The 72,089-nt window shown below is 37.4% G+C and overlaps 1 protein-coding gene and 1 pseudogene across 1 annotated transcript; both read left to right on the top strand.

The window, feature by feature from the left end:
- Nucleotides 1-40,281: 40,281 nt before the first annotated feature.
- LOC100348232 (tRNA-dihydrouridine(47) synthase [NAD(P)(+)]-like) lies at nucleotides 40,282-41,385 on the top strand. Its single transcript, XM_008261938.4, is given in 4 exon segments — nucleotides 40,282-40,461; nucleotides 40,463-40,941; nucleotides 40,943-41,185; nucleotides 41,187-41,385. Coding segments are annotated over 4 exon segments (1,077 nt in total). The 5' UTR covers nucleotides 40,282-40,305.
- Nucleotides 41,386-41,425: 40 nt separating this feature from the next.
- LOC100347985 (eukaryotic peptide chain release factor subunit 1 pseudogene) lies at nucleotides 41,426-43,072 on the top strand (annotated as a pseudogene).
- Nucleotides 43,073-72,089: the final 29,017 nt, after the last annotated feature.

Here is a 72,089-nt window from a genome sequence, read left to right as displayed (position 1 = left end):
AGTTCTGCTTTGTTTCTGATCCAGCTTCTTCCGTACATGCCTGGGAGGTAAGGAGTGATGGCCTAAATATTTGGACCCTTGTAACTTACCCGGGAGACCCAAATGGGGTTCCTGGCTCCCGGCTTCTGCCTGGTCTAGACATGGCTATTGTGGACATTTGCCAAGTGAACTGTGGATGGTAGATCTGGCTCTTTATCTCTCCTCTTTCTGTCACTTTGCCTTAAAATTAGTAAATAAATATGTTGAAAGTTTGATCTTCAAGAATTCATAATATACCTTCTTTGTTGTTATATTGCTGAATAATTAAACTATTCAAAGTACAGAACTCTTGCAAAAAAGCTTCAATAAGTTCATAAGTTCATTATTTAAGGAACTAAATACTATGTAATTGGCATTTCAGTGTATAAATATCAGTTTCCTTAGTCATGCAAGGTAAGTTTTGTTTTGTAATCCTGCTTTCTATAATATCTGTAATTTTTCCTTGAACATTTTTGAACTAGGAATCTTTTTTTTTTTTAATTTATTTTTAGACAGGCAGAGTTAGACAGTGAGAGAGAGACAGAGAGAAAGGTCTTCCTTTTTCCATTGGTTCACCCCCGAGTGGCCTCTATGACCAGCGCGTTGCGGCCGGCAGCTGCACTGATCCCAAGCCAGGAGCCAGGTGCTTCCTCCTGGTCTCCCATGCGGGTCCAGGGCCTATGGACCTGGGCCATCCTCCGCTGCATTCCTGGGCCACAGCAGAGAGCTGGACTGGAAAAGGAGCAACTGGGACAGAATCCGGCGCCCCGACCAGGACTAGAATCCGGGGTGCTAGCACTGTAGGTGGAGGATTAGCCTAGTAAGCCACGGCGCCTGCCTAGGAATCTTTTAATACATTTCATACAACTTGTTTACTCCTATAAATGAAGAGATATGAATCCTAATCAATTATTAAGGAAACAAATAAAAGGAAAAGATAATGCAGCATATGAGCATACCCTCGGTAAAAGAATGGCAACAACACAAGCAGAAATTTGTGGTAAAACTGAAGTATAGCTCTTCTAACTACATCTAGGAGTATAAACAAAGAAGTTTTGTAACTGAAAAGCTAGCAAGAGAAATTGAACCAGGAAGAAAACTGAGTTGTTAAACTTTAGAAAGAATAGATGAGAAAGACAAAAGCATATTGTAAATGAAGATTAAACCATAAGATCCAATGTACTTATATGAAAGTATTGAAAAAGAGTAAGAAAATAATAAATGTAATGAACATGAGATATAAAATATTAGATAAAGTGACTGAAGTAGAAGGCAGCAAAAAATTTCTTAGATGTAGTTAGAATTTCTAAAGACATTAAATCAAATAATGGAAGACAACTAATATTTAAATTTTTAATTCAAGAATATTTCAGCAGGAAAGAAAGACTTTTCTCTACTAATGGAAATATTAACTACTGAGTAGTAGGCACAGGGGCACATACTTAACACATCTGTTAGATTATTATTTAATGATGTAATAATAAGTCTGTTATTTTTTTTCTTTATTTAATGACAAAGGGGAAAAATCTACTTGGCCTCCAGACTCCCCCCTCCCCAAAAATAAATTTGGTTGGGTTACAGAACTAGAATGACAGGAAACTCATTACACATTTCTAAAACCATATTCAAAGCAAAAAATCAGGGAGAAAAAGTGGCTAACAAAATCTTTCTATCCACTTATGGTGTCAATATCATAAACCAATTTAAACATGTGAGAGCTTAGTGAATTCTTCTTGAGGCATCTATAAAAATATGTGCTGCTTCAAACTAAGTGATGATCATCATCAAATCAAGAGATGGTGATCATTTAATATATTTATCTGTGGATCTAAAGTTAAATTAAAAGAGGGATGCTGCTTCAAGCTCCTTCAGAAGCAAATAATAGAGAAGACATGAAAGAGATTTGTTGGGAGCAACATCTCTAGATAAAACAGAAGGGCAGAGAGCAGAGCAGGATGGTCATCAGGCAATAACAGGTTGTACAACAAAGGGGTAAGGAACAAGCCTAAGGAAGTCTCAGATTTCTGAATCATCTAAGAAAGTTCTGAGTAAGCCAAAGTCTAACCAAAGTCATGCATTAAGAGATTCCCACTTCACACAGACATTCTGCACAAAGCCGTAAGACAAAGACATAATTTTGGGGGATTCAGGAAGGCAGCAGATGGAGTCAGCAGTTAACAATACTTCAGACTAATGCCCTCACATGGAAGTCCACATTCTGATCACCGGAATCAATGGATGTGTTGTATTACATGATAGTCAAATTTACCAATATGTCACCTTAAAATGAATTATCCTTATTTACCCTTGTTGTCCCAGGTCTTAATAGTGGAAAATTTTTCTTTGGGCAGAGGCAAAACAGATATAGCAAAAGATAAAGTTAGAGGGGAATCAAATAATTAAAGGTACATGACATATTTTTGTAGATTTGAGGATGCAAAGAGCAATATGATGAGTAATGTAGACAATCTTAAAGCTTACAGAGACTGTTGACCAACAAATAAAAAGTCAATAGTAAAATGACCAATTTTAATGCAAATATATCAGTGATTATGTTAACTGTAAGTGGACTAAAACCTCCAATTAAAAGACAAAGGTATCAAAGTTAATAGAAAAAAGAATAATAGATTATTTAAAATGTTCATAGAGGGAAAAAGTAAATGAGTAAAAAGAAGATACAATGCAAACACTAAGCCCCCCAAAAGCTTTATTACTCCACTACTATCAGTGTATGTAGATTGTAAGGACAGAATCATAAAATTACTTTAAAAAAGAAATAAAATATTTATAAAACATTATTGGATCAAGGATGTGTGGCAATTTGCAAGCATAAGATAATGAGAAAATATAATGAAAAAATTAGAACTGAAGAGGTAGACAAATCCATACTCTTAAGATAAAATATTAGCACATATTTCTGGGTACCTTATAAAATATGCAGATGAAACTTTTTTCAAGGTTTTTACTTATCTGTTTCACAGGCAGCATCATACACACACACACACACACACGGAGGGAGGGAGGGAGGGATGGAGGGAGGGAGGGGGAGAGAGAGAGAGAGAGAGAGAGAGAAAATCTTACATCTGCTGGTTTACTCACCAGATGGGACCGGGCTATACAAAATGCCCAAGCCCAGAACTCCATCAGTCTCCCAAGTGGGTGGCAGAGACTCATGTACATGGGACATTTTCCATTGTTTTTACAATTACATTATCAAAGAGATGGATTGGAAGTAGCACAGCACCCAGATGTGGGATGCTACCCTTTCAAACCGCACCACAATACCAGCCCCATACAAAAAGTTTTTAAACCTAGACACTACAAATGATACATTATTTATGGATACTCAGTATTAAAATTGAATATTTTAAGTCCAAAACTAACTTCAAAAATTTACATAAAAGAAGTCATTAGAGTATGTTCTCTGAATACAATGAAATTAACTTAAATCAATAGGAATAGTAAAATGATATAATTTCAAAATATTTGGAAGTCTAGTTGAAGTAAGATGAAGAAAAAATAAGAATACATAAATGTGGGGAGCAACTCGGACTAGACTAAGTTACTGGAATTAAGACTTATTCTATGCATCTGCTCTCCCACAATACGGCGCTGGGAGAGGAGTAAACAGCTTCTACACAACTGCCTCCAGTTTGACCAGTAACCTGCAGGAGCTGATCCTGCTCCTGATTGGAGGAGAGCAGCGTACTCGGAGTGTGGGTAGCAGAGTTGGGATTGGTGGAAGAGGACTATAAAGGAGGAGAGAGACAACATGCACCAGGAACATCTAAGGGGAACATCCGGATAACATCTGAGCAGCCCCCGAGAGAGCCGGCCGGTGGTGTGCCGCTCCCCCGTGGATGTGGGGAAAGTGGCAGGGGGAGCCGCCCTTCCATGGAGGTGGAAGGATCGGCAGCCAACTCGGGAAGGACCAGCAGCAAACCCGGGGAGGGCGGAGCAGACAAAAGAACAGCGCAGGGTCCTGTGTCGTTCCTCCATGAATGGGGGAGTGACACATAAATAGTAAAATAAATTCAGTCTAAGAGATTCTATTCATTTAATAGGGTTTGTGTAACAGAACTTAGTGGTTTAAACTACAGAAATGAGTGTGGTCATTGGTGACAGCAGTTAAGACACTGCTTGAGACACCCACATCCCAAATACAGTGCCCAGGTTCAGGGCACAGATTTACTTTCAGTTATAATTTCTGCTAATGCACACTGTGGGAGACTGCTCAAGAATGTGGGTCCTTACAACCCATGTGAGAGGCCTGCTGAGTTCTTGGCTCTTAGCTTCAGCACAGCCCAGCTTAGTTGTTGCAGGCATTTGTGTAGTGAACCAGTTAATGGAAGATGTCTCTGTCTCCCTCCCTGTCTCCTCGCCTTTCAAATAAATTTCTCCCACTCTCTCTCTTTCTCCCACTCTCTCTCTCTCTCTCTCTCTCTCTCCCTCTCTCTCTGTGTGCATGTATGTTTAAAATGCAATGCATTTAAAAATAAAATTATTACTATAGTTCATCACATCAATAAGATGAAAACTCATATGATTATGTCAGACTCAACTGAGAACATGATAAAGCTGCACAGCAAGCTAGGAACAGAGAGGGATTCCATAACTTGGATAAGGATCATCTACAAAATTCTGTAGCTAACATACTTACTGGTAAGGAACTCTGCTGATTGGGAAGAATCCACGTGTAGCCACTTTTAACGTTTTAGACAATAACAGACTGAATGTGCTTCCAAATGCAATAAGGAAAAAAGGATTTAAAAAGTACACAGATTCGAAAGACAAAACATTTTTTCTGTTCATGTGGTTCTATTTCAGAAATGCCAAAGATTGATAAAAGTTATACTTCTTGAGGTGATAAACAGATTACGGGAATTTTGAAGAATACAGAAGTCTTAGATAAATTTATTTACTATATAAGACATAAGCAGTTGTAATTTTAAATTTATATCGCAACAGGATTTATATTTGCACTATACACATGAACTATTTATCTAAAAATTTAGCAGAAATACGAAAAATATCTGTATATGGGAAGCTGTACAACTAACAAAATATATTGACTCTAATGTAAATAAAAAACATGTTATCGCAAAAGCTAGAAAAATAATGAAAGAAAAAAAGAAAGGAAGGGAGGAAAAAAGAAGGAAGGAAGACAGAGAGATGGAGGGAATGAAGGAGAAAGGGAGGGAGAGAGTGGGATGGAGGGGTGAGGAGAGAAGTAGGGAATATAGATAAATTACATTGTCACTTTCAAGATACCTAACGTAAGTAACTAATTTTACATCAGCAAAATTATACAAAACTGCAACATAAACTTTAAAAATGGTAATTTTGGATGATCCATTTTAATGTTTATAAAATAAAATATATTTACTTTTATTTTCTAAAGATTTATTTATTTGAAAGTCAGAGTTACAGAGAGAAATTTTCCATCCATTGGTTCACTCCCCAAATGGCCACAATGGTCAGGGCTGGGCCAGGTTGAAGTCAGGAGCCTGGAACTCCATCCAGGTCTCCCATGTGGGTGGCAGAAGCCCAAGGACTTAGACCATTATCCACTGTTTTCCCAGACGCATTAGTAAGGAGTTGGATCAGAAGTGGAGCAGCCAGAACTCAAACTGGCACTCATGGAATGCTACATCGCAGGTGCTGGCTTCACCCAGTGCACCACAACACCTCCCCCAGTGTACTAATTTTTAACATTTTATTCAATTGGATGAGTTTAAATATATGTACAATACTGGTGTGATAATTCTGGAACCTAATATATTATAAATTGAACTGCTTCCCCTCAAAATTTATAAGTTAACATTCTATCTCCCATTACCTTAGAGAGCAGCTGTATTTGGAGACAGTATGTTTAAAGGTTAATTAAACTAAAATGAGATGATTAATGTGGACCCTAATGTAATATGACTGGTGAAGTGGAGATTAGGGCACAGACAGGCCCAATGGGAAGATAAACAGAAAACACAGAGAGAGGTTGGACATCTGCAAGCAAGGAAGAAAGGCCTCTCAGAAGAAACCAACGTTTCGACAACAGCATCTCCAATGTCCGAGAATCATAAGAACATGAAACTCTGTTGTTTAAACTACGCAGTTTGTGGTATTTGGTCATGGCAGCTCTAGCAAACTAATGCACAACATTAGCTGTGCAAGTCCACATTTAGTTAACACTGCAAATGATTCTGTCAGGATGAAGTTTCAGGATCTGTTCTTTTTTCTATATCTCTGTTTTTCTGGATTTCTGAAACAACAATAGTGCTCAAACTTAGAGCACTGATCAAATTAAAGAAATTCATTGGCGTAGAACAGAGATTTGTTTTTTGGTATGTATGAAAGGTAATAGAAGGCACCTCTTAAACATTTTTATAACTGCCTATATTAGAATTCATTAACAATTTACTAATGCTCAAAAATGTAAACACATAGAAAAATACAAACCTGGCATTTCTTCTCAACAAACTCAAAAGTGAATTAAAAATTTATCTGTTTTACCTTTAAAATATCAAAACCATCTAGTAATTAAAAAAATTTATTCTGGAAGTTGTCACTTCTTTCTTTGTTTTATTTGCTGTAAAGGAGCTCATTAGTTTTATAAAAGTCCACTTATCTAATTTTTAAAATTTTATTTTCTGTTCTTTTAGGTTCTAATCCAAAAAAAAAAATCTTTGCCCATTCCCATGTAATGAAGTGTTTTCCCCATGCTTCTCGAAGATTCAGGTTTCCAGTTAAGCTCTTCAATCCATTTTGAGCTGGGTTTTTTAATTGGTGAGAAATAACAGTCCAGATTCATTCTTCTGCCAGTGAACATTTAATTTTCCCAGTGACACTGGTTAAAAAGACAATCAGCAATGCATACTCTTAGCACCATTGTCAAAGATTAGTTGACTGTAGACTTGTGGGATTACCTTCAGGGTTTCTATTCATTTTTGTTGGTTTATAAATCTGTTTTTATGATAATATTATGGTATTTTAATTACTGTGGCTTGACAAACATTTAAAAATCAGGTAGAATAATGCTTCTTACTTGGTTTTTCTTTGCTTAAGCTTGCTTTGGCTATTCAGGGTCTTTTGTGGTTTTTCAAAAATTTTAGTAGTTTTTTTTCTCTGCTTTTGTGCAAAATATCATTGGGAACTTTGTGGGTACTGCATTGAATCTGTAAATTACATTGGGTAGCATGCAGATTTTTACTGTATTGATTCTTCCAGTTCATGAACACAGGTTGTCCTTCCATTTCTTTGTGTGTTCTTCAACTTCTTTCATCAGTGATTTCTAGTTTTAATTGTAGATATCATTAATTTTTTGGTTAAATTTAATCCCAGGTATTTTATTTTTACAACTATTGGAAATGAGATTCTTGATTTCTTTTCCAGAGGATTCATTACAGGTGTATAACAATGATAAATACTTTTTAATATTGACATTGTATCATGAATCTTTAATGAATTTATTTACTAGTTCTAACAGGTTTTGGTAGAGTCATTGGGGTTTTCACTATATAAGATCACATCATCAGCAAACAGTGACAATTTGACTTCTTCCTTTCTGATCTGGATGATCTTTATTTCATTCTGTTGCTTAAATGGAGCTAACTGGAACCTTCACATAGTATGTTCAATAAAAGTAGTGAAAGTGGGCATCCTTGTCTTCAGCTTTTCCCTATTCATTAGGATGTTATCTGTGGACTTGTTATACATGACCTTTACCATGTTGACCTATGTTACTCCTAAATGGTCAGAGGGTTTTTTGTTTGTTTTTACTTATGAAGGGATATTAAACTCATCAAATACTTTTTTTGGCCACTACTGAGATGATCATATGATTTTGGTCTTTCATTTTATTAATATAGTTTATAACATTCTTTGATTTACATATATTGAGCCATCCTTGCGTCACTGGAATGATCTCCTTAATGCAGTGTTGTGTTAAATTTGTTAGTATTTTTCTGTGTGGGTTGCATCTATTGTAATCAAAGATATTGGCCTGGGGGCCAACACTATAGAGGGTAAAGCAGAGCATGCAGTGCTGGCTTCCCATATGAGCATGGTTCGAGTCCTGGCTGCTCCACTTCCCATGCAAATTACTGCGATGGCCTGGGAAAGCAGTAGAAGATGGCCCAACTCCTTGGGCCCTGGCACCTACGTGGGAGACCCAGAGGAAGCTCCTGGCTCCTGTCTTTGGATAGGCTCAGCTCCAAGGAATCCTACATCCATCAGCCACCTTCTCTCCAGTTGACTTCTGCTCCTTTATGTATCTATTGATTTACAGGAAAATGTCTTTATAAAAATCAATGTGTAAATAATTCATTTCTATTCTTTTGTGTCTTTATAAGGGTGTTTCCTCTTTTTTTGTGAATACTAGATGTTTTTAATTATCCAAATATAAAATATGTGATACCTTGATGTCACAAGGTGACATAAGCTGCTACTTCCATTTCCTTGTAAATACACCACGTGAAAAATTTTATTTACCTGTTTGAATGAATGATTTGCTTCTGACAAATTATACCTATCATTTTCCCTCAGTAGCTCTTAATTATTTAATTAATATGCATTAATAGTTTTTAAAATCCCCTTCTCCACAATGTATCCTATGCCATTCAATGAATAATTATTATTGAGATTTTTAATGGAATACAGGGTATCATATCTCTGGGAAAGTTTTGTTCAAATATAGGAGATCTGTTGGGGATTTCTCTTAAAAATAAAATTCCATAGGCAGATTTAGACAACGGGAAGTCCTCTAAATGTTAGAATACCTGTTCTCGGTGCCAATCCAAATGCATTGCCTTTGCTCCAACTCCGCTTACATGTATTCACTGGAATCACGTACTTTTCACTATTTCTGCAGGTAGCTGTTTGGTGTCAAATGTGTGTTCTGTAACTATTCACTCCTGTAGTTAATTTGCAATTCATATAATCTGCCCAAAATTGAATTTTTCAGATATGTAATAGAGGAATTGCAACTGAACCTACACTGAGAAAAGGTCATTTAGTCTTCAAAATAGTTAGCTATCTCCAGGAGACTTCAAGAGAGATGTATAGAGAGCCCTTCTGTTTAAGCCTTCATTAGCAGGCCTTCATTTCCCCTACTGCTCTTCTCCCACACTTTCTCTATTTTTCTTGCTCTTTGCTCCCTGTTCTTTAATTAAGAAGTGAAATTCAATATAAAATTGCTTAAAATTGTTGAATAAAAAAGACGACAAGTTGAAAGAATGTGACTACATTTCATTTGATGGCTCTAAATTTTAGAGAAAAAAAGTGTCAGATTGGTAAGTGCAGCTGATTTTTGACCAGTGATATTGTTGTCAGTGTAACGTAAGCCATGGAAATGCAGGGATTTCTCCAGGTCAAGTGTCACATAATAAAACAATCGACAAATGAAACCAATTTTTGCATTTTTGTTCTCATGTATATATTTTGTAAAATTAGGTCTTTATGATATGTAAGGAGTTGTATTTGATTAGTAAAATGATTCATGCATTAGCATTCTATTATATTAGCTTTGTTTTTTGAATTTCTTTTTCATTTGTTTTGTAAAGATGTTATCTAGCTTCTTTAAATTCTCTCATCTAGTCATTCAATATATATTTTATATCACATACAAAGAGCAAAGCACAATTCTGTGTCCTGGGAAAGTAAGAAGTGAACAAAATAGACAATGTTTCAGGAAGAAAAAAAGTCAAAAAAGAACAAAATATAGTACCGATTATTTTTTTCAATAAAATGCTCACATTGTTAAGTGATCTCTGGGGAGTAGCTGAGTCTACAGAGGTATATATTTTTAATTGTCTTTGACATGTGCAATAAAGATTAAATTGTAGAAAACTGATAATACAAATGATTTCTGTTCCTGACATTGAAAATGAACATTGTCCAATAGAGAACATAAATCACTCTAAGTCAAAGTATTATGCCAATGGATTGTAGATGTTACTGATGCCAACATTAATTAATGAATTAAATTAAACTGTCAACATGTGCATCTAATATTTGATTGCAGTCTTGATTTTATCATTTGAAAATTTTACTTTAACAAGGAACTTATCTTTTTGGAACCCATATTCTAGTGAAATTTATGAAAATGCATGCACAACTTAAAAAGAAAAGAATCTTACATTCTCATTCATTATGGTAAGATGGCTTCCTTGGAAAGACAGGAAGTGCTCACTTATATCCGCAGAAAATGTAAATGGAGAATATGTTTCAAGTGTTTGCACTTCCAGACAAGATCTATTCTTTTTGAAAGACTGAAAAGTAAGGGTACCCTGTGTCTTTAGTTTCCTGTGCCTCTTTTATCTTCAGATTGAAGCAATAAAAATTGCACAACATTTAGATAATGATTTTTTGCTAGTTAACCTGAAATGAAAGCATACACAACGTTTACAGAGTTGATGGTAAATATAGTTGAACACCCACCGTGCAGTTTACAGGATCCAGCTGGTTATTATTAGCTTTTATGAATAGTCAATAAAACTTAATAGATACCCATTTCTAGTACCTTACTCCCAGAGTCACAATCAGGTAGACAATCAGCCCACTTGGAAGGGATTTTGAGGAATCATTTACTCTTGAACCCTGACAATATAAGGATCTGGTATTCAGGAATGGTATATGTGAATGATAAAACAGCAACTACAAATATTTTAAGCTTGAATAATGTGATAATTGAACATATTAGTCTATTTTTTCTAAAGCACCTGATATTTTACCAAATCTTCTTGAATAATTTTTAACTTTAAATTCATTAGCTTATTTTTTATTATTTAACAATTTTTAGTGTTTGGGAATCCATATAAATCCATTTTTAAAATGGTTACATATGGTAGTTCTGTGGCTCATCAGGTTGAGCAACCATCTGCAGGCCAGCATGCCATATGGGCACTGGTTCGGGTCTCAGTTGTTCCACTTCCCATCCAGCTCCCTGCTAATGCACCTGAGAAAACAGCAGAGGATGTTCTAGGTTCTTGGACCCCTGAACCCACATGGGAGAGTCAGATGAAGCTCCTGGATCCTGGCTGTATTCTGGATCAGCCCTGGCTGTAGTAAACATTTGGGGAGTGAACCAGCAGATGGAAGACCTCTTACTCTATCTCTTGGTCTCTGTAATTCTGATTTTTTTTTTTTTTTTTGACAGGCAGAGTGGATAGTGAGAGATAGAGACAGAGAGAAAGGTCTTCCTTTGCCGTTAGTTCACCCTCCAATGGCCGCCGTGGCTGTGGCCAGCGCACTGCGGCTGGTGCACCGCGCTGATCCGAAGGCAGGAACCAGGTGCTTGCTGGTCTCCCATGGGGTACAGGGCCCAAGCACTTGGGCCATCCTCCATTGCACTCCCGGACCACAGCAGAGAGCTGGCCTGGAAGAGGGGCAACCGGACAGAATCCGGCACCCCGACCGGGACTAGAACCTGGTATGCCGGCGCCGCAGGTGGAGGATTAGCCTATTGAGCCGAGGCGCCGGCTGTAATTCTGATTTTCAAATAAATAAATAAATATTTTTGAACTAGTTTTCTTTACTAGTACCATTGAACTACACAAAATATTCCAGACTGCTTTGAAAAATTGTTCTTCATTTGTACCTTAGTTCTTATTGGAGAACACTTCGAGAGTTCCCAAAAATATTTGGTGCACAGACTTTTCATAAATAAGAACCATTGCTTTTTATTGAAGTGCATTTTCTTGCTGATTTTGACTCCCAATGCTGGAAACTAGTAGGAGTTCAATAAATAATTGTTGGATGCAGGAAGGGGAATTGATCATGAATTATGTTGCATTTGTTTCTGTAATGGGCTTCTTATATTCTGTCCATCCCATAAAAGTCAGAGTTTCCTTTAGTTTCCTTTAGTTAGCTGTCTGCTGAGCACTCATGGTTCAGTCACTGTCCTGATCTTCAGAATTACAAGATATGTGTCTCCTGCTGAGATTTTCTCTGCCACTTCCCAGCCTCGGAGTAGCAATTCTTGCGCATCTTTGTGGTGATCTCTCAGGAGTACTTTTTGATGCAAGCCCCTTTGGGAAAGTCTTGTCAGGTTACCTCTGTCATTTCTTTGCCTTTTCTCTTCCCAGCCTTTCTGGGCATGGCAATGGGCTTCAACATATCAGTCCTGTGGGATGATCCCATGCTGGCTGGAGTTGATCTCAAGTGGGGTCCACATCACGTTGGAGTTGCAATCCGAATTACAATACCAAAATGTTACGGGAAAACAGCAGTGGAAAAATTATTATTACCTCGGTTCCTTGTCTCACATAGAAGAGTAATTTCCAAGTGGACAAGCAGAGGGATTTACAAAGCAAGACTTGTTAGACTGGAAGACCTCCAGCCAGAGCGGCATGGGGGGGGTGGGGGGCTCATTTTCTGGGGGGCAGGCATTTGCCCTAGCAGTTAAGCCATCAGTTGCAATGTCCACATCCTTTATCAGAGTGTCTGAGTTAAATTTCCAGTTCCACTTCTGACTCTAGCTTCCTGCTAATGTACACGCTGGGAGGCGGCAACCATGCATCAAATAGTTGGGCACTTGCCCCCTGATGTGGGAGCTGTAGATATAATTTCATGCTCCCAACCATAGTCTCAGCTTCTGTTCTGGGCACTGCTTCTCAAATATTGTGTGTAGCACTTATCTGTATTCTTGCTGTATTGTCTCTTTACTTTTTATTAGTCCAGCTCTTCATTTAGTAGATTCATTGAGCCTTTCACAGTAATGCAAATTTAAAAACATGTTATCTCAAAAATTAAACTATGAAGTTTTTAAAGAAAATAAATTTTAAATAACATAAATAAAAAACATGTAAAGTTAAAAGAACTGCTACTTGAACATTCTAATTCACCAAACATTTCTAATCACTAGGTAAAATAATTTAACTCTCCTTTTTCCACACTGTTAGCATCTTATTCTAAAAACACATTAACATTGGCTGATAACATATTTCACTTAGGCTAAATGAAGCAATTATTTAGTGACTGACACCACAATATTTCATTTGGCAGGAAACCATGGAACAGAAATAGCAGACATACTGAATTTCAATTTGAAAAGGAAAAATGTTCTCAATCATATGGAGGTTTCCATACAGCATCTCCTATCCCTTTCAAGTTTAAGTTTATAAAAATGCATTTATATCTAATATAAAATGACAACAATAATCATAATTATACTATCAATAGTTAAGGTGATCAGTTTTTAGTCTGAGGGAAATGAAAATGAAGATAATTGTATCTTTATAATTTTTATTTGTCAAGCCACAGTGTTTATTTTGAAATGGAATATTTATGTAGTAATCAAAACACCATGGTATTGGCATTAAAACAGACTCAGATCAATGAGAGAGAATAAAGTACATGAAATAGATCCATGCCAACTAATTTCCCACAAAAGAACCACAGCAGAAAGGACAATCTCTTCAATAAATGATGCAGAATAATGAAACTAGACTCCTATCTCTCACCATATACAAAACTTAACTGAAAAACATTGGCATTGTGGTGCAGTGGGCTGATCTGCCACTTGGAATGTTTGCATTTCATGTGAGAGTTGTCTGTTTGAGTCTTGGCTACTCTGAACTTTCAATCCAGATTCCCTCTAGTGCACCTGGGATGATGTCCCAAGTGTACTGATTTCTTCCATCCACATGGGAGACATGGATGGTGTCTTGCCCCCAGGTTTTGACCTGGCCCACCCAGGCTTGGCTGTTGCTGTTGTGGGCATTTGGGAAATGAACCAGTGAGTAGAAGATTCTCTCTCTCTCTCTTGCTTTCAAATAAAAAAAAAATTCACAATGAATGTACAGCTTTTTGAAAGTACTAGAAGAAAACATAGTTGAAATAATTCAGGAAATTGGAAATTAGGCAAAGTGTGCTGGGTAAGGCTCCAAACGCATAGGCAACAAGAGCAAAAAAATGACAAATATAGTTATTTCAAACTAAAAAATGTCAGCACAACAAAATACAGTGAAGAGACAATTAAAGAAGTGGGGAAAATATTTGCGATGCATTTACCTGACAAGGGATTAATATCTGCAACATAAAATAAATTCAAACAACTAATTTGAAAAATGAAAAATAATATAATTAAAAATATGTAAGTGATCTCAATAGACATTTTTCAATAGAAGATATACCAATGACCAATAAACATATGGAAAAATGCTCAAAATCACTCTTTTATATTTCAGGGAAATATAAATCAAATCTATTTCTCTAGAACAGTTATTATCAAAAGGACAAAAATAGTAAACGCTGATGAGGATGTAGAGATAGGGGAAGTCTCATATACTGTTGGGGGGAGTGCAAATTAGTACAATCACTGTCACAAATTGTTTATGGTTTCTTTAAAAAGCTAAAATTCGATTACTGCTAATGCATCCAAAATCAAAGGAAACTAGTATGTCAAAAGATATCTTCAGTCTCAAGTTTATTGCTACACTATTCATAATATTCAAGATATGAAATCGGCTAAAGGGTGCATTCCATTGAAAAATGAATGGATTTTTGAAACTATACATACACAATGGGATATTGTTGAGCCATAATAAAGCATGAGATCCTGTCATTTTGAGCTACATGGATGGAATTGAAAGACATTCTGTTAAATAAAATAAGTCAGGCACAGAAAGACAAATACCACAAGCTTTCACTTAAATATGGAGGCTAAAATCTAGATCTGATAGACACAGGGTGTGGAATTTTTGTTATAAGAGCCTGAGAAGGTTGAGGAGAGAGGCGGTGAAGAGAGGATAATTAATAGACACAAAGGTGTAGCAGGATAGGAGTAATATTGTCTAATGTCTATAGAACAGTAGGGTAACAAAGATTATAACATTTAGTTGTGTATTTAAAACAGTACAGAGGATTTGAAAGATCCCAGCACAAACAAATTGTAAGTATTTCAAGTGACAGATACACCAATTACCTGATCTGATCATTGCACTTTGTATGCATGCATTATGTTTTTCACTGTTTACATCCTAAATGTATAGCATTATTATGTGTCAATTGAAAATTAAACTAATATTTAAAAATAAGACAAAAATAAATATTTATTATTTTAAAAGTATGTCTTTAAGAGGGGTTCATTGTATTCCCTTATGATCACTTTGATATCAATAGTGATGACCATTTCTTCTTTGTTCTGATTAATATACATGCACTGTATCTTTTTCCATTCAATCTACATGTACTTGTATCACTGTATTTAAAGTATGTTTCTTGCTTCAGTATGGATTCCACAAATACTGCAAATGTCTGTCTGCTATCTCCTTTTCTAGCTCTTAATTGGTGCATAGACCACATACATTTATTGTAGTCACTATGCTGTTCAGACTTAAGTGTGCCATTTCTTTATTTATTTACTTGTTCTATGTGCTTCTTTGTTTTCTTCTTTTTTGGATTATTAGAACATTTTGAGGAATTATTTCTGATTTCTATGTAGATTTTTTTTTTTTTAATTTGTGAGGCAGAGAGACACAGGGAGGGTGATACACACACACACACACACACACACACACACGGGTGGCGGGGGAGAGAGAGAGAGAGAGAGAGGAGAAAGAGAGAGAGAGGAAAGAGAGAGAAAAGCCCCAGATGCCTGCAAAGGTCAGGCAGGTCTGAGCTGGGGCCTTATATGGGGATCAGAACTCAATCCAGGTCTCCTATGAGGGAACAAGGAAGCCCACTTATTTGAGCCATCGCTTCTGCCTCCCAGAACTGCCTTGGTTTAAATCTGGAAATCAAGAGCCAGATCCAGAAATGCAGACTTCTTAACAACTAGGCTAAGTGTCTGCTCCTATAGTGTTTTTTTTTAAACATTTATTTATATTTTTTTGAAAGAGTTACACAGAGAGAGGAGAGGCAGAGAGAGAGGTCTTCCATCTGCTGGTTCATTCCCCAGATGGCTACAACAGCCAGAGCGGAACCGATCGGAAGCCAGGAGCCAGGAGCTTCTTCTGGGTCTCCCACATGGGTGCAGGGGCCCAAGCACTTGAGCCATCTTCTGCTTTCCCTGACCTTAGCAGAGAGCTGGATTGGAAGTGGAGCAGCTGGGTCTCAAACCGATGCCCCTATGGGATGCCAGTGCTTCAGGCATCCCATAACCCACTGAGCCATAGCATTGGCCCCTCCTATAATGTTTTTAACACATCTGTAAATATTACATGTTATCTTGTATATACAAAATTATCACAGTTCATGAGAATCAACATTTTACTAGTTTGACATATAAATCTTTTTTTTCCTTTTAGATCCCTTTGCCATTTCCTCTTATGTGTCTCATTTATTATATAGTTGTCTTTATTTTTTATGGTATTGATGATCATACTAGGTAGTGTAATATAATTTTCCCCACTATGCCACAGCACTGGCCCCTTTCCAAACACCAAACATACATTAAAAAACTCAATGAAACATCTTTTCTATGTTTTCATATTCCTTTCTTTACCATTTCTTTTCTGTATAGAGAATGTCCTTGAAGCTTATTTTTAGGGTAGGTTTAATGACAACAAAATATTTTGGTTTTCCCCAAATCTCAAATTATTTTGATTTCCTCTTTATTCCTGGATGATGATGCTGGATACAGAGTTTAAGGTGCCAGTTCTTTTTACCAGAATGATACAAAATGTTGAGTAATTTATTTATAGCCCCGTAGTTCTGAGGAGATACCTATCTTCAGTACTCCCTACAAGTAATTCATTATTTTTCTCTCACTTCTTTCAGTATTTTTGCCTTTGTCTTTAGTTTTAAAAAGCTAATTATAATATTTCATTTGTCACATTTATGCTACTTAAGGTTTGCTTGGCTTCTTGATTATGTGGAATAATTGTGTGGTGTTTGGTTACCAAAATTGGGAAAATTTTAGTCACTCTTTCTCTAAATGCTTTTTCAGCTCTTTTTTCTTTTTCTTTCTTCTTTTTTAAATTTATTTGACAGGTAGAGATATAGGCAGTGAGAGAGAGAGAAAGAGAAAGGTCTTCCTTCTGTTGGTTCACCCCCCAAAATGGCCACTACAGCCAGTTCTGCGCTGATCCGAAGCCAGGAGCCAGGCATTTCCTCCTGGTCTCCCATGCAGGTGCAGTGGCCCAAGCACCTGGGCCATCCTCCACTGCTTTCCAGGGCCACAACAGAGAGCTGGAATGGAAGAGTAGCAACCGGGACTAGAACCTGGTGCCCATATGGGATGCCGGTTCCGCAGGCCGAGGATTAACCAAGTGAGCCATAGCGCTGTCCCTCTCTATCTTTTCCCTCATCTAACTTTTTTTTTTTTTTTTTGGACAGGCAGAGTGGACAGTGAGAGAGAGACAAAGTGAAAGGTCTTCCTTTGCCGTTGGTTCACCCTCCAATGGCCACCGCGGCTGGCGCGCTATGGCCAGCACACGGCGCTGATCCGATCTCTCATCTAAATTTTGTATTCTGATAACAATAATGTTTAATCTTTTTTTATATAGATACTCCTGTACTTATGATGTGGTTACATCATAATAAACCTATCATAATTCAAAAACATCATAGGTCAAAATGCATTTAATACACCTACAGAACATCTTAATTTACCAACACCATAAATTATACTGTATCAATTGTTTACCTGCAGTCACATTGTTGATTGTGCTGTACAGCTCCCTGACACTACCCAGCACTGCAAGACAATATTGAATGCCAGTTCTCCAGCCCTGGAAACATCAAAATTCAAAACTCAAAATATGGTTTTACTTAATGTATATCATACTTGCAATACCACAAACTTGAAGCTGGAGCTGGGCCTATTTGAAACCAGGAGCCAGGAGCTTCCGGGTCTCCCACATGGGTACAGGGCCCAAGGACGTGGCCAGCTTCCACTGTGTTCCCAAGCCATGGCAGGGAGCTGGATCAGAAGTGGAGTAGCAGGGACTTGAAGTGGCTCCCATTTGGGATTCCAGCACTGAAAGCGGTGGCTTTACCTGCTACACCACAGGTAAAATTTCAAGTTAGCTTTTTTCTGTCCTCCCTCTCTATTCGTGGGTTGAGCCCATACAGTGAGTGTTTTATTTCAGTTGTTCTATTGTTTTAGTTCTAATTGTTTTCATTTGATTATCTTTTAAAAGTATAATTTTTAGTTAATTTTTTTTTGTTTTATTTGAAAGGCAGAACATAGAGACTGAGAGAGATTCAGAGAGAAAGAGAGAGGGAGTGACTGAGTGAGTGGGAGAAAGAGAGAGAGAGAAAGAGAGAGAGAGAGAGAGGACTTACACCCACTTGTTCACTGTCTCCAAATGCATATAACAGTCAGAGTTCAGCCAGGTTGAATCTAGGAATCCAGAATTTACTCTCATATGGTGGCAGGTATTCAAGTACTTGAGCCATTACCCGATACCTCCTAGTAGTGGCTCCTAGACTGAGCCAGTACTCTTATATGTGATGTCAGAATCTGAGTGGCAGCTTAATTTCTATGCCAAATGCATTATATCCTGAAATTCTTTATTGAGTTTCTTTCTTTGTGGAGCTAGTATATTCCTTAATTACTTTGAAACATATTTGTAATTTTTCATTAAAGCATTTTATATGACTGCTCAAGTCCATGTCAAATAATTCTAAAAATTGTGTTATCTCAGTGTTGTCATATGTAGATTATCTTTTCTACTTTGAGAATTTCCTAGTTTTTGATGTAAAATTGAAAAGAACATTTTCATATTATTTTGAGATTCCAGAATTGATTTAAAATGTAGGTTTTGCTAGGGCTCTTTGATACTGAATTTGAGGTCAGATTCTCTACTTAGTCTTCACTGACACCTAACTAAGAGAGGAATGCCTTGTTACTGCTGGTTGGGGTTATAAGATCTGAATCTATCTTGGTTCCTCACCAAGTCATTTTTCTTGGAAAGAGAAGTGTGTCATTATCACTGGACTGGGGATAAGTCCACATTCCTCCTCCCCATGTTGTCAAAAACTGGAAATCCAAAGCCAGAGGAGTTAGCCTCAATACTGCTGATAGAACAAGGCTTATTTTATTTTCTGATTTTAAGTCTAGATTTTCTATTTTGCCAGGGATGTTTTCCCTGTATCATTTAACAGGCTTAGAGAAGATATACCAAAGTTTTCTGACCTACTAGATTGATCCACTTCCAATCCAGTTCTCTGCTATGGCCTGGTAAGGCAGTAGAAGATGGCCCAACTCCTTGGGGCCCTGCACCCTCGTGGGAGACCCAAAAGAAGCTCCTGGCTCCTGGCTTCTGACTGGCGCAGCTCTAGCCATTGCAGCCATCTGGGGAGTGAACCATCGGATGGAAGCCCTCACTCTCTGTCTCGACTTCTCTCTTTAACTCTGTCTTTCAAATAAATAAAGTAAATCTTAAAAAAAAAAAAAAAAGAATTTCTCCAAGGTAAAGATAAATACCTGAAAGAAGAAGATGATAAACTTAAAATGACTTTCAACTGTGATCCATCCTAATCAAACTAGTTTCCATCAAGAAAAATGTGATTAAAATAGAATGTGCTCTAAGTTATTATAAATGTGAAAGTCGCAATAAACCTCCCATATTTTTGTAATCCAGGCATGGTATCAAAAAGAACACAGAGTAGGAACTCAGTGTATTATCTTTAACTAGAAGATTGACTAGGCAGTGCTTTGAATTTTCCAAATTCATTTTCTCCCTCTTTCTACTGCAGCTTGTTTGAAATTCTTAAGTTCTTATAGTTGATTACATATTAATTGGCTAAACTTTTGACTCTTTCTCATCCAGCCTAGAAAATGAATGCTAACTTTCCTTGTAGAAAACCTTTGTGCAGTAACAGCTGCTCAATTTAGGTCAACTTGGATGAGACCTATTTCAAAGACCCCCTGTCTATGTCCATGGTCTCTGAAATCGACTTTGCACTTTCAGCTGACTTTTAATAAAGGCCATTTTGCTCCTGCTGGTAGCTCATAGGCAATGAGAACTGCTGACTTGGGTCAGCATTCCTATGAGCTTGTTAATGGAGTAGCTGTCTGACAAAGGAAGCAGATTCAGAACAGTTTGGAACATACATGATGAGAAGTGGTTATATGTTGAAGTGCCGACATACCCAGTATCTACTACTGTGTCTTACTTCTAATTTCAGTGAAACACCTGCATGATAGGAAACTTATTGACAAGGAATAAGCAAGATAGGAAACATTCTCACATTGTGGAAAATTCTTATTTCTTTTATAATTTGGGATGCAGAGATTCAGAGAAAGAGAAAGAGAGAGAGCGATCTTATCTACTAGTTTGCACCCTCAAATTCCTGCAATAGCCAGTGCTGGTCTGGGGCCAGAGGCAGGAGCTGGAAACACAATCCTGGTCTCCCACAAGGGGGCAGAACCAAATTAGTTCAATTATCACGGTTGCCTCCTAGGGTTTGTATTGACAGGTAGCTTGAATCAGTAGCCATTGAGGAATCAAACCCAGGCACATTTATATGGGGGACAGATGTCTTTCTTTACTGATAGGCTAAACGCTTGCACTCTGTGTATACATTACTATATTAACACAATGGCCTGTTTTCAGGATTTCAATGAGTTTTCTTATCCATATGAGTTATCACATATTGAGAAATCATTTGAAACAAAGAAGTAGGCACACAAAATTGGCAATGCTTCTCTTATATGTACATATTAATTTAATTTCTGACATGCATTTTTCAATTGCCAAACACACTGGAACAAATTTTTTCTTTATCTTTTATTATTTAAAATAATTTAAATACTGAGGCCAGTGTTGTGCAGTGGATTAAACTGCCATCGGCAGCACAGTGCCAGCATTCATTATGGGTTCTTGCTTGAGTCCTGGCTGCTCCACTTCTGATTCAGGAGATGGCCCAGGTGCTTGGGTCCCTGCATTCCACTTGGAAATCCTGGATGGGGTTCTAGGCTCCTAGCTTCAGCTTGGCCCAGCCCCAACCATTGCAAACATTTGGGGAGTAAATCAGCAGATGGACAATTTCTCTCCTGTCTCACCTTCTCTCTCTGTAACTCTGCATTTCAAATAAATAAATACAATCTTTAAAAAATCACTTAAATGAACAATATCAAAATGCAAAATTTATCAATGAAATGCAAAATCATTTAGATTGTCATCCTTAATGTTGATTTTCTGTCTTTCTCCTGTTACTAGCTATGTTTATTAACTTGCTATGTAGACTTCCAGATATTTGTTAATCTATTAATTATTTAATTTATTTTCCCTGGTATGGACTGTGCCTGAAATGACTTCTTAATTCAGATTCTCTTACTCAGTTTTATAAACTTGATCATAAAAAAGTGGACTTTAAATAATTAGTGTTACTATACAAAGAGATTTGAAAGACTTTTGTGTTCCTATACTACAAAATAAAAGAAAAAGTAATAATTTGAAATAATATAAATTGGGGCCAGTGTTGTGGCACAATATGTTAAGCTGCTGCTTGCGACACCAGCATTCCACATCGTATCACCTGCCCTAGTCCCAGCTGCTCTGTTTCCAATCCAGCTCCTTGCTAATGCACCTGGGAAAGGCATCAGAAGATGACCCAAATAAGTAACCCCTGCCACCCATGTGGCATGTGGGAGACACAGATAGAGTACTGGGCTCCTGCTGCCTTTGGGGAGTCAGCAGTAGACAAAAGATCTCTTTGCCTTCTCTGTCTTTCTCTGTCACTCTGCCTTTCAAATGAATAAATATTTTTAAAAAATAAATAATATAATTAAAGCAAACCAACTTATGGAGTAAATTACCTTTAAATGAAAACATAACTAAAATAAAAATAATTCAAATATGACAGTCATACATTTGAAAGTGAGTTCCTACATATGTATCTGTTGAATAGAAGTTCCTTAGTTTCTTAATGTTTTCTTCATGAGTTATTAGAGTCACCTTTCAGGGTGCAAAAAATGGAAATGTAAAATATTTACATATCATAGTAAATTATTAAATCATTAACAACAATCATACAGAAAGACAAGTTTAAAAAAAGGACTGACATCATGGAAATGAGGAAAACTAGATTAAAGTTATCTATCAAAGGAGTCTGAAGGAACCAAAGTCATATAACATCCTTCATAACTAACCCCACTGTGCTGGTGTGTGTGAAACCTCACTGGAGTTTCTAAATTTCTTAGGCAAATAAATATTTAAGAATATTAATACGGTTCTAGTAACTTCTAAATATTCTCTGTAAAACAGGCACTACTCCCAGGATTAAAAGCTCAGCCCTCAGTTCCAGTTTCTGTGTTTTTTGCTCTGTTGGGTTTTTCCAATCTGCATGAATGCAATACTTCCCTCCACCATGGCTGTGGCACCCAGGGATTTGCTTTGCATACTAATTTTGAGAGAATGTATTATTTATTATTTTCTCAATAGATCTTAATGGCTATATTTTGTGTTTGACAGTTCAGTAAATAAATTTTTTAAAATTTCCCTTCTTTGCCCCCTCCCCTGCTGAGCTCCTGAGCCCTGTGTGCCAAGTTTCATCCCAGGCTGAGTCTTCATAGCTGAGTTTCCATCCAGGAAAAGCGTTAGTCAGTGCTGGGAATGCTGACAGGGCTTTAATTATAGTGGTGTTAACGGCGCCCTTATAATTAGAGATCCGCTGACCCTCTTAACTGGCTTTGCTTTCAGAACATCCAGGGACACCCTCCTTTCGCCTGAGTGCATCAACTTCCTGTGAAGCCAGTGACAACACAGTGACAACTGTGTCCCTTAATAGAGTTTCTGTGGCTATTAAGGAGGTGACTCTTCCTCTCAGACACAGAATTCTGTCTTCCCTTGGCGTAAAGGACATTGAGCTGATAACTGGAGGTACTTCGGTGTTCTGAAATCCCGACTTGGACTTCACTCACTTCTGCCAGGATCCTTCCTTGTACTGAAAGCTGTTTGGGGAAGTCTGTCCTCTCTCCCCTACTTACCTTATTCTCAACTTGTAACTTTTTTTCCAAGAATAGTCTATATACAAGAAGATACTTCAAACAGATCATGGGAAAATGAAATTAAAAGGTGAGTTCATTTTGGTACAAAAATGTTTGAATCCAATGCACAGTTCCTTCACAGGATGCATCTTCCATGGACTTTATGAACATCCCTTGTATTTTTCCTGACTAGGTTCATTGAAGATGGAAAACAGCTGGTCAGCTTCCTCTCTGCCACCCTTTCATTAAGACAATCGATTCCAGTAGTCCTTCATCTAATTCCTCAGTGTTTCTTAACCCTTAACTTGTTTACACTACTTTGCTTTAGGTACCTAAAATTATATTATTTTTTTTTCACCAATAATAGTCTATAAAGCAACTGGGCATTGAGTCACTACCAAATAGTACAATTTCTTGATTGGTTAAAAAAAAATGAGACCCTGGGGGCAAGCATTGTGACATAGCAGGTAAACCTGCCACCTAAAACACCGGCATACCATTTGGACACCGGTTTGAGTCCCAGCTGCTTCACTTCCCATCCTGCTCCCTGCCAGTGGCCTGGGGAAAAGCAGTAGAGGATGACTCAAGTGTTTGGGTCTCTCCCAACCACATGGGAGACCCAAATGAAGCTCCTGGTTCCTGGTTTTGGCCTGACTCAGCCCTAGCTATTGAGGCCATGTGGGGCAAACCAGCAGGAAGAGGACCTCTCTCTCTCTTTCTCTCTCTCTCTCTCTGTGTTTCCCTCTCTCTTGTTTACTCTGAATTTCAAGTAAATAAATAAATCTTTTTAAAAAAAAATAAGATCTATTCTCATCTGTATGCAAAACTCTGATAAAGTTATCAATGAAAAAATGAAACTCACTTTAAGGTCAAAATAGTACATCCACATATGTGCAGGAGATGAATCTCAGTAGTAGCATTAGGATCTCAACCTTTGTTATGAGCTTGAATACTTGTTAAAATTCTGATTCAGTCAACTTGTGGAACCCAGGAGCCAATCTTTTTAGTAAGTGCCCATCTCTTTCCCTACATGACTTCAACTCTAATGCAGATGGCACAGTCATAAATGTAGAAATATACTTAGCCCAGTTAAATGAAGTAACTAAAATAATAAGCTAAGAAAACATTTACAATTTGCTGTGGAGACCAATTTGAGAATTCACATGTCCAGTCAAAGAGAATATTTCTCAAAATTCATACACTCAGTGGTGTTAAAGTTGGTATAACTATGCACTCAGCAAACTTGGTTGCAAATGACAGAAATTGGCATTAGTTATCCTAAGCAGAAAAGGCATTTGTTGATAGGCTAGAGAGTAGCATGTTGAATCATGAGAAGGCTGCCAAATAAGGCTTAGAAAATAGAAATATAGGTGAGAAAGGGAAGTTCAAGAATCAGCATAGGATGGTGTTGTCAGAGCTGCCTCTACTCTTCTCTCCCCAGGACCACTCCCGAGATAACTCAAAATTATGAAAGAACCATCTAGTTGAGAGAGCTAGGCAATACGATACAGTCTCAGATAAAGCCAGAAAAATGGCAGCATTCAAATACCAAGTCTTACATAATCCAAATGTTGTAAACAAAACTCATGACTCACTAAAGCTACAAACTTTGAATATAAAGTATGTAGAACATAGTAGCTATTTATAGAGAGAGAGTCACCATAGTTTTCTGCCAAAAGGGATCTTCTTGTCAATAGGAATAAGAAAATTGAAGTCCTAGGGTTTAAGGGACTTCCCAGTCTCCCTTGATAAGGGTATCAATCCTCTTCTCACTAGATAACACTAAGCTAAATTTTTGTAATACAGATTGAGAAATAAAACTAAGTTACTTCTTATTCATCAAAAGATATTTATGATAATAAATGAAAATTATGATAATAAAAATCTTTTCATACAATAATTATCTTAAGTTGAATAGTATCTATAATTTTGATTAATAGTGCAAAATTAAAATTGTATTTGCTTTACATACATAATAAAACTCCATTATCAACAGTTTGATGTATAATTGTGCTTTTCAAAATCAAATATTTTCAATATCAACTACCCACATGTGGCTACTGAGCAGATAAAATGCAGCTTATCTAAACCAGGATGAGCTATCATGTGTCAAATATACACTCGAATGGGAACCTTAGTATGATAATGTTAAAATATAAATAAAATCGCATTATATTCAGTACATACTGCAATAGCAATGGTTTAGCTATTAATTTTATTAGGTTAATTCTTTAATTAAAATTAATTTCAGGAGAGCTTGTTTGATAGAGCAATAAAGACCCTGCTTGAGAAAAATCCTGGCTCTTAATCCTTCTTTCTGTTAATTATACTCTGGGCAGTAATGGGTGATGACTCCAGTAGTTGAATTCCTGTCATCTGCATGGGAGACCCACAGGCAGTTCTGAAATTCTGACGTTAGGCTGGCTCAATCCCAGCAATCATGGGTGTTTGCAAAGTGAACCAGCATATGTGAGATATCTGTCTGTCTGTGTGCCGCTCCCTCTCTGCATTCCAAATTAAATAAATAAATAAATACTCAAAGTCCATTTCAACTATGTCTTTTGACTATTTTTAGGGTGGAATATATTTTATTCTTTTTTATATGAAAACACATAAAAGTATATTTCTTTCTTTTTTTATAAAAGTGTATTTCTAACCACTATAAACATTACATACCCCACACATACACATGTTCAGATGTCAGGTTTATTAAATAGCATAGACAAGATTCCAGACTTATTGAGGGTTTTTGTCATGGAGAAGAGCTAGGGAACTCTCAGGAGACAACCCAACACTGGAGGTAATATCAGAATTGAGGATGAGTAGGTGAGCAATAGACTATTTTCTAAAAGAAGGGCCACAGACAGAGTTTCTTGTAGATAGGTTGCTGAGTATTTTCTCAAGTTGTGCTTTTTGTTATGTTTTGGTTTTTACCTAAGACCATTAAGAACATTGCCAAGTCCAAAGAAGGACAAAGGAGTACCCACATGGGAAATACTACGGTGAATGGCGTTGTGTGCCACCAACATTCCTGTACTGAAGTGCTAATCTCCAGTACCTCAGAATGTTTTCTGAATTTGGAGATTGTAACTTTACAAGGGAAACTAGTGTACACTGAGGTCATATGTGTTTTATTTTCAATCTGTCATGACTGAGGTCACTATAGGAAGAGGAGACTAGAATGCAGACACAGACGGAAGAACATACCAAGACAGTGGGGAAGTAGCCATCTGCAAGTCAAGCAGAAAAGTCTTACAAAACAGTGAGCTTGTGGATTCCTTGACTTTGGAATTACCGCCTCCAGAATTGGGAGAAAATGAATTTCTTTTGGTTAAGCAACCTGTCTATGGTGCTTTGTGTTACAGCCTTAGCAAACTACTACAGATATACATGTCCATTATTTTTTTGCTAATTGTATGGGGTTCAATGCACTCTCTTTTTTTTTAAACTGTTATTTAGTAAATATAAATTTCCAAAGTACAGTTTATGGATTACAATGGCTTTTCCCTCCCATAACTTGCCTCCCACCCGCACCCCCCCATCTCCCGCTCTCTCTCCCATTCCATTCACATCAAGATTCATTTTCAATTATCTTTATATACAGAAGATCAATTTAGTATATATTAAGTAAAGATTTCATCAGTTTGCATCCACACAGAACATACAGTGTAAAATACTGTTTCAGTACTAGTTATAGCATTAATTCACATTGGACAACACATTAAGGACAGAGATCCCACATGAGGTGTAAGTACACAGTGACTCCTGTTGTTGACTTAACAAATTGGCACTCTTGTTTATGGCGTCAGTAATCTCCCTAGGCTCTAGTCAGGAGTTGCCAAGGCTATGGAAGCCTTTTGAGTGAGCCAACTCCGATCTCATTTAGACAAGGTCATAGTCAAAGTGGAAGTTCTCTCCTCCCTTCAGACAAAGGTACCTCCTTCTTTGAAGGCCCCCTTTTTCTACTGGGATCTCACTCACAGAGATCTTTCATTTAGGTGGTTTTTTTTTTTTCCCCCCCAGAGTGTCTTGGCTTTCCTTGCCTAAAATACTCTCATGGGCTCTTCAGCCAGATCCAAATGCCTTAATGCTGATTCTGAGGCCAGAGCGCTGTTTAGGACATCTGCCATTCTATGAGTCTGCTGTGTATCCTGCTTCCCCTGTTGGATCATTCTGTCCCTTTTTTATTCTATCAGTTAGTATTAGCAGACACTGGTCTTGTTTATGTGATCCCTTTGACTCTTAGACCTATCAGTATAATCAATTGTGAACTGAAATTGATCACTTGGACTAGTGAGATGGCATTGATATATGCCACCTTGATGGGGTTGTATTGGAATCCCCTTACATTTCTAATTCCACCATTTGGGGCAACTCAGCTTGAGCATGTCCCGAATTGTACATCTCCTCTCTCTCTTATTCCCACTCTTATATTTAACAGAGCTAGAGAGGAAGAGGAGCGACCCGGACAGAATCCGCTGCTCCGACCGGGACTAGAACCCGATGTGCCAGCGCTGCAAGGCGGAGGATTAGCCACAATAGACTATTTTCTAAAAGAAGGGCCACAGACAGAGTTTAGTGTAGACAGTTTGTTGAGTATTTTCCCAAGTTGTGTTTTTTTTTAAATTTTTTTAAAATTTAAACACCTAAGAATAATTGTGTGTTAATTACAGAGTTCAACCAATAGTATTAAGTAGAACAAAAAAATACTAAAAGGGATAAAATATTAAATTATACATCAGCAGTCGGGACAAGGGCTGATCAAGTCACTGTTTCTCATAGTGTCCATTTCACTTCAACAGGTTTCCTTTTTGGTGCTCAGTTAGATGTCACCGATCAGGAAGAACATATGATATTTGTCCCTTTGGGACTGGCTTAATTCACTCAGCATGATTTCCAGATTCCTCCATTTTGTATCAATGCACTATCTTAACACACATATACAACATAAACCAATCAAATCAAGTGGCTTATCTTTCCATTTCCTTATCCATTCTTTGTGTTTGGAACATACCAACTCCGCTCTTCTAGATCATTACATAGGATGTAACACATTATTTTGATTTATGGTTGCCACACTGCACTGTGAATCACTACAAGTTGTTACTCCTACCTTACTGGGTTTTGGTTCCTATCTTCCAATCTTTTTTGATTCCTTTTCCAAACCTAGTAATCGACATTCGAAATTCACAACAGCTTTTTTTTTTTAACTTGTGCATATGAGAAAGAACATGTGTTTTATGGCTCTCTGTGACTGGCTTATTTTTACTTAAACCAATGACTTCTGTTTCCATCCATTTTATGCAAATGAGAGGATTTCACTCTTTCTGATGGATGGGTCGTATACTGTTGTGTATGTATACTTCATTTCCTATGTCCAGCAATCCACTGGGGGCAGATAAATTGATTTTATATCTTAACTCTTAGGAATAGTGTTATGATGAAGAGGGTCCTGTAGTTATGTCTGTCATATGCCACTTTCATCTCATTTGGATATATATGGAATATGATAGATCTTTTTTTAGTTCTTTGAGGAATCTCCATATTATTCTCCATAATTACTGTAGAATTTTCACTTCCATCAACAGTGTATAAGGATTCCATTTTCTCCACATCATTGCCATTTGTTATTTTTAATAAAGAGCCATTCTTTTTGATAATATTCATTCTAACTCAAGTGAAATGATGTAGTTTTGTAGTTTTAATTTGTATTTCCCTGGTGGCTACTTAAATATTTGTTGGCCATTTATGTTCTGCTGATAAATATCTGATTAGATCCTTTGCCAATTTCTTAACTGGATTATTTGTTTTGTGTTGCTGGGTTTTTAGCCTCATACATATTGCAAATATTAATCATTTCTTAAATGTATATTTATAAATGCTTCCTTCTATTATGTTTTTGTCTCCTTTACTTTGTTGGCTTTTTCTTTAGCTCTGTAGTAAGAAGCTGAAGTCTAGTGTCAAAAGCAGGTCTTAAACAAAGCCACTCTGATATGGCACTAAGTATCTTAATTGCTAGGTCAAATGCCTAATTGTTATATCTGATCAAAAGTATTTGCAAAGATGTGCCTAGGTTAGGCATTTTTTTTTACTAATCTATCAGAGATCTCTTTGTGAAAGATCATGTTGCCTAAAGTAACTTTTTTATTACTTGATTGCATACTTCTATCAATTTATTCTTTTTTACTTCAAGAATATAAACTATTCACATTAATTTCCATGGACTTACTCTTTAAGGCTCTTCTGATTCCCTAAAGTGGTCTTGTTCTAGGTATTTTCCTCTTTGGGAAGAAACATTTCTTCTGCATCCTGCAGCTCTCACATATGAGTCAGTAGTCATTCTTCTTACATCCACTCTTTTGGGTATATGTTTAATTTGAAAATTGTATGTTTGGTTTCAAGAAATATTTTTCTCCTGTTTTTTTTTTTTTTTTCTCATTATTAATATTGGTCTAAACATACTACCAAGTAATCCTTATGACACTGCTAACCCATTTTTTTCCTGGAGATGTTCTCATCTCCATATTTTGAAATTTTCAAACATCAATAACTTCATATATAAAATCTGCATATCAAATATATATATTAATAATCTAAATATTTTTCATTATGCATTAAGAAATGAGGAAAAGGCTGGGGCCGCAGCTCAATAGGATAATCCTCCACCTGCGGCGCTGGTACCCTGGGTTCTAGTCCCGGTTGGGGCGCTGGTTCTGTCCGGGTTGCTCCTCTTTCAGTCCAGCTTTCAGTTGTGGCCCAGGAAGGCAGTGGAGGATGGCCCAAGTGCTTGGGCCCTGCACCTGCATGGGAGACCAGGAGAAAGCACCTGGCTCCTGGCTTCGGATCGGCGCAGCGCACTGGCCATAGCAGCCATTTGGGGAGCGAACCAACGGAAGGAAGACCTTTCTCTGTCTCTCTCTCTCACTCTCTCTCTCTCTCTCTCACTGTCTAACTTTTCCTGTCCAAAAAAAAAAAAAAAAAAAAAAAGAAAAGAAAAAAAATGAAATGAGGATAAGAGACCAAAATGCAATTGAGATAAATTTATCTTATCTGTCTCAACATTCTTTAACTTATTATCTATTTCAGTTTAACACAGCCTATGTGGAAAATACTTATCAACTCAAATTTTTATTTTTTCTTATCATTACTCAGATTTGTTTTCCCCTTTCTGAAACAAAGTCCTTCTTCTCAGTGGGCAAGAAAACAACACTCCCAAGCATTAGGATTCAGTAGCCAAATGTTCCTATAGAAAAGCGATATCCAGATGCAACAGTGAAAATTCTAGATTTCCCTTCAGGACTCTTTTCTACTGATAGACTATCTGGTTAACTTAATCAATTACTCCTTTGCTTCCTGGAATCCCCCATCCTTTAAACATAATTCTAAAGAAGAATGTACAAACCTGCATCCTACACATGAATGGTGTCTTTCTTGTTTTCTTATTTACTATTTTTTTTTAATTTTTATTTAGTAAATATAAGTTTCCAAAGTACAGTTTATGGATTACAATGGCTTTTCCCTCCCATAACTTGCCTCCCACCCTCACCCCTCCCATCTCCCGCTCCCTCTCCCATTCCATTCACATCAAGATTCATTTTCAATTATCTTTATATACAGAAGATCAATTTAATATGTATTAAGTAAAGATTTCATCAGTTTGCACCCACACAGAACATAAAGTGTAAAATACTGTTTCAGTACTAGTTATAGCATTAATTCACATTGAACAACACGTTAAGGACAGAGATCCCACATGAGGTGTAAGTGCACAGTGACTCCTGTTGTTGACTTAACAAATTGGCACTCTTGTTTATGGCGTCAGTAATCTCCCTAGGCTCTAGTCAGGAGTTGCCAAGGCTATGGTAGCCTTTTGAGTGAGCCAACTCCGATCTCATTTAGACAAGGTCATAGTCAAAGTGGAAGTTCTCTCCTCCCTTCAGAGAAAGGTACCTCCCTCTTTGATGGCCCCCTTCTTTCTACTGGGATCTCACTCACAGAGATCTTTCATTTAGGTGTGTTTTGTTTTGTTTTGGTTTTTTTTTTTTTTTTTTTTTTTTTTTTTTTTGTCAGAGTGTCTTGGCTTTCCATGCCTAAAATACTCTCAGGGGCTCTTCAGCCAGATCCGAACGCCTTAAGGGCTGATTCTGAGGCCAGAGTGCTGTTTAGGAAATCTGCCATTCTATGAGTCTGCTGTGTATCCTGCTTCCCATGTTGGGAATTTTCATAAGATATTAGTCTTTTTTCATAAATGTAATGGATTTTTAAGTTTTTGTAACAATTAAAGCTGTGTTGGCTTTTTTTCTCAGTCTTTACATAACTGTTTCTTTTTGGACCATATTCCCAGTCTGTATCTTGGTCACAGGATATTGGTTTTCTCCACATCGGTGATTGGGCCTATTTGGTCATCATCCACTTGTTAAATACAAATACTTTCTTAATTAGAAGGGGATCTGTGTAGCTGATGATGATGTTATCTTTCAATTAGAAAGTGAGGCAGTTTCTCTCCCGCATCAGGTGAGTAGGAATTCTAAGAGATATTTACTGAACAAGATTAAGTTTACAAAATGTAGGCTTCGAGTAAGATGTGGGAACTGAGAACTATTGTGAATCTGTAGATATTCACATGAAGAATAATTTTCTATAGTTGCCAACATTCTCATTAAAATATAAGATTTATCCAGATAGCACACAATCTCTTTCAAACAGAAATTTGGTTAATCCCAGCTATTTGTATGCTATACACTGGTTGGTTGAGTTGCTCCAGAAACAGATTTTAAATTGATTTTCCTCTTTTGAAGCTGAGTTTTTATACTCCCCTGATGTTGTCCAGGTGAGTAATTCATATAGGATTTTAGAAATGGGATAGATTTCTATCTCTCTAGCCTCCTCTTGATATGGTATAGATTTAAGTCTCCATCTCATTCACCAACACAATCTCAGCCCCTTTGATCTTTCAAAATTTGTTAAAATCTTTGCTTCTGTGATGGATTTATTGTGCTCAGCACTAACAAAATGTGTTTTTTGTATGAGGATAGGGAGCCAACTATTTTTAATTCAATCAGAGATGTCGAATGTAAATGCTATTTATTCTCGTATTTTAAAATTATAATCTATTTTTATATTTCCTATAATTATATTTTTACACATGCACTATTTTTCTCAAATTCATTTGTTAATGTTTATTTGATGCTTTTTAATTTGTCTAGATTTGTTATACATTGCATCTTGCATTTTTGTGTTTTATAAATTTTCAAATAATTTCAAATTTAGGAAAACATTGTTCTAGGAACTCCGATAATCATTAAGATATTTGAATAAGCAATCCTATCAATATTCACTTTCTAGTACACACAGGTATTTTCACATGCACTTTCTCAATCAATCTTCTACCTTGACGTGAAAATTGTAACTTCATATATTAGCTAAAATTTTATGTTTTTTTTTTTGCTACATTATGTTGTTATTGCATGTGACAGGTCTCTTTCCTCTTATGTGCAATGCTTGTAGGTCCTATTTTTATGGTTAAGTAATATTCCATGTGAAAATAGCACTTTTTTGTATATAACTCTTCTGATAGCCATATTATACAGATTTGAAGGGTTTATCAATGAAGATTTGAATTTTGCCTTTTGTGCACGTTTCCTCCTGAGTGAAACCTAAAATCAAATTGCTGTGTCATAGCATAAGTGAATTTTAACTTTATAAGAAATGCTGAAACCTGTTAAAATGTGATTATAATTTTTTTCCCTTTTTTTAAAGAATTATTTTATTTGTTTGAAAGACAGAGTTACAGAGAGAGAGAGAGAGCCAGAGGGAGATCTCTTCCATTTCTCTGGTTCAGTCCCCAAATGACTTCTACAGACAGAGCTGAGCTGATTGGAAGTCAGGAGCTTCTTCCGGGTCTCCCATGCAGGTGCAGGGACCCAAGGAATTGGGCCATCTTCTACTGCTTTCCCAGGCCATAGAAGCAAGCTGGATTGGAAGAGGAGCAGCCAGGACTTGAACCGGTGCCCATATGAGATGCCAGCACTGCAGACTGGGGCTTTAACCTGCTGTGCCACAGCTCCGGCCCCATCATCTTTTTCAGTTACACTGAAGAATGAGGTTTCTGCTTGTTCAGTGTCTGCTGTAATATCTGCAATGGTTCATCATTTTAATTTCGACATTCTGGAGACTGTGTAGCGGTAACTGAATATGGTTTTAATTTGCATTTTGCTGCTTACTGCTGAGGTGGTTCATTTTTATGTGCTCATTAAGCATCATGTATCTTATGCGAAATATGATTTCCAATCATTTGTTCAGTTTTTATTGGATTGTTTATTTTTTATTGTTGAGTATATGAGTTTTGTATAAATTCTGAATAAGATTATTTTGTTCAATATACAGATGAACAATATTTTCCTGATTTGCTTTGACTTTTCAATTTGTTAATTGTGACTTTTGGTGAACAGAATATTTTAATTTTCAAAACGTCCAATTTTTCTTTAATGAATAGTGCTGCAGTGACCTATCTCAGAAATATTTATTTACTGATTTTTTCTTATGAAATCTTTACAGTATTAGTATTTAGATTTATGTCTATGATTCATTCCAGACTAATTATTTTGAAAACAGTAATAAGGCATCAAGGTTGGTGAAGACTTCTTTCCAAATGTATATCCACTTTATTAAAATATAGTTTTGTTTTGTCCATTGAATTACTTTGATATCATCATTGCAATGATGAAATCGTTCCTTTTTGGAAACTCTATTGCATTTCAATACCTCATTTTATAACCTTTAACCCATGTCACAAAATATTGCAAGATATTTATTTATTATCTCCTTAACTACTTTTTAAAAATTGCCCTATTATACAAACAAGAGAAAGCATAAATATATAAACAAGTAACTTGCTCAAATGCACCACTAGTGGATGTTTTAGAATTCTATCCCAGGGGCTGGTGCTGTGGCACAGCTGGTTAACACTCTGGCCTGAAGCGCCAGCATCCCATATGGGTGCTGGTTCGAGACCCGGCCCCTCCTCTTCCGATCCAGCTCTCTGGTATGGCCTGGGAAAGCAGTGGAGGATGGCCTGGGTCCTTGGGCCCCTGCACCCACATGGGAGACCTGGAGGAAGCTCCTGGCTCTTGGCTTCGGATTGGTGCAGTTCTGGCCATTGCAGCCAATTGTGGAGTGAACCATAGGATGGAAGACCTCTCTCTCTCTCGGCCTCTCCTCTTTCTGTGTAACTCTGACTTTCGAATAAATAAATAAATCTTTAAAAAAAAGAATTCTAGCCCAGATGTGACTCCATTACTCGTGGCAGTTCTCTAACTCACATTCTCTCAGCAAGCATTAAAGAATCCCCCAAATACACCAGTTGATAAATATGAGTATCTAACACTCTTCTAAGTAACAGGAGGGTGTATAATATGTTTCTTCCTTCAGAATGTCTACAATTAAATGGTGGCAATCTGGAGAGTAGAAAATTTTTCATGTATATAAGTATTAATATGCATGATGTGTCAAAATTAAGTATCCTGGAAGGTATGCTTTTCATGTGTGTCAGAATATCACATAAAAAAGAACCTTAATATAATTCCCTAAAATATTTTTACTTGTTGGCAGAAACAAACAAATTAAAATGTCTCCATGTCTTCTACCCACTGGCTTTTGTCCTATAATAAGCAGACAAAGCCACTCAGTACGTCTGACAGTCTGGATCTATGCACACTATGTCTGAATTATTACTCACCATTTGTTACCCTGCTAATAAAAACAGTATAATATGCTATCTTGTCACATTAAATCTGCAATGGAAATCTTATTATATTTCAAGAAACGGTTTATCATGTTATCTAAAATACTTGTGTAGAACAAGGTTTGCCACCATTCCTGTGGCTACTAACGAAATACAGATAGGGCTAAAAGTTGTAACATTAAGCTTTTCAACTTTTTATAACACACAAGAGTACTGAGCGGTTAGTGCCTTTCCACCAAATCGGCAGGACAGAGCTATGGCTCCGGATATCACAGTCGTGAGTCATATCGTGATGCTCCTAGGTATTCACAACACAATGCTGTTTTTTTCTTTAAGTAAACATAATGAAATATCTTATCAAGCAAAGAGAAAACAAAAGATGTTGAATGAAAGAAAATTAACCCATGATAATTTCCTTAAAGTAGTTACTTAGGAATGAGTGTTTGGTTCCTTGGTAAAGACACAAGCTTTGGACACTCTCATCTCATGTCAGAATGCCTGGGCTCCAGTCCTGGCTCCCTCCTAATTCCAGCTTCCTATGAATGCACATTCTGGAAGGTAGAAAATGATGGCTTAATTACCTGGGTCCCTGTAACCCAGGTAGGAAACACAGGTGTGTGCCTGGCTCCTAGCTTTAGCTTGGCCCAGCCCCAGCTATTGTGGGCATATTGGGAGTGGACCAGCAATTGAGAATTGTATTTCTGTCTTTTCTTTCTCTGGCTCTAAAATTAGCAAGTAAAATGAAATTAAAATTAAAAAGTGGTTACATAAAAATGATAATACTATAGTAAACTAGTTCAAAGATAAAAATTAGTTATTATATTTATTTTAAGCCATTAGATCATTGGGTTTTGTTGCCCAAAACTTCTCTGTTTTTTAAACAATTACTTATTTATTTGAAAGTCAGAGTTACAGAGAGAGAGAGAGAGAGAGAGAGACTTCCCATCTGCTGGTTCACTCCACAGATGGCTGCAATGCCCAGAGTCGGGCCAGGCTGAAGTTAGGAGCCAGGAGTTTCATCTAAGATTCCCATGTGGGTGGCAGGGACCCAAACATTTGGATCTTCTTCTACTGCTTTCCCCAAGGCATTAGCAGGGAGCTGGATCAGAAGTGGAACAGCCAGGATGAACTGGCACCCATATGGAAGGCTGGCACTGCAGGTGACAGCTTTACCCACTGTGCCTCAGTGCCAGCCTCTTCTCAGAATTTCTATAGTAGAGACTTAAAGCTGCAGGGCTTTATCTGTAATTAGCTTAGGGTAGGTAATACACTGAATAAAACCAAAACAGAGAACAAAACACTAAATAAGAATCACAATTATTACAGGAAACTTGATCCTCCTTCTACCATAGTACTATTATCAATATATCAAAAAACTTAAAACCACATACATGCCATATGAACATATTATCACCATAGTTGGTAATGCTATTGAAAATACTTGGAATCAAGATTTAAAATGAATAACGTTCACTACTTGTGTTTTTTTCTTAATTCATCTCTACTCTAGATCTTTATGATTTACGGAAAGGAAATTTTTTAGTATAATGTACATACACTTTGTGATTTGACACATGAGGAAAGTAAGCATTTGTTACCTATTCCAAATTAAGTTAAATATGTATTTATAATTTAAGGCATATTCATTAGCAAAACATAGGAAACAGTTCAGAAATAAAAAAATTTCATGAGTTCCAGAAAACATTTTTAAAATGTTAATTTTATCAAATAATGAAAGAAACACAATTCAAGGAAAGCTGTTCACTATTCAGTTCCATAAGAGTTCATTTAGTGATTCTGTCCATGTAATTATTTTCTCTAAATATTTATTTCACCTTTGTTTTACCAATTTCCTGCTCAACACCTTAATGTTCTCATGCTAGTGCTCGTTAAGGAATTAGGGACTTGCAAGGAGTGTAGAGTATCAAGCATCTCTACTCACACTTTTAGTCTTAGTGCAGAAACTTCCGTTTTTGTAATCTTATTAGGGAAAAATGCAAACGCAATGGGGAAAGCAATGGGGAGGGAGGAAGGGAGTGGGGGGGGGAAGGAAGGAAGGAAGGAAGGAAGGAAGGAAGGAAGGAAGGAGTAAAAGGAGGGAGGGAGGGATGATATCTAGAATTTCCTTTGGGAAGTGGAGAACATCACTGTTAAATAGTTGAATCTTGTTTTGGAGAATACCACATGATTATCTCCCTGCTAAAGAGAGAAAGAAAATTCTATCTACACTATTCCTCTCAAGACTTGGGTTACCTCATTTAAAAGCCTCTAGGACATTACTGTTAATACTGTGCTATTGGTGCAGAGGCAGCTGACATGAGTCCGTCAGTTATCAGTAGCACAAGGCAGAGTAGATTTCAGGTTTTCTGCAGTGCTATTAAAAGAGTTTGCTTTTCAAGTCTCTACATGTGTGTGCAGAGTGTGTGTGTATGTGTAATTTTTGTGCTTCTGTTTCAAATAACCTGTTCTATGTCTAGAAAGGTGGATGATAATAAAAACTGATAGATCTGAATCACCATAAAGTTAAAATGTGATATGCTCACAGGATACCTTAATACATGTACATTGTTAAAGCATACAGTTTTTTCAAAGATAAAAAAAAAAAAAAACATCAGTGTCACGAGTTAGAAGACTCCTGCATAGCTCAGTGAGCCCTTGAATTTGGCCTTAAACCTGGAGAAGGTGTCTTTGTTGTTGCCCCATCAGAGTCTGCACCTATATACTTTAAGAAAAATAGTCATCTTTTATTCAAGCCTTTCTTGATTTTTTCCTAACAAGACCAAAGCAAGTTTCCACAAGAGACATTTATGGTAAGAATGCAAATAAGGGTTAGGTTTAACCTACACAGGACCCTAATCAACCAGATCTTAATCAACCAGATCAGTCCCCAATCTCAGGCAAACTGCTTTATTCACTTTTCTTAGCATTTCAAGGGGCAGATTCACCTTTAACTCAAAGTAATCAGTCTTTCTCCCAGAGTACCGCTGATGTATCAATGAATCAACCAAGTTTGTCACTGACATCATTTATGCATACTGAGCTTTTCATTTTTGCATAATTATGGTACCCAAATGGAGCATAAAGTGAAATGCTGAACCTACAATCAGCCTTGTTTCTGATCCTGAAATCTTGAATACTTTACCCAGCCTTCCTTCTGAAGGTGTCGCTACTCTTCCTTCGGAAACTTCTATGATGGCTCTCACAAAGGGACTTGTATTTTAGGCACCAGAATTCACTAAGACCCAGCATTCCCCTCTCCCACCTCAGTAGAATCTTAAAAACTCAGAAATAATTTGCTCTAAAATATTTTTTTAAAAATTTTTCTGATTGTTACTTTTTAATTTATTAATACAGGGAGAGCAGATTTCATGAATTTCATAGATAGGATTCCAAGAACATGATACTTTTCTGTCTCCCTTCCTCCTCCTCCTCCTTTCTTTCCTTTTTTTGTCTTGATTTTTTGAAATAACACACTTTCAATTTACTTTATAGTAACAGGCTCAACACTCCTCTAAACAAAGAGCTGTACAAGTGAACAGTAGTAAGATTACTGTTCCACAGGGCATAAACAGGGGTTGTGGACAATAATCAAGTCACAAAAAGTCAGTTTAGTTAGATACACATTTTTTTGTTTTGTTTTTGTTTTGGTACTCTATATATTAGCTACAGCCAATCAGAGAAAACCTATGAAATTTCTCTTTTGGGGTCTAGCTTATTTCACCAAGCATAATGGTCTCCAGTTACATCCATTTTGATGCAAAAGACAGGATTTCATTCTGTTTTATGACTAAGAAGTATTCCATCATGTATATGTCCCACATTTTCTTTTTCCAGTCATCAGCTGAAGGACGTCTGGGTTGATTCCATATCCTAGCCATGGTGAATCGAGCGGCTGTAAACATGGGGGTACAGATAACTTTCATTGGCTGATGTAATTTCATTTTGGTATATTAACCTTGGAGAAAGCATTGGTTTTACAACCAAAACAATGTGCCAACAATTTCAAGTTTGGTCACTTACCAGATTTGACATTTCAAGGAAGACATTGACCTCTGAGGCTCTCAATTCTCTTAGTAAAATCATAAAATAGTGATAATAGCTCCTTTCCAGATTATTTGTGAGGATATGCTGTAGATGAACAGGTGAAATTCTGGACCACATCACCCTCTGACATTTACAATGTCCAAATCAAGCCTAACCAGGCCTCTTTTTACCAAAGAATTAGGTGTCTCCCACCTATTCCTTATACAAGCAATAGGCCAATCATTAATTTATACTGCATATCAAGGCCATTAAGACCCATCCCTCAGTGATAAGCAATAGTCCCTAAAGTAAAACACCTCCCTTAGCAAAGGGGATGATGGGATATCTCCATTCCCAATTCACTGGGGGCGGGGGGAGGGGGACAAACAAGAATTAAACCAGTGAAGAGTGATGCTTTGGTCCAAACTGAAGTATAGCAAACTTGGGACTTTTTATTTAGCAATGCCTCCTAGACTTTTCAAAAGATTTTCCTAAGAGTATGTATAGCTAACTAACCCCATGTCTGAGTTCACTAAGCTAGGTACAGCTCTTTTCCCACACTGAAAACTGTCTTTTTCCTTAGAATCAATGAGCTACTCCCTGAGAGTAACAAAAAGGTAAAGTTGCAGGGAAATTATTTCTATCAGTCAAATACCAAAGTCTTCATGCCTCTCCTTCTACCTAAAAATAGAAAGAGCAGTGTAACCACACCATCATTAAGCCTTTCCATTTTACTTTTTTTATGTCAGTAGTTCTTTAAGTGTGATGAGAGAACTCTGGAGGTTCCCATGAACTGTGGAGTTTGTGAAATCCTGCCTTTTCAAGGTGCATATCTGTGTTAGAGCAGATTTTCTTCAAATGCTTCTGCTGAAGCAAGATGTCAAGTGAGGTTGAATACAGAATCAGAAATGAGAATCCGGTTGACTTCTATGAAGCCCACCAATGAAACTGAAAAATTTTCAAACAATTCCACTCTTCTTTCTCATACTTAGCTTGAGTGCAGAACTACTTTTAATTTATTTATATTAACAAGTTGTTATCTGTTTCCATAATGAAATATCTAAGATGCAATAATAACCTTTTTTAATTTTTTTTTTGCCAGGCAGAGTTAGACAGTGAGAGAGAGAGAGAGAGAGAGAGAGAGAAAGATCTTTCTTTTTCCATTGGTTCACCCCCCAAGCGGCCGCTACAGCCAGCGCTGTACTGATCCGAAGCCAGGAGCCAGGTGCTTCTCCTGGTCTCCCATGTGGGTGCAGGGCCCAAGCACTTCGGCCATCCTCCACTGCACTCCCTGGCCACAGCAGAGAGCTGGCCTGGAAGAGGGGCAACCGGGACAGAATCCGACGCCCTAACCGGGACTACAACCTGGGGTGCCGGCACCACAGGAGGAGGATTAGCCTAGTAAGCCGGGGCGCTGGCCCACAATAATAACCTTTTAAAAAAGAGATTTGTTTATCTTCTGGTTTTGGTGGCTGAAAACACAGACAGCATGGCCACAGCTCTGGGGAGGCCCCTCTTTCTGTACCATTTTATCGTGGATGACCCAGGTGGGAAGCAGAGATCACAGGATGATGATCCGCCCCCGTGTCCCCCGCGCAGGACCCTGGTGGGCCTGGGCAGCCCGGTGAGGACCTGCGGGCCGCTGATGGATGAGGACGTGGTCAGGCTGCGGCCCTGTGAGAAGAAGCGGCTGGACATCCGCGGCAAGCTGTACCTGGCGCCCCTCACCACGTGCGAGAACCTACCCTTTCGGCGGATCTGCAAGCGCTTGGGGGCCGACGTGTCGTGCGGGGAGATGGCCGATGGCCATGTGCACCAACCTCCTGCAGGGCCAGACGGCCGAGTGGGCGCTGCTGAAACGCCACGAGTGCGAGGACGCCTTTGGGGTCTAGCTCGAGGGAGCGTTCCCAGACACCATGACCAAGTGCGCCGAGCTGCTGAACCGCACGCTCGACGTGGACTTCGTGGACTTCAACGTCGGCTGCCCCATCGACCTCGTGTACAAGAAGGGCGGCGGCTGCGCGCTCATGAGCCGCACGGCCAAGTTCCAGCAGATCCTGCGGGGCATGGACCAGGTGCTGGACGTGCCGGTGACCGCGAAGATCCGCACGGGCGTCCAGGAGCGCGTGAACCTGGTGCACCGCCCGCTGCCCGAGCTGCGGGCCTGGGGCGCGGCGCTCGTCACGCTCCACGGCCGCTCGCGGGAGCAGCGCTACAGCCGGCAGGCCGACTGGGACTACATCGCGTAGTGCGCCAGGGCCGCCAGTCCCATGCCGCTGTTCTTTCTGCAACGAGGACGCCAACCGCGCCGTGCAGACCGGGGTGGCCGGCGTCATGGTGGCCCTCGGCGCCCTGCTGAAGCCCTGGCTGTTCACGGAGATCAGGGAGCAGCGGCACTGGGACATCTCGGCCTCCGAGCGCCTGGACGTCCTGCGCGACTTCACCCGCTACGGCCTGGAGCACTGGGCCTCGGACACGCAGGGCGTGGAGAAGACGCGCCGCTTCCTGCTCGAGTGCTGTAGTTCCTGTGCCTGTGGGGCTGCTGGAGCGACTCCCACAGAGGATCAACGAGTGGCCGCCCTACTACCTGGGCCGGGACCACCTGGAGACGCTCATGGCCGGCCAGTGGGCGGCCAACTGGACCCGCATCACCGAGATGCTCTTGAGGCCGGTGCCGCCCAACTTCGTCTTCCTCCCGAAGCACAAGACCAACGCCTACAAGTAGCCCCGCACGAACAATAAAGTTTATTCTTCTAAAAAAAAAAATGATCATTCCTCCCAAAGACCAGATTTCCCAGTGGCAAAAATGTTAGCAGATGAATTTGGAACTGCATCCAACATTAAGTCACCAGTAAACCGCCTTTCAGTCCTGGGAGCCATTACATCTGTACAACAAAGACTCAAACTTTATAGCAAAGCACCTCCAAATGGTCTGGTTGTTTACTGTGGAACAATTGTAACAGAAGAAGGAAAGGAAAAGAAAGTCAACAATGACTTTGAACCTTTCAAACCAATTAATACGTCATTGTATTTGTGTGACAACAAATTCCATACGGAGGTTCTTACAGCACTACTTTCAGAGGACAGCAAGTTTGGCTTCATTGTCATAGATGGTAGTGGTGCACTTTTTGGCACACTGCAGGGAAATACAAGAGAAGTCCTGCACAAATTCACTGTGGATCTCCCAAAGAAACACGGTAGAGGAGGTGAGTCAGCCTTGCGTTTTGCCCGTTTAAGAATGGAAAAGCGACACAACTATGTTCGGAAAGTAGCAAAGACTGCTGTACAGCTGTTTATTTCTGGGGACAAAGTGAATGTAGCTGGTCTTGTTTTAGCTGGATCAGCTGACTTTAAAACTGAACTAAGTCAATCTGATATGTTTGATCGGAGGTTGCAATCAAAAGTTTTAAAATTAGTTGATATATCCCATGTTGGTGAAAATGGATTCAACCAAGCTATTGAGTTATCTACTGAGGTCCTCTCCAACGTGCAATTCATTCAAGAGAAGAAATTAATAGGACGATACTTTGATGAAATCAGTCAAGACTTGGCAAGTACTGTTTTGGAGTTGAAGATATGCTAAAAGCTTTGGAAATGGGAGCCGTAGAAATTCTAATAGTCTATGAAAATTTGGATATAATGAGATACATTCTTCATTGCCAAGGCACAGAAGAGGAGAAAATTCTTTACCTAACTCCAGAACAAGAGAAGGATAAACCTCATTTCACAAAGAGGACAGGAACATGAGCTGATCAAGAGCATGCCCCTGTTGGAATGGTTTGCTAACAACTATAAAAAATTTTGGAGCTACATTGGAAATTGTCACAGATAAGTCACAAGAAGGATCCCAGTTTGTGGAAGGATTTGGTGGAATTGGAGGTATCTTGCAGTACCAAGCAGATTTCCAGGGAATGGAATATCAAGGAAGAGATGATGAATTTTTTGACCCTGATGACTACTAGGTAGTCGACATGGGTCCGGCAAAACGTGCCTTGCCCTCCAGCATCCAACCCAAGGAGCATACCTGTGGTGGAATCCAAACAGATCCCTGCCTTACAATTGGAACATTTCCAGAACTCAATCCATGAGCATTGGATATCGAAAAGAAAACCGAAACAAAACCAGGCCCAACCCTACACTTTCGTTTGTCATGGTGTCAGCGCAGCAGCCTACAACTAAGTTCCTAAATGCCACTTTGGACTAATTTTAAAAAGAATCCCAATTTTTACTTTTACTCGATGGTGAAATTGGTTGCTCTTGTGTTTTATGAAAAAATTATTTTTTAACCTTCATACATAGAAGCAAAAATACTTTAACTGCTGTAAACCTTCAAAAGTTAATAGAAGTGAGATCATACTGGTTTGTTTCTTATTTTGATTGGAGAAAAATTAAATTGCTGCATTTCGCAGTGACCCATTTACATGGCATTCTCAGCTTAGACTGCATAAGAAGAAATATATGCGGTGAAATGTTGGAACCATTTCTCTCTTGGTCTCTGTTTAATGTTGAAAGGGTGAGCTAATAGGAGGCAATGTCATCTTCACTCCCTCACACTCTCCCTTCTCCTACAGACTGTCAATTTCAAGGATGCAAACTGCATTGCAAGGTCAAACTGACCCAAGAAGCATCTGGGCCAGTGCACTGTTTACTTCCATGTGTTTGGCAGCCACTTTTGGGCACAGCATTTGGGAGCCCTTTGTATCAGGGGACAGGGAAGGGCCTAGTACTTGTTCTTTATAACAATCTCTAGGAAAGCTAAGCAGGGTCCCTTTAACCTCTCCCATGGGCAGGAGTCTCGATAACCTTACCACCTACCATAAGATTCCACATCTCATGTCACCACACTTGGGACCAAGCTTGTGAAACGTGTGCTCACAGGGACAAAGTACTGGGGAAAGGCTTATCATTAATATATATAAAGACACATGTAAATATTTGTTAAAGTGTTTGCTTTAACTCCAATTTGCCAAATCACTTCAAAGATACTCGAAAAAATGAGTCCAAAAGATCTTCAGTCTAAGAAGTGACAGTGTCAGAATTCACACAATCTGAAACTGCATTCAATATTTTTCATATTTCTCCTATCAAAGGCTGATTCCTCTAATTACTTAGCCTGTTGTGATCATAAAATAGCTTCTGTACACAACTTCTGTACTCCACATAGGAGTACAGGTTGTAGTTCTAAAAGTCTTTTATTTGCCTTCTCTCATTAAAATCCACCAAAGTAGATTTTATCATTATTTTCAAGACAAATGGAATAAAATTCATACAAATATCTTGGTCACCAAGATTGCAGACTAGCAGGTAGTCAATGCCCATTGACCTTGAATCTATAAAACTTTTCAGGTACGCCTAAAATTCAATCAAAAGTCAAATCATGAAATTGTTCTTCACTCCACTGCCAAGGTCATAGTTAAATTGCCATCCACAAAAGCAAATCGCTGAATGGAAATATACTTTTATATTTGTGCTGTGTGTAGCACTTACCAAAAACAAAACAAAACAAATGAAAACCTTCTAGAAAAATTGAAGTGACTGAAAGTTTTAGTAACAACTCATAATGTGCTTTGTCATAAGTGTTATGGCCTGAAGTTTTCTTCCTCACCTTGATTTTTTCGCATCGTGTCTTAGATCTGGACCTAATAGTGATGACAGTCTCAGTTGTCTTTCAATCCTGATTTTCATAACTATTATTTGTTCAGCATCTGACAGAGGTCTAATATCTTCAGTAATGATTCACAGAGTGAACACTTTTCACTTTTGGTGGTTTAAATATCTGTCTATATAAGGTAACACCTAGAAAACAAACTTTCTATTTTTGAGAAAAGTGGAATTAGTTACCAGTAGCATGGTATCCCAGAGATCTATTATCCATGGAAGGTAAATGGATATTATAATTTACTACCCTAGAACATAATGATAAATTGTCTAATTTTGGGCATAATATCAGCTTTTCTGAGGAAATTCTACATTGTAAATGCAAATATAACATCTTAGATTACACACACACACACGCTCACCACACACACACAATATCCTCTCTATATAGATAATATTTATATACATATATTATGTATATTAAATCCAAAGAGAAGTAAATGTTTAAAAAGTTTTTGCTTTATCTTATAATTTGATACATATGAATGTGTATGTAGCACAAAGTTACTTTGGAGGTACTCAAAATCTATATATATACACGTATATGTATACTATACACACATACACACACACACACACACGGGGGTGCAGTGTGCCACACTAATATATTGATTATACCTCATGGGACTAGTGTGCTAAGGAATATACTTTGAGTAACTGTGGGTTACATATTGCTTTTGAATATTTATCTAAGTAAAGATAGATCCTAGAATAACTTGTGTGTGTGTGTACAAGTTGGCAACAGGTAATTTCCAGTGTTGATACATGGTAAGTACATGGGGACATTTTTAGTCCAGAGAATCATCCTACTGCCCTCCAAGACTTCCTTTGGGATGTATTGGCATCTCTGACTACCCAAAGCTGATCTGGATGTTTCTTTGAAATTGTTTATTTTCTTTTTTCTGACCTTCTTCAGTCATTAGAAAACCTGGATAGGAATTCTGGGCATGTTGCTTAATACATATCAATATATACCAAAATTAGCAGGGTTAAGACAACTTCAAGACACAATAGAATCAATCAGTGAATGATTGGACTGTGATATGGACTCAGTGTTATTATCCATTTTATATAATTTTATTTTCCCAAACAATATCCAACAACTGGACCCTAAGTATTTTACTTCAAAACGTATCCTGAACCAAGCCTCTTAGCTGAGTTCCGATGCCATCCTCATCAGCAATAGCTTTCTAATTTCGTAGTGACTTATAATAAACTACCTAAAATTACCTCAATCTTCACTTCACCTGCTTAGGACACTTCACTGGTTTACAAATTCCTAAATCTATTTAAAAATAATCTATCTTCTGCTTATTACTTTTTTTCTCAATTTCTTCTGCCCATTTTCTAAACATATTGTATTTCCATTCCTGTAAGCTGACTTTTGCCTTGGGATTTTTGTGCTAAGATTTCCATTTCTGTGTCATGTTCTTTTCACTTCTGCTTAACTGGTGCAAAGTACCATACAGATTTCAAACTAATATACCTTTCACATATCAGCCATTATACGGTGTCCACACAATCAATTTGCATAAAATTTGCTGCTAAATTGCTTGCTATTATTATCCATCTATTCTCAAAAATATAAGGCCAATTAATGTGATTTTGATTTTTTCCTACACAGATAAGCTTCTGATTACAGTAGACAATAAGTATTTGCAGAATCAATGTTGGATAAATAAGATTAAGAAAGGATTACTGAAAAGGGAAATTATGTCTGTATGTCATAGTAATATTCATTCATTATCTGTTGACAAATTTTGGTTTATATATGCAAGATGACGTACCTATATATGTACAAAATGGTATTTTACATATAATTTGGAATGATTAAATTAACTAACATATTCATCATCTCAAATATTTCATCTTTATATTTCATCTTTTTGTGTTATAGTTCTGGGAAATCTTATAGAGCCACATAGAACTGTAACGTGAAATGATTTGACTCACAATCTTGGAAAATGTTCCATGTGTCACCAATTCAGATTTGAGGGGAGATTGTTCTCTTGTTATAAACAAAACTATTGTTCAATGAGTTATGTCTAAATTGTACTATAATAAAGCATTATTTTAAGAATAGTTTTGTCAAAGTGAGCACAGCAGTGAACAATCTTCTATTTCACTACATCAAGGATGCTGGTAGATATGAATATATAATTATTAGAATCACACTTTTGAAACAAGCATCTTTTAGCAATTTTTCAATATTGCTATTTCATGTTGAGTACCAGATGTCAGAAGAGTTGAAAACATGTTTATTTTGGTCTCTTGGTCCTTCAAGATTTTTCTGACTCAATATCTTTCTCATCTTTCATGGATGTGTATTTAGCTGTATTGAGAGAACAAACTTGGAAGAGCAGCAATCTGCATACTTCTAAAAGAAATGATTGGGCCACCTGCACTTTTGGAAAATTGTAGAAAAGCCATAGAAAATTTTCTAGGCAGGAGATATCAATAAATAATATTTTAAAAATTTTGGATCTCAGAGGAATATGGAGCCTTATTGAGGTTCCAGCTTTTACATTTAAGAAAAAAAGTATATATATATATACACACACACACACATTTATATAAAGTGACCTTGGTGATTTATAAATCTCAAGGAAAAGAAGTTGATAAAGTTTAATTTCATTCTTAGCTCAAAAGAAATGGTGAAATACACATTTATAATTCTCAAACAACATGTTTAAATAAATGTGGGTTCTTAACATTTCTTTCTCTCTCTCTCTCTCCCTTCCTCCTTCCCTCCTCCCACCTCCCATACTGCCTCTCCTTACTCTAACCTGACCTCTCTTGGAGAGTTTCAACGCACAATAGCTATTAGAAGCTCTAGAATTCAATATAAAGAAGTTTAACCTTGTTCTTCACAGGCTTGCTTCTCTATGAGTCCTGTAATATATGCATAACACTCTCAGTGAAATAATGATTTATATGAGAATACTTGCTTAATCAAGATGCAATAGAATGTGCAGGAAAAAGAGAACTAAAGTAAAAGATTACTTCTTCAAGACCACCCCATGTAACTGAGCAAAACTCTCAGATTTTACAGAGTTAACTAGAAATAACTTTATCCTGAGTCACAGATTAAGTTATGAATTCATAGTCATCTCCCCAGAAATGCTAAATCATTTTAGTTGTTATTTCTTGCTGTAAACCTGGAAAAAGTGATATTGATCTCAGGCAGAAAAAAATTCTATACTTGGATTCAGTACAAGGTTATTCTACTGATAAAGAAACCCCTAAATACCTTCAAGTTTACATTTTTATTACTACTATTTTTTAAAAATATTTTTATTTGGGAGTCAGAGACAGGGACAAAGAAGGAGGGAGGGGGGGGGAGAGAGACAGAGAGACAGAGAAAGACAGAGAGAATACATTCCCATCTCCTGTTCACTCTCTAAATGCCCACAACTGCTGGTATCAGGTGGAGTTGAAGCCAAGAGCTGGGACCTCAATCCAGATTTCTCGTATGTGTGATAGTAACCCAGTTTCCGCCATCCTTGCTGCTTCCTAAGCTCTGCATTAACACGAACCTGGAATTGGCAGTGAAAGTTATATACGGAGCTCAGTTACTCTGAGGTAGGATGCTGGGATATTACCTGGTGTCTTAACGGAGGCCATATTGCTAAGTTAAATTTTCACCCTACTGTTCGCTTTAACAGGTGCTTTCCAATTGTTCTGACACTTTTCAGAACCATTTCAAATTACTGAATTAAATTAAAAATGTATAAAATGTAGGTTGCTGTGTGTCAAGAAAACACGACTATATTGATTGCCTATTAATATAATTATACATGCTTGTGTATATTTGAATCAATTAGCCTCATAATCTTATCAATTTTAATGGGATTTTTTTCTCCATAATTAACTGTGCCTTTATGACTTAACTATCATGGCCTAATGCAGGAATTCAAATTCTGAGTAGAAGACAATGAGAATGATTCTATGATATTACAATTTTGAAAATATTTTAACTTATATATGAATGGATTATGTAAGACATTTTCAAGTTTTTTTAAAGATTTTATTTATTTATTTGAGAGGTAGAGTTACAGAGAGTGAGAAAGAGAGAGAGAGAAAGAGAGGGAAAGAGAGAGAGAGAGGTATTCCTTCCGTTGGTTCACTCCCCAAATGGCCACTATGGTCGAAGCTGTGCCGATCCAAAGCCAGGAGCCAGGCACTTCCTCCTGGTCTTCCACGTGGGTGCAGGGGCCCTAACTCTTGGGCCATCTTCTACTTTCCCAGGCCATAGCAGAGAGCTGGATTGGAAAAGGAGCAGCCAGGACTAGAACTGGTGCTCACATGGGATGCCGCCACAGCAGGTGGAGGATTAATCTACTGCACCATGGTGCCGGCCCCTCAAAATTTTATAACTTGAATTAGGCAGGCAAAGAAATATCCCTTTGAAACAGAAATAATAAAAACTTCTTAGGAGATGAAGACACATGATTTGGAGAAGGGGATATTGCACAGAGACTGTTTTAGCAATAGTCTGATGATTCTCCTCTAAATTGCATGCATACCCTGTTCTTTATCACTATTTCTCAGATTGTTGTTCTTGGACTACAGAGGAACAAACTCTATCGTGAAAGACTGTGTTACATACAGGTTACAAATTAGGGGAAAGACATACTGAATGACCCCAATGTACAGAAAAGCATAGCTCCAGCAATGGAAACTTTGTAGAAGAAAATGACTAGATACTAGTGGCTCTCAAAGTGGGTACTCACTTGGGCCGGCGCCGCGGCTCACTAGGCTAATCCTCCGCCTAGCGGCGCCGGCACACCGGGTTCTAGTCCCGGTCGGGGCGCCGGATTCTGTCCCGGTTGCCCCTCTTCCAGGCCAGCCCTCTGCTGTGGCCAGGGAGTGCAGTGGAGGATGGCCCAGGTGCTTGGGCCCTGCACCCCATGGGAGACCAGGAAAAGCACCTGGCTCCTGGCTCCTGCCATCGGATCAGCGCGGTGCGCCGGCCGCAGCGCGCCGGCCGCGGCGGCCATTGGAGGGTGAACCAACGGCAAAAGAAGACCTTTCTCTCTGTCTCTCTCTCTCACTGTCCACTCTGCCTGTCAAAAAAAAAAAAAAAAAAAAAAGTGGGTACTCACTTGAAAAATCCAACAGACTGGGGCCAGCCTGGTGGCACAGTGAGTTAAGTCACTGCCTGAGACACCAGCATCCCATAGGTATGCTGGTTCAAGTCCTGGCTGCTCTTCTTCTGATCCAGTTCCCTGCTAATGTATTTGGGGAAGTAGCATAAGATGTCCCAAGTGCTTAGCTCCTGTTACTCACATGAACGTCTCATAGAAAATCTCTCTTTCTGTCTCTCTATCTCTCTGAGTAACTACTCTGCCTTTCAAATAAATAAATCTTTAAAAAGCATAAATAATATTCCAGAGAATTTGGATTTTTGAATGAATAGCAGTTGAAAAACACAATATACTAAAATAACGTAGTGACATGTTGATATAAAATGTTCTCCACAAAAGTTGTAAAAACTTCAATATCCAAAATATGCATGTGCAGCAGGCACTTTCCCTATGTTGTCATGCATTTTATGGTGGTGAGACTTTTTGTGCAATATGAAGTTAGAATTATGCAAATGTTTACTAGAATAGTAGTTTTGCTTAGCATCAGAAATACACAGTTATAACTCATTTGGTAGGTATTGGGAAGAAATCACTAACCATGTATGAAGTCTTCAAAAAGTTCGCAGAAATGCATATTATGAAACAAATCTATGCATGGATTTCAAAATTTTTTGCACCAAAATGAAGAGCTTCATTCATGTGTTTAATTCACATTCCATTGGATTGAATTACATTTTTTCACAAACATTTTGAAATACTGTGGTACAAACCTAACAGCCTAAGTAAGATATTATATAAATGTTCCATTAAAATCAATAAAAGGCCAGCGCCGTGGCTCAATAGGCTAATCCTCCACCTGTGGAGCCGGCACTCTGGGTTCTAGTCCTCTTTGGGGCGCCAGATTCTGTCCCGGCTGCTCCTCTTCCAGCCCAGCTCTCTGCTGTGGCCCGGGAAGGCAGTGGAGGATGGCCCAAGTGCTTGGGCCCTGCACCCGCATGGGAGAACAGGAGAAGCACCTGGCTCCTGGCTTCAGATCAGTGCAGTGCACCCGCCACAATGCACCGGCCTTAGCGGCCACTTTGGGGGTGAACAAACGGAAAAATGAAGACCTTTCTCTCTGTCTCTCTCTCTCTCACTGTCTAACTCTGCCTGTCAAAAAAATTTAAAAAAATAAAAAATAAATCAGTAAAAGGATGTTCACTTTGTATCGGTTCCATGGACGCTAATTAATGCAAATTCATCAGTTACTAATTTAATGATTTCTTGGAAAATCATCACAGTTCTTTTGCTTTCAATTTTCTTATCTGTCCAGTAATGATAATATTAGCAGCTAAAGCTGCCAAGAATTGTATACAACAAAATACTCAGTTAATATGACAATAAAAATTCATAGATAGTTATCACAGTGATAGACATAATCTGTTAATATACTTGCATCAACAAATTATTTTATTTTTACTGGAATCAAATTATCTTTATATTTATTTTACATTCATGCATCCATTCAACAAATATGTATTGAACACCTATTATAATGCAAATAATTTTGCTTGCTACAGGAAATAAAGCTGAAGTTCTAAGTCCTAAATCACTTGCAATTGTCGGTCTGCTGAGAGAGGATAATGAAATAAACACAAAAATATTCATAAAATTATAGTCCTGTCGAATAACGTAAGATAATGTCACATGGAGTGCTAAACACTTTTGCCATGGAGTCAAAGATAGTGAAACTTGAGCTGATACGTAAGGAGTGAATGGGAGATAACTCTGAACAGGGAGGCGGTGAGGTATTGGAGGAGATAGGACGTGCAAAGCAGAGGTCGGAGTTCTGTAAGTATTACTGAAATAACTAGACTGAGAAAACCACAATGTTTTCCTCAGATTTTCATCAAATGACAGAATTAATTATCTATGGGAATACTGGGTAGTTTTAGATAATAAAATATGCTTTGATTTGTTTCACACCTTTATTTATTTTATTAACTTTATATTTCACTGTCTACCCTGAAAAGATAATTATGTAATTGGTACACGAAGAGCCTCGGGTTGAATATTGTTCATTTGGAATGCACTATCTGCAAAAATGAAAGCAATTAGTTCATCACAGGCAATGCCAAAATTTTAGTACTATAGTATCACTTTAAATTAACTCAGGAATTGAAATACAGGGATTTTGTAGCTACAGAACAAAGAGTGATTATTAAAGAATATATATGGTCACTCAGATAGGTCCTGGTTTCTTATTCAAATGACATGGATTTATTTTAATGTAGCTATCTTCATTTGCTAAAATAGAAATGCCTTTAAAGCTGGCAAAACTTATATTTATCATGCTTTCTGTCCATGCGACATCTGGAACCTCTTTTCTTTGGGGAACTTCAGTCAATGAGGCAGATCCTGCCTCTCAACACAAAAGTTGATGATGCCAGGTGCTTATTTTTCTGGATTCCTTATCAGCCAAGATGGAGCATATGATACCAGTTACTCCAGGCAGGGGCTCAGCTCAGCCCTAGCATCAGGAGAATTGCTAGAAGGAGAGTCGTACATCCTGATGTCCCTGGCACAGCCTGAGTTCATGCTGTTGTCCCAGTATAGTTTATAATGTTACTAATCACTCCTTCACCACCCCCAGAATCCCAGCTCGGATGATGGATTGCACGATCCTCTTAATCATACTGAATCTTCTCTGGATGTGACAGGTGCAGCAGGACTAAATTCAAGGATCATAAGTCCCAAATGGTCTAGAGGTGACTCCTGGTGCCCTGTGTGAAAGGTATAGCCTGCAGCTTTGGACAGGAGACGGTGGAAGCAGGACTTCCCTTCATGGAACAATTTTTGGAATTATTCGTCTATTCATCTGCCTTTACCCACACAATTCTCTACTTCAGGCCTACCAGGGGTAAAGTAAATTGTTCAATACTATTTTCTTCCCTGTCTTCACTTAAGGTTTGCTTGGAACTCTTTAAGAATCAATTCTGTTACCCGTTCAAAGTTCTTGATATGTTGTTAAGGCATAAATTATTTTCTTCTTTCTTAAAATGTTGATTTCCCTTTGCTCTTAGTCATTAGTCTATATGCAGCCACATGAATAGCATTTCTCAATATTCTGTGACAAAGTAATGCATTTTATCATCTTTTAGAATGTTACACCTTCCACTTTTTAAAAAGAACTAATTCATTTACTTTTTCAGTTATGTTCAACTATAATTTGATTTTAAATTTGTACTTTTAAATATATGATTGACATACCTTTGAAATTTTTGTGATTTATGACAGTTCCAAGGAAAAATGTCAGATAACAGAAATGATGTTATGTGTTTATTGGTATCACCATATTACTAAGGAATAATCAATGTTACTAACCCAGCTCCATCGTCTGACTCCAGTTTCCTACTAATGCAAACCCTGGGAGGCAGCAATGATGACTCAGTTATCTTGGTTCCCATCACAGTGAAAGAGTCCTGGATTGAATTTCTGGCTCAGAGCTTCAGCACCAGCCCAGTTGTGAGCATTGTGGGCATCTGGGCAGTGAACCTGCGGAAGGGAGCTCGCTCTCTGTCCTTCCCGCTCTCATTCTCTTTCTCACCCCCAAAATAATAAATATGAAAAATAACTATTAAGATCATTATAATGGTGAGAATTAATACCTATTAAAGAGTGCATGGTATGATTAATAGAAACTATGCAATTGTTCAATATTTAAATTAATTCCTGTAATCCAAATCTTTCATTCATTTGAATAAAACATTTTACTTTTGAGAAAACAATATGGTTAAGCTCCAAATCATTTGAGGGTCAATTATCATTTCAACATATGGTTGTCACAGAAAATCATTGAATCAGACAATATCATGTGGATAGATGGAAACTGGCTGTGTTGGGAGGTCTTGCATTCAGTAAATGAGCAAAGCTAGAAATCAAGGTTTCCTGCGACTCCCTGCTTTGTAGTGGAGAGTTCATTTTTAGATGCTTCCCAGAATTCCCCTTAAAGTCTAACAATGTGCATCTTTTATCTGAGTGGGAGGATGATGCAATATTTATTTAGAGCCTATAAATAAAACCACTTTGATCTCTGTTCCTGGGTATGATATAGGAAGTGATTTCAGGACAATGGTTTCAATTAAAGCAAGATGAAATTGAATTGTAAAAATTATATTTTTTTTATTTTCAAATTAACTGAGAGGCAGGGAGAGAGAAATACACATATGGAAATAGAGATAGGAGAGAGAGAGAGAGAGGAAGGAAGGAAGCAAAGAAGGAAGGAAGGAAGGAAGGAAGGAGGAAGGAAGGAAAGGAGGAAGGAAGGAAGGAAGCAAAGAAGGAAGGAAAGGAGGGAGGAAGGAAAGGTGGGAAGGAAAGGAGGGAGGAAGGGAGGGTAGAAGAGAGGGAGGGTGGGAAGGAGGAAGGGAGGGAGAAAGAGCCAGCTTCCATCTGATGTTTGACTCCTCTAAAGCCAGTAACAGCCAAGACTTCTGGACTTCTGTCCAGGTCTCCCACGAGGATAGCAGGAACCGAGTAACTTGACCCACCAATGGTGCCTCCAAAGATCTGCATTAATAGGAAGCTGATTTTGTGAGCCAAGGCTGGGGCTTGAGCCCAGGTACTCCCACACAGGACATGGGCATCTTAACTAGCTCTTACCCACTAGGCCAAATACCTGCACCCCAAATAATGTTCTTAAACTATTAGAGAGATGTGACTGTAGAAGTACTAGTTGAACAGAATTCCAAGGTGGAAAGAGTCTTCTAAAGGAGGGTTTAGTCCCAAACAATTTTTTCCCTACAGGCATTCGTGGGCTTGAGTTGAAGATGGTGATGAGCACAAGGAGCAAGGCTGGCATTGATTCAAATAAAAATCAGCAAAGTCAAGGCTGCATGAAGCTGGAGGAGCAACCTGGGATTCTGGGGTCAACACAATAATCAGAATACCTGGACAAAGAAAAATCCTCTGAAATGAGTAATTTTTTCAAAGTTGGAACAAAAATCTTCTGGGTTAAAAGTAAATTTGCTTCAGACAAACAGAAAAGATGTACCTAGGCTTATAATAAAAACAAAAAAAAAATTCCATACTGTAATATTTTGAAAAGTAAATGAATTTGAAATACCCTTAGAAAACCTGTTAAAAAGAAATACAGAAAACACAAGTTATCCATAATATGGTTAAAAATATTACTTACATGATTAAAGTTACTCAAAGATATTATCCCTTATTTCAAGCAAATAAATCATACAATTTGTATGAAATAGAAATAAATCTTCCAATAACTGAAAGAGTAAAAGATAGTAAATATGAATAGTTATAGATCTGCTTATATAGGTAATATTTCATTAAAATCTTTTTTCCCTCTTTTTCACATTTGTTCACAGGACAGACACAAGCATGCATGTACAGGGTCCAGTGGCTTCATCAATGAATCTTTCTAGATATATGAAGTAGAAATAAGGCCAGATTTGCCTGATCTCTTTCAGAGAGTACAAAAGGAGAGGTTATTCTAATACTGATTCTGAAACTCTGTAAGGACATTATACTAAAGACAAAATACAAACTGTTTCTGATGTGAACAAAGATTGAATAAATCTGAGGAAAATATCATTAAATCAAATGATATTTGCTTGAGTGCACATTCCTCATACTTTGGAGAATTATCACTACTATACCATTGGAAACCAGTGAGTTTTCCCTATAATATAATATAAAAATACAGAAAAAATCACATAACTATCTTAGTGGATGAAGATTTAACACATACTCTGGATAAAAACACTTAGCAAAATAAGAATCTGTTCGAACTTCCTTAATTTTATAAACTATGAATTCTCATCACTGGTATATTCATCAAAAATATTGAAACTTTTTGCTGTGATTTCGTGGAAGCTCTGGTACAGTAGAACTTTTGATACAGAACTCAGCATTATATTAGCAAATATATTAAAGGCAAGATGTTAAAACTATAGAATGAAAGTACATAAAATATAGAAATGAATGAAATAATCTATTTTAAGAAACATGATAATGCACTAGAAAAACTAAAAAGAATTACAAACTATTAAAATTAATATTGCCTTTACTATGATATTTAATATATCTAGCATAAAAAGTTAATTGGATTCCTATGTATCAAAAGCTAAATACAAAGTAAAAATTTTTAGTCATATAATTATAATGTCATAAAAATATCACATTCTTGCAACTCATTTACAAGGTGTTCAAGAAGATTAAGTCTCATTTTTAACTAAGAAATTTTGAAAAACAATGTAAATAATTTAACATTCTCACACACGTATTCATGGTTTAGAACCAAATATAATGTTGCCATTTCTTTATACATCATTCTATAGATTCAACGTAGTTCCAACTAAAATTTTTTAAACTTTGCTATAAATACAATTGATATTTTTAAAATTTAGGATGAAATTTAGCAAGTAAAGAATAGTCAAGATAATATATGTTGAGTATCCCTTATGTGAAGTGCATGGGAAAACAAATGTTTCAGATTCTATATTTTTGGCAGTTTTAGAGTATTTGCTTATACATAGTGAGATAGCTTAAGGCTGGAATGCAAATCTAAGTATGAAATTAAATTATGCTTCAAATATGCCTTATACACATAGACTGAAGGCAATTTTACATGATATTTTTAGTGCACGCATGCTTTGATTGTAACCTGTCACATGAGTTCAGGGATGGAATTTTCTATGTGTAAAGCATAATGTCATCACTCAGAAAGCTTTGAATTTTGGAGCAATTCAGGTTCAGATTTCCAGATTCAGGATGCTCGTGCTGTAGAGGAGCAAATACTGGGGAATTCCAGCACCAGCAAGTCAAAATCTGAAGAATTAAAATTCTATTACTAGGGGTGAAACTATGCTAATTAGTATTAACTAGCTTACTATTAGTTTGTATTAATAATTCATTTAGTGTTTATAATTATGTATAGTGTATTAAATAAATGTGAAATAATAAATATGCATGATGTATTGAGTAAGAAAATAAAACCATATGAATTAAAAACACTACTTTATGAGAATAAGAGTAATGGACTGGCAAGTGGAAAGGAATCCTGTGCACAGAAATAGAATGAAACATAAACTCTCTTAATTTATGGTTAAATTTATAATGCAATGCAACTGGTAAAAGATGATCCTTTCAATAACTTTGTTGAGTCCAACATATGTACATATGCAAAATTATGTATTTTAAGACTTTAAAATAATTTTATTGTGGAAAATTTCAAGCAAACAAAAGCATAGATACATATAAAGATCTTACATGTATTCATCATTCAGCTTGAACAAACAACAAGTAAACACTAGCTTGCATTTCTTTATTATTATCCATTGCATCCTCTTCCTTGTACTTCAGTTATTTTGAAAAAAAAAAAACTCAGACATCATTTCATAATAAATATGAATGTGAGGTTTCTGAAATATTTATGACATGAGGTGAAAATTGTTGCTGACATATGAAGTGAAAAAAAAATGACCAAGCACTAGATGAAATATTATCCTAATAGCTTTTTTTATACTCTCTGTATACATTAATTTCCACAAATAAGAGAAAACATCTGATGTTTGTCTTTCTGGGTTTAGTTATTTAACTTAGCATAATGATCTCCAGTTCCAACCATTTTATTGCAAATATCAGAATTTCATTCTTTTTACATCTGAGTAATATTCCATCATGCTTATATATCACATTTTCTCTATCCAATCATTGGTTGATGGATGTCTATGTGATTCCATATTTTTGCTATTGTGAGTTGTGCTACTGAATGCTGATTTACGGGAAAATTATATTTTAATCCTTATGTCACATTTTACATAGAAATCTATTCTAGATGGTTACAAATATGAGCAGCAATAATTAAACATTCAAATTATAGAAAACATATGGCTTAACAATTGGACACTCTTGTGTATGGCGTCAGTAATCTGGTCTCCCATGCGGGTGCAGGGCCCAAATACCTGGGTCATCCTCCACTGCCTTCCCAGGCCACAGCAGAAAGCTGGATTAGAAGAGGAGCAACCAGGACAGAATCCAGCGCTCCAACGGGAACTAGAACCCGGGGTGCCAGCGCTGCAGGCGGAGGATTAGCCTATTGAGCTGCGGCTCCCGCCCATAGATTTTCTGAAGTACAGATAATTTTTCAGTTTCATCTTTATTCCATAAGTTTTCTAGATGTGACTATGACATGCCAACCTATGGGGTCCCTTGCATGTGTTTGAGCAAAATCCTTGTTTTGTTGTTGTTGTTGTTGTTGTTTTATTTAGAATAACATTCCCTATTAGTTCTTAAACTACTGTTTGTGATCTAATCTCCGCTTTCTCTCCTCTGAGACACCAATGACATGTGCGTTAGAGAAGATAATAATGTTCTCAAAGATCCTATGCTCTGTTGAAATGTTATTCTTCAGCATTTATTTATTCTTTAAGTAGTGTGATCCATTAATCTACTTCCAAGTTTTTTGACTCTTTCCTTTGATCTCTTCAATAACTTTAAAATCTAACACTTAAAAAAATTTAGGTACTTTAAGTTGTAGAATACACATTATACCCATTTATTCTTTTAAGATTTACTTTTTCATTTGTATTTATCTGAAAGGCATAGAGGGCGGGAGGGAGAAAGTGTCCTTACAACCACTGATTCACTCCTGAAAGGCCCACAACAGCTGGAGGCTGGAACTCCATCCACATCTCCCATGTGGATGGCTGGAACTCAAGCACTTACACCATCATCTTCACAGTAGCAGGAAGCTGAATTGGAAGGCAGAAGCGGGACCAAACTCGTGCATTCAAATATGGGATGCTGGCACCACAAGCGGCAGCTTAACCCGTTTTGCCACAAAGCTCACCCGCATTTGTTCTTTTTTAAAAATGTATTTCTTGGAATAGTGAGATGGCATTGGTACATGCCACCTTGATGGGATTGAATTGGAATCCCCTAGTATGTTTCCAACTCTACCAATTGGGGCAAGTCAGCCCGAGCATGCCCCAAATTATACATCTCTTCCCTCTCTTATTCCCACTTTTATGTTTAACAGGGATCACATTTCAGTTAATTTTCAACACTTAAGAATAACTGTGTGATAATTACAGAATTAAACCAGTCATATTAAGTAGAACAGACAAAAAAAAAATACTATGAGGGATAATGTATTAAGTTGTCCATTAGCAGTCAGGGCTATGCTGATCAAGTCACCATTTCTCATAGTGTCCATTTCACTTCAGGAGGTTTCCTTTTTGGTGTTCAGTCAGTTGTCACCGATCAGGGAGAACATATGGTATTTGTCCCTTTGGGACTGGCTTACTTCACTCAGCATGATGTGTTCCAGATTCCTCCATTTTGTTGCAAATGACTGGATTTCGTTGTTTCTTACTGCGGTATAGTATTCTAAAGAATACATATCCCATAATTTCTTTATCCAGTCTACCATTGATGGGCATTTAGGTTGGTTCCAGGTCTTGGCTATTGTGAATTGTGCTGCAATAAACATTAGGGTGCAGACCGCTTTTTTCTTTATCAATTTAAACTCCTTTGGGTAAATTCCAAGGAGTGGGATGGCTGGGTCGAACGGTAGGGTTATATTCAGGTTTCTGAGGAATCTCCAGACTGATTTCCATAGTGGCTTAACCAGTTTGCATTCCCACCAACAGTGGGTTAGTGTCCCTTTTTCCCCACATCCTCGCCAGCATCTGTTGTTGGTAGATTTCTGTATGTGAGCCATTCTATCTCACTATTCCAAGTGATCAATTTCAGTTCACAATTGATCATAATGAAAGGACTAAGAGTCAAAGGGAGCACATAAACAAGTCTAGTATCTGCTAACACTAACCGATAGAATAAATAAAGGGGAGAGTGATCCAACATGGGAAGTTAGATACTCAGCAGACTCATAGAATGGCAGATGTCCTAAATAGCACTCTGGCCTCAGAATCAGCCCTAAAGGCACTCGGATCTGGCTGAAAAGCCCATGAGAGTATTTCAGGCATGGAAAGCCAAGACACTCTGGCAAAAAGATCTCTGTGAGTGAGATCCCAGTGGAAAGAACAGGTCTTCAAAGAGGGAGGTGCCTTTCTCTGAAGGGAGGAGAGAACCTCCACTTTGACTATGACCTTGTCTAAACAAGATAAGAGTCGGAGAACTCAAGGGGCTTCCATAGCCTTGGAAACTCATGACTGGTGCATAGGGAGATTACTGATGCCATAAACAGGAGTGTCAATTTGTAAAGTCAACAACAGGAGTCACTGTGCACTTACTCCTCATGTAGGATCTCTGTCCTTAATGTGCTGTACACTGAGGCTTAATGCTATAACGAGTACTCAAACAGTATATTTCACTTTGTGTTTCTATGGGGGTGCAAACTGTTGAAATCTTTACTTAATGTACACTAAACTGATCTTCTGTTAAAAAAAAAAAAAAAAAGAAAAGAAACTATCAATTCCCAACTTGACTCTCACTGGGATTAAACATGACAATAGGTCTGATCTGATTTCATCATCATTTAAAAAAAAAAAAATCATCTATTATTTTTCACTTTATGTTTCTGTGTGGGAACAAACTGTTGAAATCCTTACTTAAGGTATACTAAGCTGATCTTCTGTATACTAAGATAATCGAAAATGAATCTTGATGTGAATGGAAGGGGAGAGGGAGTGGGAAAGGGGAGGGTGGTGAGTGGGAGGGACGGTATGGGGGGGAAAGCCATTGTAACCCATGAGACGTACTTTGGAAATTTATATTCATTAAATAAAAGATAAAAAAAAAATGTATTTCTTTTCCATGCTGAAGTTTTCCATATTTTCAATCAGTAAATACAAATTTTTTCTATTTTCTTGAATAGATTTACAATAATTGCTCTAAAATCTTGGTCTGTTTGAGCAGATATTTGTCACAGTGGTTAAGCGGCTGCTTGAGTTGCTAGCATCCCAGAGTGGAGTTTTTAGTTCAAGTGACAGCTCCTCTGTTTCTGAGCCAGACTCCTGAGAAAGTGCATCTAGGACATAACAGGTTGTATCTCAAGGACTTGCGTCCCTACCACGCATGTTCAAAACCTGGATGAAGCTCTGTGTTCCTGGCTTTGGCCTGGCCCAACCCTGGCTGTTGTGTGCATTTGGGGAATGACCAAACAGATTGAAGTTCTCTGTCTCTCTGTCTTCTACCTTTCCAATAAAGTGGAAATAAATGAATAAAAGTACAAGACAAAGTAAATAAATGAAATCCTTAGTCTGCTAGTTTTAACATCATCATTTTGGTTTTTATTTCTATTGATTTTTCCCCTTGATTATGTCTTATTTTTCTATATCCTGAATGTCTTATTTTTCCTGCTATTGGCCAGGTACTTCGTAGGAATTCTGAACTCTTCCTCTAAAGCGTTTTGACTGGATTAAAGCAATAATCTTTTGTCACCTTGATGGGTAGGAGGGAAAACCTTCTTCACTCATTCATCTCTTATCTGCTGCTCTCTGGAGGACCTCTTGGAGCTCTACTCTGTACACTGAGTCGAAAAATCTCACAAAAGCCAGAGTAGAATTACAAGGAGGTTTTGGGTTTTGCCTGTGTGTTTCCTCCCCCCACCCCTTTTTTTCCTGGTACATTCTCCTGATTTCCAAGTCCCTCAAGAGGCCATGAGTCCCATCAGCTGACTCTATCACTTGGAAGTTGTATCTATTTAGCCTTAGCTTCAACAGCTCCATGAACCTGAGCTTGTCACAGGTTAAAAATTCATAAATACATATCATTCAATCAAAGTCCACATTTTTATGGATTGACTCGCAACCAGATTTTATGCTCTGTGATCACTTTTTTATGATTTAGCTAGGTTTATGTGTTTTCAGAGTGTTATAATCAATCTGAATTAACAATTTGTTTATTTTAATATTACCAAAGCAGAATTGTAGCAATCATAAGAAAATAGTGATAAATGGATGATATCAAATTAACATCTTCTTTGAAAAAAAAAAGATATTAAGAATATGAAGGGGCTGGCGCTGTAACATAGTGGGTAAAGCTGCTGCCTGCAGTGCCAGCATCCCATATGGGCACCAGTTCGAGACCCAGCTGCGCCACTTCTGATCTAGTTCTCTGCTATGGCATGGGAAACCAGTGGAAGGTGGCCCAAGTCTTTGGACCCCTGCACCCACAGGGGAGACCCAGAAGAAGATCCTGGCTCCTGGCTTCTAATCAGAACAGCTCTGTCCACTGCGGTCAATTGGAGAGTGAACCAACGTATGAAAGACCTCTCTCTCTCTCTCTGCCTTTCCTTCTTTCTATGGTAACTCTGACTTTCAAATAAATACATAAATAAATCTTTAAAAAGAAGAGAATGCAAAGACTCAAGCCTCGGAATAGAAGATGGTCTCAATTTCTATACCCAGAAAAAATTATATTAGAATATATGAAAGTTTTTTTATCAATGAGAAAAATACAGAAGGAACTATAAAAATCTACAAAAATTTAAAAATACACTTTTTTGAAAAGAGAATATCCATTGCCCATAAAAAATAAAAGTATTCAATTTAATTCCTTATGTATGAAAAATAAAAATTGAAAACACAAAAGGTCATTATATACTCAACACAATTATTAAAATTAAAAAAGTAATAAATGTTGATGAGACTGTGGAATAACTATAACTCTTAGACACAGGTATAAAATTAAATTGTTTGGCAATATCTACTGAAGTTGAACATATGTGTACCCTAGATTCAGCAATTTTATTCCTAGGTTTATACAAAACAGAAATATCTACCTATTCTTACAAAAAATACATTTTGTACTCATACAAACACTAATTTTAATATCTTATATTTGGAATGTACACAATGGCCATCAATTTTACAATGTATCAATAAACTATGATACAGTCACCTAATTGCATACTATAAGAATAATAATGAGGAAACTATAACTTCATACAGCAATATCCATGAATCTCACAAACAAGTTAAGTAAATAAGCATGGCACTAAAATATATGATGTATTATTTCATCTATATCAAGTGCAAACATTAATCAATGCTGTTCACTTGAGGATGTCTTGAAGTACTTATTATATTGTTTCTGTTAGTTGCCTGGGCATATTCATTTTGTTATATATTAACGATATGTACATCTTTCTGTTAAACATCAGTAAGTACTTAAAATATTTAATACTGTATGCCTCAAATTTAAAACTCGAATATTATACAATTCCTCTGAGACAGAAAAAACAAACATAAAAAAATCTGAGATTCTTTATATTTTAATAATAATCATTCACAGACCATCAATATCATTAATTCTTTGTGGGTTTTATTTATAGACATATGTCTTCCTATGCTGAATCAAATATGGCATCTTTTGTAAGTGTTTTCACAATAACTTTCACCTTTTTCACCTATTGACCTCAAAATGCCTGTCCAACATAAGAATTAAACCTTATACTACTGTTTCTAGTGAATTATACCGGGTTCACAGTGAGTGTAAATGTTAGTAGACTTCCTCACTCCTTTCTTCGATGCCTGGCATATCTGCTTCAGAATTTTCGTTGTTCAAGTCTTCAAACAATGCATATATTTCCAGAATTAGCAGGGTCCTTTCAAAATAACATACCTTTCTATTATTTTCCATTTTGCAAGTCCACTTCCCCTCCTCTACCCTCAAAGGGCCCCAAACCCTTCAGGCCTTGAATCATGTCACTATCATTCCAGCTAAAGGGAACGGAGAGCACTCCCCTGGGTTCCTATTAACACCTGCTACTTAATCAGCCAGAGGGGCTGTTGGTGACTGATGGCACACAATCCCATCCATCCGTCCCTCCTCCCTCCCTAGAGGCTGTACCACCACTGCAGCCTTACCAGCTTAGGGAGTGAGAGCACAGAGACCGGGCAACACAGCAAGCTGGAGAAATACATCCCATTGTTCAAAGGCTGGAATTTGTTAGTAGTAAATTCCCAGTTATAAATTTGCAAACCAAGAACATGCAGCTGTGGAATGTATTAGCTGCAAATCTGCAATTTTTCAGCATTCAGCTTCATAAATATTTTAGGTATTGTACAAATACAGCAGCAACTAGTAATAGAGACCTCCCTGGATAGAAGGCAACTACAGATAAGATGTATGTAGCTAAGTGCAGGGGCTCCTTATATTGTGAACGAGGAATAAGTTTAGCAGTGCAGCCATCTCTAATTTAGACTGTTTTCTTAATCTGCTGCCAGGGGAGCATGCTGGGTGATTCACAGTAATGAACTCCACCTGGATGCTCTGTAAATCTGAACAGGAGAACTGCAGCCTCGTAGCTGTTGTTACCGCAGATCTGCTTGAGTGAACTCTAATTTAATCATTAAGTGACCATCCCGCCAAGGAACCATGGGAAACACCTAGAGACTGCTACTCCATGATGGTGCAAGAAACCCTGCTTATGTAAATAAGGTTATTATGAAAGAAAATGATCTATATGGAGAAAAAAAAAGAAACAGTTGTGGAATAAAAACAAACTAATACTAAATATTTAATCTTGAACTAGTGGATTATAGTGTTAGTTTAATGTGATCAGTAATTTTTTAAGAGGGAGAAAGAGTAATATAAATTTTTATAACAGACAAGAGCTGTTTACTAAAATTGTTTTAACATCATTATGCAATCAGTGGCAGTTAACTCGCCAACTATAACACTTGGAGCATCTGGCTTTACATACAAAATAAACCGAATTATATATTATAATGTATTGCATAATAAAATATATTGAGTAAATGGCATTTTTATAGATTCAGAATGTATATGTCATTGTTGCATAACGACAATTACGAAATGCTATCTTGTGCTGGAAAGCACAAGTTGAGCTGTATTGCTTGAGTTTATTCTTGGATTTCTGTGTAAGACTCGGGTCATCATCTGAATAATATGATTTAAGAACAAGGCCATGGCCATTGCTGCTGCTTTACTCAGTCCCTTGGGAACCAACTGGGAACAAGTGCTATCACAAAACAGGCCACTGGGTGACTTTCTGTTGCTTTTTATTGATATTAATTTTCTTTCCATTCCTTTTTACAGATTCTTATTCAGTCTGGTGGACATTTACTGTTTTTTTCTTATCTATTATTCCACTTATGACAGTAAAATAAATATAAAAACACACATTTCTATGGAAAAAATACCCTCCCTTATTTTGAAGCCCTTGTTATTTGAAAGATCAATATATTTGTCATGATTGCCAATGAACTTTTCAGTAAAACAAGACTAAATAAAATTTACTTGTTCATTCATGCATTGATTCATTTTGCTACAGCAACTTTTCCATTTGGATTTCATTTGGATTTTGATAATGCACTTGCACAAATCAGGTCCAATTGTATTGGAAATAGAAGTGAAATCCTAGACTTGTTTAGCATTTGCATATTTCTGTGCAAGTATACACACCTTCAAATATATATGATTGCATAAAAATTTGCTATCCTCATGGACATCCCTTTGGACACCTGCATGCTTATGGATGTGCAAACTTATTACAACACTGCTTCTGTTAATGTTGAGAATTTTTTAGTTGACCAAATAATAAATTGGCTGTCTCAAGGAAAAATACATCTTGTCACCAGAATTGTATTAGCCAAGACTGGACATTCTCTTTTAGAGACTTTGTAGTGGAAATTCTCACTGTTAAATGGCATTTCTACTTGAATATTCAAGTACTGAAGAGATTTTTCTATAAATAGTTAATAAATAATGATTTCTATTAGATCTGTTTCAGTTCCAACCATGATGGTGCAGCTATCTCTATAATTCTCTAAAACTTGGGACCTTCATACTTTTTGATTTTTTTTCCTTCTTGGTCACTTTGATATCAGAAGATATCATACAACATTTTTTCAGCTCAGTAAATGACAAATCCAAATCCTATGTATTCAAAATATGTCAATAATCTAACCTGTGTAATCTAATAGATATATGGGTAAGATTAGCAAAAATAATCATTATAATTGAAAAATATCGTTATAATTGAAGATTAATATTTCTTTTTATATAAATATGAAGGGAAATATTAGGATAAAAATGATCTGAACATGTTCAAAATGAAAATCGTAGGATCAAATGGCTTCATTGCTAAATTTTGTCAAATCTTTAAAAAATAAGTAATATGCATTCTTTTCAACTATTCCAAAACACTAAAAAGGAGTGAATACTTCCAAACTCTTTTCATGAGGTCAGGATTACCCTGATACTGAAAACAGACAACAGCACACCAAAAAGAAATTATAAACAAATGTCCCTGATGAATCTAGATATAAATTTCTCAACAAAATACTAGTGAGTGGAATCCAACATCACATCTGAAAGATTATGCACCACTGTCAAGCAGGATTTACCTGTGATATGCAAGGACAGTTAGTTTATGCAAATCAATATATATAATGTATTAAATTAACATAATGAAAGAAAAGGCTCAGAAAATGCATTCAAAAATTTTTGAAAAAGAATTAAGTTGGAGAATTTACACTACACGAATTTTCACACTACTAAGATGATGTGATTTTAACATAACGATATACAGAAAATCATAACATAATAGTCTAGATATAGATCCACATATACATGATAAGTTGATATTTGACAAAATTCTTAAGGGATTTCTGTGAAAAAAAAGATAATCCTTATAACAAATGTCACTGTAATCATCAGATATCCATGTTTAAAACAAATAAACAAATAGAAAATTTTACTTGGATGTTTAAGTAGGGTGAGAGTGAGGGAGGGAGGAAGAGAATATCATTATATTTTTAGACCTGTATGTATAAGTCATATTCAATCTATTAAAATTAAAGTTAAAAACATACTTACAGTGGATAATAGACCAGAGAGTATAAAACCTAAAACTTAAGAAGAAATAAGAATAGAATTCATTTTTAATCTTTGATTAAGGCAAAAATTTGCTTGAATGAAATAATTGTTTTAATTTACCATGCTCCATAAAATTCACATATGATATTCTGGATTTTATCAAAATTAGGATCCTTTGCTTTTCAAAAGATGTTCTTTGAAAAAAAATGCAAGACATACTATGGGGAAAATATTAAATATTTTATAATATTATTTATGATGAATAAATTGTGCCCCTACTTAAATAAAGAACATTTAATATTCAATACTCAATCAAAAATATGTAAAACGACTTGTAAAAATAATGAGTGGGGCTGGCACTGTGGTACAGATTAACCTGCCTGTGGTTCTAGCATCCCATATGGGCGCTGGTTCGAGACCTGGCTGCTCCACTTCTGATCCAGCTCTTTGCTATGATCTGGCAAAGAAGTGGAAGATGGCCCAAGTGCTTGGGCCCCTGCACACAGTTAGGAGATACAAAAGAAGCTCCTGGCTCCTGGCTTTGGATTGACACAGCTTCAGACATTGCAGCCATTTGAGGAGTGAACCAGTAGATGGAAGACCTCTCTCTCTGCCTCTGTCTCTCTGTAACTTTGTCTTTCAAATAAATAAATAAATCTTTTTAAAAAATGAGTGAAATATTTGACAGCTCTTTTTTAAAACTTTTATTTAATAAATATAAATTTCCAAAGTACAACATTTGGATTATAGCGGCTTTTTCCCCCCATAATCTCCTTCCCAACCGCAGCCATCCCATCTCCCACACCCTCTCCCATCCCATTCTTCATCAAGATTCATTTTCAATTATCTTTATATAAAGAAGATCAACTTAGTATATACTAAGTAAAGATTTCAACAGACACACAGAAACACAAAGTATAAAGTACTGTTAGAGTACTAGTTATACCGTTAATTCAAATAGTACAAAACATTAAGGACAGAGATCCTACATGGGGAGTAAGTGCACAGTGACTCCTGTTGTTGATTTAACAATTGACACTCTTATTTATGACATCAGTTATCACCGGAAGCTCTTGTCATGAGCTGCCAAGGCTATGGAAGCCTCTTGAGTTCGCCAACTCCGATCTTATTTAGACAAGGCCATATTCAAAGTGGAAGTTCTTTCCTCCCTTCAGAGAAATATATCTCCTTCTTTGATGGCCCATTCTTTCCTCTGGAATCTCACTCACAGAGATCTTTCATTTAGGTCATTTTTTTTGCCAGAGTGTTTTTTGCCTTTCCATGCCTGAAATACTCTCATGGGCTTTTTAGCCAGATAGGAATGCCTTAAGGGCTGATTCTTTTTTTTTTTTTTTTTTTTTTTTTTTTTTTTTTTTTTTTTTTTTTTTTTTTTTCCGGACAGGCAGAGTCAGACAGTGAGAGAGAGAGACAGAGAGAAAGATCTTCCTTCCATTGGTTCACCCCACGAATGGCCATATGGCTGCTGCTCTGTGGTGATCCGAAGCCAGGGGCCAGGCATTTCCTCCTGTTCTCCCATGCGGGTGCAGGGCCCATGCACTTGGGCCGTCTTCCACTGCCATCCCGGGCCACAGCAGAGAGCTGGACTTGAAGAGGAACAACCAGAACAGAATCTGGCGCCCCAACCGGGACCAGAACCCGGGGTGCCAGTGCCACAGGTGGAGGATTAGCCAAGTGAGCCGCGGTACAAGCCAGGGCTGATTCTGAGGCCAGGGTGCTGTTTAGGACACCTGCCAATCTATGAGTCTGCTGTGTATCCCGCTTCCCATTTTGATAATTCTTTCCTTTTTAATTCTATCCATTAGTATTAGCAGGCACTAATCTTGTTTTTGTGATCCCTTTGACACTTAATCCTATCATTATGATCAATTATGAACTGAAACTGATCACTTTGACTAGTGAGATGGCATTGGTACATGCCACCTTGATGGGATTAAATTGGAATTCTATGGCATGTTTCTAACTCTGCCATGAGGGGTAAGTCCGTGTGAGCATATGCTGAACTGTACACCTCCTACCTCTCTTATTCCCACTCTTACATTTAACAGGGATCACTTTTCAGTTAAATTTAAACACCTAAGAATAATTGTGTGTTAACTAAAGAGTTCAACCAACAGTATTAAGTAGAACAAAAAAATACTAAGAAGAATAAAGTAGTAAGTTGTTCCTTGACAGTCAGGACAAGGGCTGATCAAGTCACGGTTTCTCATAGTGTCCATTTCACTTCAACAGGTTTCCTTTTAGGTGCTCAGTTAGTTGTCACTGACCAGGGAGAACATATGATATTTGTCCGTCTGGGACTGGCTTATTTCACTCAGCATGATGTTTTCCAGATTCCTCCATTTTGTTGCAAATCACCGGATTTCATTGTTTTTGACTGCTGTATAGTATTCTATAGAATGTATGTCCCATAATTTCTTTATCCATCTACTGTTGATGGGCATTTAGGTGGATTCCATGTCTTAGCTATTGTGAATTCAACTGCAATAAACTTTAATGTGCAGACAGCTGTTTTGTTTGCCAATTTAATTTCCTTTGGGTAAATTGCAAGGAGTGGGATGGCTGGGTCGTAATATAGGATTATATTCAGGTTTCTGAGGAATCTCCAAACTGACTTCCATAGTGGCTTTACCAGTTTGCGTTCCCACCAACAGTGGGTTAGTGTCCCTTTTCCCCACATCCTCGCCAGCATCTGTTGTTGGTAGATTTCTGCATGTGAGCCATTCTAACCGGGGTGAGGTAAAACCTCATTGTGGTTTTGAATTGCATTTCCCTGATGGCTAGTGACCCTGAACATTTTTTCATGTATTGTTGGCCATTTGGATTTCCTCTTTTGGAAAATGTCTATTGAGGTCCTTGGCCCATGTTTGGGTTGATTTCTGGTGTTTCAATTCTGTTGGTACCAGTACCATGCTGTTTTGATTACAACTGCCCTGTAGTATGTCCTGAAATCTGGTATTGTGATGCCTCCAGCTTTGCTTTTGGTGTACAAGATTGCTATTCGAGGTCTCCTGTGCCTCCATATGAATTTCATCATAATTTTTTTCCAGATCTGAGAATAACGTCTTTGGTATTTTGATTGGTATCACATTGAATCTATAAATTGCTTTTGGAAGAATGGACATTTTGATGATATTGATTCTTCCAATCCATGAACATGGAAGATTTTTCCATTTTTTGGTAAGCTCTTCTATTTCTTTCTTTAAGATTTTGTAATTCTTATCGTAGAGATCTTTGACGTCCTTGGTTGAGTTTATTCCAAGGTTTTTGATTGGTTTTGTGGCTATTGTGAATGGGATTGATCTTAGCAGTTCTTTCTCAGCATGGCATTGCCTGTGTATACAAAGGCTGTTGATTTTTGTGCCTTGATTTTATATGCTGCTACTTTGCCAAACTCTTCTATGAGTTCCAATAGTCTCTTAGTAGAGTTCTTTGGATCCCCTAAATAAAGAATCATATCATCTGCAAAGAGGGGTAGCTTGACTTCTTCCTTCCCAATTTGTATCCCTTTAAATTTCTTTTTCTTGCCTAATGGCTCTGGCTAAAACTTCCAGTACTATATTGAATAGCAGTGGTGAGAGTGGACATCCCTGTCTGGTGCCAGATCTCAGTGGAAATACAACTTTTTCCCCATTCAATAGGATGCTGGCCATAGTAAACTGTAAAGACAGAAATCAAAATAACAGTGTAGCCACAATGAAATTAACTAGAAGAGGTATAAGGGAATCTGCAAGAGAAATTGCAGCATTCCATATGTTGATTTGCTTACATTCAATAAAAAAATGTATGGTCACCGTTTGTAAATTTTTCTGGCTATAATTTTGCCTCATTAGAAGAATGGGAACATTATAGTAATGAATATTTCAATGGACAAATATTGTTTTTTTCCCAAACATAAAGATAAAAGGAAAAGATATGAAGAATATTGCAGTTAGATAATTAGACTTTTTACCCTCACGGTCCCAAATGTGAATATATATATATATATATATATACACACACACACATTTGACAGGCAGAGTTAGACAGTGAGAGAGAGAGAGACAAAGAGAAAAGCCTTCCTTCCGTTGGTTCATTCCCCAAATGGCCGCTATGGCTGGCGTGCTGCGCCGATCTGAAGCCAGGAGCCAGGTGCTTCTAGCTCTCTGCTGTGGCCCAGCTCTCTGCTGTGGCCCAGGAAGGCAGTGGAGGATGCTTGGGCCCTGGACCTGCGTGGGAGACCAGGAGAAGCACCTGGCTCCTGGCTTCGGATCAGGGCGATGTGCTGACCGCAGTGGCCATTGAAGGGTGAACCAACGGCAAAATGAAGACCTTTCTCTCTGTCTCTCTCTCTCTATCCACTCTGCCTGTCCAAAAAAAAAAAAAAAAAAAAAAAACAAAAACAGGCAGAGAAAGTCTTACATCCACTGATTCACTCCTCAGTTGGCTACAATGTCCGGAGCTGTGCGGATCCGAAGCCAGGAGGCAGGAACCAGGAGACAGAAGCCTGAATCTTCCCATGCGGGTGCAGGGGCCCAAGGACTTGGGCTGTCTTCTACTGCTTTCCCAGGCCATAGCAGAGACCTGTAGCAGCCAGGATACGAACTGGTGCCTATAAGGGATGCCGGCACTGCAGGCGACTGCTTTACCAGACACACCATAGCGCAGGCCCCAGCGCTTTTTTTAAACTATCATGTTGTTTTAAGAATGACATGAACTCAGATATACAAAGTCCTTTGAGTAGTACCTGGTATATACTAAGTGCTATGCAAATGTTAGTTCTATTATTGTTGTTATTATTATTAAAAAATATTTTACTTTCCAAAATGAAAGAGATCATAAAATATTCAACAGATAAAATAATCTCACACTCAGACACACTGCCTTATAATTTCAAAGGTTGAAAACAAACCAAAATAACAAAACTTCCCAAAAGATGAAAAGAGAATAAGTGGAGGCAACAAACCAATAAAAAGCAACATGCCATGACTTGAACATGTTCCCCCAGCAGCTCATATGTTCAAAACCTAAACCTCATAGTCCCATGTTATTAGCATTTTTGTGGGGGGTCTTTGGGATGTCATTAGAGTGGAGCCCCTATTATGGCATTAACAGATTTATAGAAATAGGCAGAGAGACTCAAGCTTGTGTACTTGGTCTCACTGAGTGAAGGCTCCATCATGTTATGAGGCAATAAGAAAGTCACAAACAAATGCAGACACTATGCTGTTAGACTTCCCAACCACAGAACTGGGAGCCAAATAAAATGTATTCTTTGTAAATTACCTGGTCTCAAGTATTTTTATAGTAACAGATAACAGAGAAAGACAAAAAGTTTAGAGTCACAATAACGTTAAATTTCTTAAAAGCACAATAAGAATATAGGACATAGTGAAAAGCAAAGTATAAAAACAAACTACGAATATATCAGAATGCAGGAATTTCCTCCAAAATGAATTACAAAAATTAAAGTGATAAACAAGAAAGGAAAATACATTGTATTTAGGAAACAGAGAATTCATTCAAACAAAAGAATAAAGAGAAATTTAATTAAAACAAACACCTAAACAAAAAGTGGATTTGAAGAGCACTGGGTCCAGAACAGAAAGAAGATAAGTCTAAGAGGAAAAGAGAGACTCCACAGATATGAAATTATTCCAGAAATTTTGGAAGAAGTCATGAATTTTATTTTTAAAAACAATTATTATAAAAGAGAAAGGACTACCAGGCCACTTTCAAACACCTACATAACAAAACAAATATAGAGCCAAAGCAAAAAGTCACTTAAAGCAAAAGATAAGAGGGGTCACTTCAAGAATTCCTGATACTCATGTCTTTCAATCATGATTTAAAAGATAATGACTACAATGGACAG

Source organism: Oryctolagus cuniculus, chromosome 14 (assembly GCF_964237555.1).
Source record: "Oryctolagus cuniculus chromosome 14, mOryCun1.1, whole genome shotgun sequence".
NCBI classification, from domain to species: Eukaryota; Metazoa; Chordata; class Mammalia; order Lagomorpha; family Leporidae; genus Oryctolagus; species Oryctolagus cuniculus.
This window is presented reverse-complemented; position numbering and strand designations above follow the sequence as displayed.